The 52,242-nt window shown below is 51.5% G+C and overlaps 1 protein-coding gene and 1 long non-coding RNA gene across 6 annotated transcripts; one reads left to right on the forward strand and one right to left on the reverse strand.

Moving 5' to 3' along the window:
- Positions 1 to 13,796: 13,796 nt before the first annotated feature.
- On the reverse strand, positions 13,797 to 15,118 carry LOC143687047 (uncharacterized). The gene is made up of 2 exons (XR_013177363.1): positions 14,954 to 15,118; positions 13,797 to 14,045 (listed from the first exon to the last, which is right to left on the reverse strand). It is a non-coding gene; the product is annotated as an uncharacterized LOC143687047 (long non-coding RNA).
- AXIN2 (axin 2) lies at positions 14,516 to 43,731 on the forward strand. 5 transcript variants are annotated; one of them, XM_077163636.1, is made up of 11 exons: positions 14,516 to 14,614; positions 17,290 to 18,220; positions 25,987 to 26,127; positions 33,318 to 33,420; positions 35,781 to 35,921; positions 36,039 to 36,544; positions 36,700 to 36,894; positions 37,184 to 37,417; positions 37,931 to 38,026; positions 39,088 to 39,255; positions 42,112 to 43,729. In XM_077163636.1, exons 2-11 carry the CDS (start codon positions 17,406 to 17,408, stop codon positions 42,236 to 42,238), a joined length of 2,526 nt encoding a protein of 841 aa, XP_077019751.1. In that variant the 5' UTR covers positions 14,516 to 14,614; positions 17,290 to 17,405; the 3' UTR covers positions 42,239 to 43,729. The 5 variants fall into 5 exon arrangements, with proteins under 5 accessions (XP_077019751.1, XP_077019749.1, XP_077019754.1 ...); XM_077163634.1 differs by lacking the exon at positions 14,516 to 14,614 and adding an exon at positions 14,621 to 14,738; XM_077163635.1 differs by lacking the exon at positions 14,516 to 14,614 and adding an exon at positions 15,246 to 15,358.
- Positions 43,732 to 52,242: the final 8,511 nt, after the last annotated feature.

A 52,242-nucleotide genomic window follows, 5' to 3' on the forward strand; every position in this document is an offset into this window, starting at 1 on the left:
TCCCACTGTTATAAATAACCCTGAATGCTTGCAATGTCCTGGACACAGTGTTAACTATAGGACTGTTGAGGAAACTTGGTCCTTTCTCCCGAGGCAGAAGTATGATGTCCCTTTGGAAGAGGCCACAGGAACAGATGGATAAAGTGGGTCCCCATCTCTGCCAGCATCCACACCATCATTCTTGAACGCTGGGTTTGATGTCTAGACCAAAGGCACCAGCCAGCTCCTTTCCCCCCCGCCACCCTCCAGCGAGCTCATGGGGTGCGTGGTTCCAATGCAGGCAGCAAAACGGGAAGCGTGGAGAGTGAGGGGGGCAAAGCCTGACAACTTCTAAAGTCTTTGCTCCTCTTACTGAGGCTGGGATGTCTCCCTGGGATGGGATCTGCAGAGAGGAGAGAAAATGGGAGCATTAAGAGTCTTTAATGTAGGACTCACAGAGGCAGAGATGCTTGTGTCCAAGCCCCTTTGAGTGGAGGCAGCGCGAAGTGGCCTGGGTCTCAGAGCTAGTTGGAGCCAGAGCCAGATATGGGAGGCAGGACTCTGGGCTCAGCCTGGATGCTGACCACTAACCCACCCACCCTCAACTGTGTTTTCAATTAATAAGAATGTATTAAGTAACCAGCTGGAAAATCAATGAAATACCTCCTTAGCTTGATGTTTCTGGTCTTCAGAAATAGTGGCTGAGATCAGAAGCCTTCAGATATTGAGGTCTGCCAGCCCTGACTCCTGTCACTCAGGGAGAGGGAAGCTAACTCTGGAGCAGGGCTTCTGCGATTTCCATCAGCTAAAGACCCATCCTGTCGGGACCGCGGTGGAGGCTGCTCCTCCCAGGCCTGACAGCCTCCGCTGGCCCAGAAGGGCGCTGAAACAAGGGGAGATGGGCATCCTCCCTGGCAGGGGTCCACCCTGGCTTCCCTGCCTCTTTGGGATTGACTCCACCTCTCAGGGAGTGGGGTGAGCTGTCTGCCTCCCCTCTCGGAGCCTGGCCCTTGGCTGCTGGTAGACTGCCTGGAGGGAGCCCAGGCCAACCCCAGAGCTATGTTCTTTCTTCCCCACTGCACCGTGCTCACACCTGACGTCCCATCTCCCTACAACGCTGTGACCTGTGGTCAAGTGGTCCCAGCCGTCTCAGCGGGGCTGGCTCCTGGCATGTGACCTGCACGGGTGCGTGCCTGTGCTCCAGGGGCCTCACGACTGGCGCTGTTGTGCAATTCCTAATAATTATTGAACAAGTGGTTGCTTTCCACATCCGGTTTTTGGAAATTATGCAGCAGGCCATACCTACCTCTGGACCTCAATTTCCTGTAAAATAGGTTGGTGATAGCAATGCCTGTTTCAAGGAAGGGTAAATAAGATGATGCTTAAGGCCCCTGGCAGAAGCCCAGGCCCCAAGAGCGACCTCTGCAAGTTAGCAGTTAGTCATCCTCATTGTCCTGGTGGCCTGAAACCCTTCCACAGCTGACTCTTGCCCTGGGCAGGAGGTGCCCTCACGTTCTTTCCTGTCTCTCTGCTTCCCCAATCTGATCTTCTCCTTTCCGTGGACTCTGAACCAAATTCAGATATCTAGGGCACAGGGAGGCAGCCGTGGAAAAAGAGGAACTCAGGGCAGTGTCCTCGGAACCCTTGATGTCCTTATCAGAAAGGAAGCTGCTAATGACCCTGTCTCTGGTTTATGGTGACTGTGCTGTGCTTTATGGCCCTTTTACTGCTCCTGGGCCCTGAGGGTTCAGACCGCACCGTTCTTAGTGAGGGAAGATGGCGCCAGGGTCCCGGAGCCCTCCTGATGGGAGTGGCCCTGAGCCCTAGAGCCACCTCCCCACTCCCACCAACACCCCCACCCCTGCCCCTGTGTCACATGCACCCTGCCTGGCTCAGCCCAGCTGCCATACTTAGACGCTGGAGCTTGACCACCCTGTCCAGGCCTCCAGGGTCAGCTTTGCAGGCCCCATGTACCCCCCGAGCAGGGGGAAGACAATGACCCGTAATAGCCATCACTCTACTTTCTGCCTGCTGGCAACTGTGGGAGACATCTACTATGTCTCAAACAGCCTGGGCCTCTTCTTTGTCCAGGACTGGAATGTAGAAAACAGATAAAAAAGGGTGGCTGAGAAATCACTTCAGTCATAAACTCTTAAAAAGTTACAAGGGGTGATATATTCTATGATTCTATTTGTAGGAAATATCCTGAATAGGCAAATCCATATAGACAGAAAGCAAATTAGCAGTTTCCCAGGGGTTGGGTGCAGTGTAAATGGGGCTGAAGGCTTAATGGGTACAAGGTTTCTTTTGGGGGTGATGAAAACGTTCTGAAACTAAATAATGGTGATGGTTGCTTGGCATTGTGAATGTACTAAATGCCCCTGATTTGTAAAACTACAAAATGGTTAAATGGTCAATTTTATCCTCTTTTGTCACAATAACAAAAAAGTCATTATCTATCGTTAGCTCCATTTTATGAATGAGGCAATTAACTACTCAGGGTCACAGCTGGTAGGTGGTGGGTTCGTATTTGGAACTTGATTTGTCTTTCTGACTCTGAAGTTGCTTCTCATTGGTTAGTTCCTTTGCTTGTTCCTTTATTACTCTATGTTGGATACAAAAGAAAGGCAAGGCTTGGGCTGGGCAACTTTGATGCCTAATAAATGCAACAGGAACAGGCTGCCTGCAGAGGGGTGGAAAGTGCTACTTCTGGGATGGAGCAAACATGGTTTCCTGCCTCTGCCTGGATCCTTCTCTGTCCCCTACACCCCTAGCCTTGGGTGCCCGTGGATAAGACCCAGGTCAAAGAATAATTTTATAGAGAAAACAAATTCTAAGTTGAGTGTTGAGGTTTTAGGGGGCTAATAAGTAGTACACTTTTTCCCTAGCTAAGTCCAGAACAAATTGAGAGCAGACACAGGAGTCAGGTAGATAAAGATGAAAATGTCAGCTTTGTTGTTGATCAAGTGTTGGAGAAATGGCTTACGTGCACAGAGATAACTGGCCATTATTGGCTTCCTAGAGCTGGCTCCCAAATGATAGACATGCTTAGCTACTTATCACTGGTTTAGAGGGACAAATTGGATCTTCCCAATGGGGGCTGTCACATGAAATTTAGGGTTTGGAGGAGGAGGATGCCTTCTAGACTAACTCCAAAGAGGGAAGGGAGGAGCTATGCACAGCCTATTTATTCTCCAAAATTTGACAATCAAAATGATCATTCTTCTTCTGAAGCCCCTCCCCCACATGGAAGCTGGAGGAGTGAAGAGTAAGCCTGCCTCCATCAAGGGCCAGGGAGTGAGGACACAGGGCCCCAGGCTGACCCTCAAAGGATGGAGTAGGGCTGCTTCCATGAAGGGTGGTTGGAAGATGCTATCAGAGCAATGCCCACTTCACCTCATCCCTTTAGCCCTTGGAGGATTGGAGACTCTGCTGCCTTTGTTGGAGTGGGCAAGGTCAGGCATAAAGAGTGCAACTAGAAAACATTCATCCAGTTTTAGGAAAACAGGGCCAAGAATTCCTATGCTTCATCTGCAACACCTAGTAAGGAAATTCAGGTTCCTTCACACACCAACTGACTCCATCAGAGAAGGAACCGAAATCTGAAAACTGATGGCTTGATGACCTGAGAGTGTTGCTTGAAATATCTGCCAATCCTTGCAAACACAGACAAATTCATGGTCAAATATGGCCAGAATGGACAGACTTATCTCGCTGCCTCCCTTCCATCTCAGTTCAGCACTGAGTGCCTGCTAGGCCAAGCACAGCAGGAGACCCAGATGGACCCACATGTTCCTTCAGTCCTTTGATGAGGCCTGGCCAAGGGGGTCCTTGGGGTCCTGGGGACTGGATGCTCCAGGATGTGTTGACCCAAGCCAGACAGCCACAGCAAGAGTCAGCCCAGGCAGATGTAAAGGACACAGAAGCTGGAAGAGCAGGGTGTTGCAGGAACACTGAGTCAATAGTGTGGTGTGCAGAGGGGCAGAGGGGCCTGGAGAGGCTCGATCCAAGAGCCAGGCTCTCGTTGTCATCTTTGAAACCTCCAATCCAGCCTGGAAGTTCACTTTGATGCCACCACAAGTACCAACATATGACAATCAACTGCTTCTCAAAATGCTCAGAGAAACTGGGACACCCACAGATAACTCGTACACCCGTGTTCACAGCCACACTGTTCACAATTGCCAAAAGGCAGAAGCAACCCAGGGGCCACCCACTGACGGGCGGCTGAGCAAAATGTGGTACATCTACAATGGAATATTCGACGCAAAGAGGAATGAACTTCTGATACATACTACGACATAGATGAAACTCGAAGAATCAGGCTGAGTAAAATAAGCCAGAGACAAAATGATAATATCTAGAAAGGTAAGTTCAAAGAGGCAGAAAGTAGGTTACAGGTTGCCAGGGGCACGAGTGGGAAATGGAGAGTTAATGCTCAGTGGGTTCAGAGTTTCTGTTTGGGGTGATGGAAAGGTCTTGGTGACGGCCGGTGGTGATGGGAGCACAACATTTGAATGTGATTACTCCCACTGAATTGTGCACTTGAAAGGGTTAACATGGGAAATTTGTGTTATACCTTTGCTTCCACAACAAAAAATTAAAAAAAAAATTGTTCGGATGCCTTGGTCACAGGTGAGACACCCCAATCTTGGGGTCACCCGCAGGGGATGCGCACTCCTGATCGGCAAAAGGAACCGTACCCTGGCATGGAGGTTGGACCTGTCTGTGGCCAACATAACATCCGCCCCGAGGAGTCTCTTTGAACCAGGCTTTCTCCAGCCCAGAGTATGACTGAGTAATGGCTCGATCCTGAAAGTATCGGTGAAGTACAGCACCTGGCAGGACTTACAAAGCGGGGGGCAGAGGGGCAGGAAGACCTTCTAAACTTGGTGATCATGCCTTGATTGTTAAAAAATGTCAAAACGAAAGAGAACCAATATACAGCCCATGATGCAAAGTCCTGCGGAAGAGGGGGAGGGGGAGGGCACTAATTACTAATCCCTACCGGGCTTGAGGGCAAGGGGGGATCCCGGGAGGGGGCCCTCCTCCAGGGACCTCACCCTTTGGGGCATCTCGCAGCTCTCTAGGAGAGCAGCAAGAATTACCAAATGCATCCGCAGTTGAGCAGGGGGCACGCGTGGGAGCTGGTGGTGTTGGGGCGACCAGCACAGCCGGGGTGGGGTGTGATTCTGTACAGGGGTTCTGGGGTCTTAAAAACAAAGGACCCTAGGGCGGGCCATGGTAGCTCAGCAGGCAGAGTCCTCGCCTGCCATGCCAGAGACCAGGGTTCAATTCCCTGTGCCTGCCCAGGCAAAAAAAAACCAAAAAACACAAAGGACCATATTTGCAACTTGCTACAAGTCCTCACAGCAAGATTTGTGCGTGCGGCAGAGGGGGGCGTGTGTGGGGGGTACTTTCTGAAGGAGACTCACAATGAGGCCAGGTGAGCTGCAGCCCCCACCCATTCCGAGTGGAAAAATGGGAGCAAAGGACAAGAAGACTAAATACAGGCTGAGACCTTGGCGGGCCTTGGGAAACCTTTTGCACCAGGTGCGCTTACCATCTTTCAGAACCTAGATTCCTTGACTAAAACATTTCCATTCAAACCCACCTTGAACATGCTCATTATCTTGTTCTATTCCCACTTTGTAGTAAAGGGAAGGGAATCTGCAGAACCCAGATGACTTGAGAATGTCCAAAGGGCAGAAGGGGCCTTGAGCATGGGCTGTTATTAGTTTTGTATTAAAATTACTAATCCCTACTGGGTGCCAGGGAGGTTGTAATCACTTCACACACATGACCTTATTTAATCCTCACAGCAGCCCCTGAGGCAGGTACTGATATTCATCTCATTTTGCAGTTGGGGAAACTGAGGTAGGACACATGACAGACTCCCCGAAGGGGGCCTCTGCTTCTGGAACTTCCCCATTTAACTACTGGGCCACACTTCCCTCACCCACAAGGCTCTGCTAAGCCTGCCTCAGGCAGTCTCACTGCCCCCACTCCCCTTTCTTCCTGGCTCTCAGTTTCTGTAGGCTTCTGGAAAAGGCAGAGCTTCCTCCAGCCTGGGGCCTTTGCAGTTCCTGTTGCCGGTGATGGCAGGCTGGGTCACACCCTTTCCAGGGCACAGCAGCAATTCTAGGCTGTTCCTCCTTCAAGGCTCTTCCTGGGCCCCCAGCAGTCAGAGCCCCACCCCATGGCCTTAGTCCATTCCCTTCTCCTTCTCAGCCTTGGGGGCTAAAAAATGTTAAATAACCACAGGGTTGATGTCCTTCAGCCGCCCTAGCCCAGATGGGACACTGACTGAGGGCAGGGCCTCTGCCTTTCCTTCCTGGGCCAGGTCTGCAAGGACGTCGGGGAGGCAACGGGTCCCGCTGGCCACCGCTCAGAGAACACTGCGGAGAGCCCAGCACCTCCGCCCTTCCCGCCAGCGCCCCGGGAGAAGACCTAGCCCTGTCATCTTCGGTGTCCTGGCTGTGGCCCAGGGGCACAGGACTCTCCATTGTCTTGCAGAGTTTGTGACTGACACCTTTTCACAGAGAAATCCAGAGCAGAGGACCCCTGGGGATGGCTCCAGAGGGGAAGGAAGGCTCCTTTGTGGAGTAGAAAGGTCAAACTCAAGGGTGGGAGTGGGAAGGGTCAAGTCAGTTAAGGATGAGCCAAGTTTGGGTGAAAGAGCTGCTTGACCCTACACAGGGGGGAGTTCTCACCTGAGAAAGGTGAAAGGCCTCTTTGCCATCTCAGGCCATCTGCGCCCTTCCTGGGGGGTGGAGCTTCGCCTCTGTGGCCCTTCTGTGTCCTGACTTCTGGAAGCTGCGCTTCCACAGGAGGTGCCCCCAGCATCCACCACGAAGACACTCGCACCATCCCACCCCCTCTTCCACTTTTCTCTAGCAAGCTGTTCAGTTTCTTGAGCCAACCTACTGATGCCCCTTACTCACCACAATCTCTGCTTTGTGGGAGCATATTTTCCAGCTCCCACAAAGCATGAAAACTTTTACAAAGGTAGACAGATTTAAACAGATGGAGCAAATGGATCTTCTTGGAAAATAAAACCAATTTTGTAAAAAGAAATACTCAATTCAGGGAGGGGCTGGTATTGTCAGCTCAAAGATTTGCTTTCTTGGTCTTGTCACCTTGCTGGTGGCATCTTGCTCCAGTCTTCCTTGGCTGATAGCTCGGCCAGCTCAATGATTGTTTATTCCACTTAATTTTTTTTTGTAACACCCTTTAAGTATTCGAATGATTCGTTGAGATTATCAAGACAGATTCTATAGTTCATCTGTGGTCATCTTTTTCCTTGCTCAAAAGTTATTGGCAAAAAGTGTTTATCAAGTGCCTTAGTACGAGGAGGTAAGACTCCATCCACACAATTCAACCTATGTTTGGGATACTAAAGTTTTTGCTAAAAAAAACAATTACATCATGTTCCACCATATCTAACCTACAATTTCTCCTGGACCATTCCTGAGACATATTCCTGTGGTGCCTATGAATAAAATCGTTAACAAATAACAAAATGGGAAGAACCCTTCCCAAAGTGTTTCTGGGTCAGCCCATTCAGGAATGTTTCTCCCCTTCATTTAAGTTCATTAACAGAGACTCTAAGTCTTGCTTTCCCAAAGATTATCATCATTTAAAGAATTAGCCCCTGTTATTTTTGGCATCATTTCTAAATCATAAGACTCTCATTGGCATCTTTTCTCCAGGTTCCCCATCACTCCAAAGGGGAGATAAATTTCCCTCTTCTAAATTTGCATGCAAGAGCTAACAAATTATAGTCACAGTTTCCCTCTAGAGTGATGGACTCTGTCTTTCCACTTAGTGAAAAACAAAAACAAAAGTCTTGGGAAAGGTGACAACAGAACAAATGTTTTTGACTGTGATCAGCTGTCTCGTGCAATTCAGTAAAATCTCGAAATGATTTTGGTTTTCCTTTCATAAGCTCTTTGGAGAAAAAGTTGGTATGTTTAAATACAAGCTTCTAGTAACCTATGGAGAACCTTGAATGTTATAATTATTTCCAGTTTGTGCTTGTATCAAGTGTTCTCTAATAAGGTGCAGAAAAGATTTGTACAGCTCTTATGCCATGCAACTTGCTTGACAGCATTAGCAATACTAGCTGAAAGGGCAAGAGTCTTATCAGCAAGTCTGTTTTAGTCACTGGTCTCCCCAAAGGATGCATCCTAACCTGTGGGTCCAGAATCTGGGCAGGGCTCAGCTGGGTGCTTTTAAACTCAAGATCTCTCAGGAAGTTTCAGGCGACCCATTAGCAGGGACTGCAGTCTTTTCAAGGCTCGAGTGGGTGGGGATTGGTGCCCAGGTTGTTGTCAGGCTTCGGTCCTTTGCCACATGGGGTTCTTCACGGGCTGTCTCACAAGGGTATTAGAGAAAACACCCGTCTTATTAAAACTTAACCATGTCTGTCACATTCAATTCATTAGCAGAAGGCAGTAAGTCCCCCTCAAACTCAAGGGGAGGGCATGAGTGCCAGGCGGTGGGGATGGTTGGTGGCTGCTTGGAGAATGCTGACTGCAGTTCCCAAGGACCCTCCAAGACCCCATACCATGACAGGGGCTGCACCAGTTGTTAAATAGTTCCGCTATCACCCTTACCCGCCATCCAGCTCAACGGTTTCCTGAGTCCCTGCCTTGTGGCTGCTACTGGATGAATGACACAAGTATCGTGAAATGTGGCCCCTGGCCTCAGAGTGTTCACTGTTGAATGAGTGGGTCAGAGAGATAGATCAACCTAAGAGCTTTGCTAGAGGTGAGGCCTGGGTGTTGTAGACGTATGGAGGAGAGGCATCTAGTCCAGCCCAGGGGGATGAGGCAGACTTTACCCAGGGGGATCAGGAAACCACAGGAGAGGGAGGTGAGGAGGACGACCAGCTGGCCAGGAGAATCTTGAGTATAAAGGCACAGGGAAATGGAATTTGGGAGCCACCTGTGGGATTGCACCTGGCAGGGATGCGCGAGAACTGGAGACCACCTGGGTAGACTGCCTTGTAGGCCATGCCAGGGGAGGATGTGAAGCAGGGAGATACACGGCCAGCTTTGGATTGTGGGGTGCTCACCCTGGCAGCCCTATGTAGAGGAGACCTGGGGGTGGGGGACAGTAAGCTGCAGGTCTGGAGAATAGTTAGAACATTTTGCTTTTCTTGGAAAGAGATAACAGCCTGAGCTGTGGTGGTGGTTGTGGAGCTGGGAGAAGGGAGAGATTTTAAGAGACTTCTAGGAGATCGCATCAGCTGGGCTTGGTGATTGATGGAGGGGGTGGGGGAGAAGGCAGGGACGGCTAGACACTGACTTTGGCGGCTGGGGATGGTGACATCACTGCTTAACAGTAGGATGGCTGGTTTCAGTGAGGACAAAAGTTCATTTTTAATGATGCTAAATTTGAGGCATTTGTGACCAGCCCACAAAGTGTGAAAGTGATAAAGGACAGTCATTAAAGAGGCTGGGGCTGGGGCTTTGGAAGGACCTGCTCTCTAGAGGCTGGTGCTTAAAATTATGGGGTATGTGTGGGAGAATTACCCAGAAGCAGTTTAGGGGGAAGGAACACAGGGAAAAAGCAACATATGAGGGACAGGAAGAGGAAGAGTTGTTCTGAAAAGCAGCTGGAGAGGCAAGGCAGTAATGGGGAAGGACCTGTCACATAAGTGGGGAGGAGCGAGCCTCAGATAAGCCAAGCAATATACAGAGTAAATGGGCCCATTTGACTTAGCCGTTAGGATGCCTTTTACCAGGCTGAGAATGGTCTCCGTGGAGCTGTGAGAGAGGAAAAGAGACTATGATGGATCAAGGAGAGAAGGAGAGGGAAGGAAGTATGGAGAACAAGTATAGACTCCTCTTGAGAGGGGTTTGCCACCCACTCTACACTCCTGACTGTTTGGCAGTCCATCAGGTAAGGAAGGAGGCGCCATTACAGAATCGGCGGGCTATATGATAAAGCAGAACATTGGAGACATGGTGTACAGAAGGTTTTTCGACATGGAGCAAAATCAAGAACCTCTCCAGGTGCTCTGGGGGTTGCCTGGGATCCGGGGGAGCAGCCTGCCTCATGGCAGCCATCCCCCTGGGGTCTGGGAAAGCAATCGGCCAGTGTGTAGGGATGTTCAAAGGAAATCAAGAGACAAGCTGACATGAGGAAATGGAGAAACGTATTTCAAGTTCAATAAAACTTCACTTTCCAGTTGTTTAAGATGAACAAACTGAAACCTCACAAGCAGAAAAAAAAAAATCTTTGGGGACGGCCCAGGACTACAGATCTATTTGTTAGCAAAGTTTCACGTGGCACCTGTTCAAGTAATGCCTTTAGAGATGTTTTCCCCCCGTTTTTCAGTTCCTTTTCTGAAAATGACCTTTTTTGGGTTTGCTTGACATTACGGAGGAGATAACTTCAGAAAAGAGAGTCTCTTTCCAGATTTGCTTTCATATTAATGGTCTCTTCTAGCTCTAAGCTCAGGCCAACTACTAAACTAGCCAAGATGAAGAAAGGTGTGACTCCAACATATCCAACAGTTTGTGGCATCACTTATAATACATACTAAAAACACCTCAAAGTAAATAAAATGAAGAAGTTTAAGGTTTTTGTTTAAATTAACTATATCCAAAGTTAATATACCAAAGATTTTGCTAACAAAAGAAGTTTTCCCCAACATTTCTATGGGTAGTTATTTCTTAGGGAAATTTCACATTTCCCTTGTGGATTCAAAATGTCCTTGTTGGTATCCCCAACCCCTCTCTGCAAAGAGGAAAAGAAGTAGGAGGAAGAGAGTGGCAGGAAGTTGACCCCTACTTTTCATTCCTCTCCTTCCTCTCAGGCTCTGTAAGTTCTTCTCCCTTAGGCTGCTCCAACCTCACGGAGCTGCCCGGGGAAACAGCTCCCACCAGAAAAGACTCCGTGGGACCACCCAGGCTGCAGCCAGTTCCTGAGGTCAAGGCTGATAGGGGCTGAATGAAGTTTGCTTCAGAAGAATTTCAGGCTGAATCCCTGTTGTGACACTTTGGAGAAAGATCCCAAAGCACATTTATTAGCCCTCCCCTGAGAGCCAAAGGATCTAAATGCTTAGCTCTCTTAGCCCAATCCTGCCCTGGATCTTCTCACCACGACGTGGAGGAAAAGAAGAGGGTGGGCCAGAAGCTGGGATCGCTAGAAGGTTCTAGCTCAGCTTTGATATGGGCGAAATGATTTCGGAAAGATCCTTTCTTAATTTTTCTTGTCTCTGAAACGATGGGGATGGATTAGACAAGACCTTAAGTGCTCCTGGGGCTGGAAAATTCTGCTATACCTTTTCAGGACCAGGATAGGAGTCTCTTTGAAAGAAGGCAGAAAGGCACAGCTTTCCTTTGTCCCCCCAGCCCGGGCCCCTCTGCAGGGTTGGCAGCTGGGCTGGCTCAGCTTTAAAGGCCCTTCCTGATCAGGTTCCAGGTCCCCTCCCCCGGGAGTGTGACTCCTGATTGGAGGCTGTCTTTGTTTTGAATAGGGGCAGTTCCTTTCAAAGGCTTTTGTCTGCACAGAAATAACCACCCTGTTCTGAGCACCTACTATGTGCCAGGCACCTACTATGCTTACCTTATGGCCCATCTCACAACAGCCTTTGGAGGGGGGATTTCCTCCACTCTACAGGTGCACAAACGGAGACTTGGAACAGCTAGGTAACCGGCCGTCTCAGGAAAGGTGTATCTTTCCCTGTGTATCTCTCCACCTCTCTCCCTAAACAAAGGTACATTGTCTAAGGCAGCCCTTTTCCAAAGAAATAAAAGACCAAGTTACAGACTCTTAGAGAGTGATGTTCTGGGTGTGAGATCCTCTGGAGCCCCAGCTGGTGTGAGCTCCCTCCAGGGTGGTTTTTTGTGGGGATGACTAAAGGTCACAGATCTGGCCGGATGCCTCTCAGGGAGCCCTGAGCCCTGGTTTCCTGGGATTCTAGAATTTCAGCCCAGGACATAATTCCAGAAAAGAATCACTCCCTCCTTTATTAAACTTGTCTGCACTTGGGCAAAGTGGGCTGTTTATTCTCTGTCGGGTTTTTCTTTAAAGAGCGGGTTCGGGCTGGGGGCGGGGGCAGTGAGCATGTGCAGAAATCCATCACCTTGCTTTCCAGTTTCCAGGCAACCGTGCAGGATTACAACCAGTCACATGATAGCGCTGCTGCCAGGGAGAAGGGGAAAATGGAAAACTGTGCTATCTTGAGAAAGGGGCTGGGTATAAGCAAAGAACTTTGGGTCTTCCGCTTAGAAATATTATCAACAAGTGGTCAGAGACCCAGAGGCCAGAGAGGGCTTCTGGCAGCTCAGCCCTTTGGCCAGCCCTCTTGCTGGATGGGGAATGCATGACCAGATATGAAGGGGGAGGGGAGAGAGGGCAGGGGGAAGGAGGCGGGGTGGGGTGGGGGTGGGTCATTGGCCTGAGGTGACCGAGCACCTGTTCTAGAAACCAGGCTCACCGAGGGATTATAACTGAGAAGATGCAAATCAAACCAGGCCTTGCTTGGCTTCCCCATCACCAGTCCCTCCTTCCTGCCGCTGCAGCCTGGGGTGATGAGGGAGTTCAGGGGGAGCCCACTGGCTACAGCCAAACCTTTGATGCTTCAGGATGGTGGAGGGGTAGTGGAGGGTCAGTGGGGACAGCTGGGAGGGGAGGAAAACCACCCATGAAGACTAAGTTTCCACTTCCCTTTTCAAATCCCCCTCTTTGTGAACATTGTTTATTTTGATTTTGGATGTTTTGATTTTTCACCCCCCCCCCCACATTGCGTGAGTGCAAGTGCACTACTGTTGTTTTTTCTACTGTGGATGTGTCTGCAGGCAATCGAGGCCTCGCTACACTTTCGTTCCTGTAATAACACCCTCTGTGGCCTAAAGACTCCCTGGAACCACAGGCTTTAACCCAGGGGACAGCTCTGCTCTTCGCTCTCCTGGGGTGGCCCCAAATGGGTGTACCGCTGCCACTGGGTGCCCTCCAGCTGCTCAGAGCGCGCATGTGCGCACAGGCTGGCTGCCGAGAGGGGCTGTGGGCCATTCACCCTCCAGGGTTCCGGAAGGCTGGTCTGTTAGAGGGCACCGGCCTGAACCAGACCTGCTTCCAGCTTCCTCACGCCCTGCTGCTGTCCCAAGGCAAAGATGAGTCATTGGGCCACACTCTTGCTCTGGTCTTCCTGGTTGGCCCTGCGGCCACGGACACAGAGAGGCAGGGCAAGTGCTCCAGGAGAGAGGTACACCTGCCTTGGCACTCAGGGGCTGAAGAGCCCAGCAGCCGGAGCTGCAAGAGTTTCTCATGCCCCCATTGTAGGCTGGGGGTGGGTGGAACACTGGCCCTCTGTGTGCCGCTTTCCAGCATGTCATGGGTGGTGTATCTCCCTTGTCGTTTTCTGTGAAAACCTGAATGGACAGAGAGAAAGTTTCTTGCATTTTTTTGAGGGTTCACAGGCCTCTGCCAGGTTAGGGGTACCTCTGCATTTAAAAGGGCTCATCATACATTAAGTTCAACAAGACAGTAAGTCAAGAAAAAGCGAGCAGGGCTGGAGAGCCAAAGTCTTGCCCAGCTCTGATGCTGGCAGCTCTGCCCCACAGTCCGGGGGTCCCTGGCTCACACCCTTTCCTAAGAGGAAGCAAAGTTAACTATGACATCATCCCATGAGGGATCATTCTGTAGCAATGCATGACGAAATAAATAGTACTCTGGGTTTTGTGGCATATTTCTTATTACCTTGAGTGAGGTTGTGTCCCATAAACATTATTGGGCAAATGTGGGGAGGAATTGGACTGCGACGGTGGGGTGGCGAGTTTTCAGTACATTAAAACCGCGTGTCTGGAGGGGAAAAAAGACACTTCGTGTCTGTTTAATATAGAACATATGGGAGGATGGGGAACGCTTGGGAGAGGGCGGAGGACATGTTCCAGAGAGGTGGTGAATGTGTGCGCAGTGCAGGTTCCGACTGGCCAGCAAGGCTGGGAAGCAGGGGTTACATCTCCAGGGAGTTGGTGTCAGGACTGGTCTCCAGCACTGGGAGGAGATTCACAGCCCCATCTTCTCACATCCACAAACGCACGTTGGTCCTGCAGTTACCCAGAGTCAGATATAGAAGCACACGCACGCGCACGCCTTCCGCATCCCGGCCCGCTGGCGCCCTCTGACACTCGGCCAGTCCAGCCCAGGGCTAGAACTCCCTTTCTAAAGTCCTCCAAGCCCGTATTCCCAGGGAAACTTTAATAGAGGTAGAAAGTGTTTGATGATGGGGAAAAAAACGCCAACATTCTGCTTGCTTGCAGTTCTTGCGACCGCCTGAATGCTACAATAAACTGTTGCATTCCAGAGCTGGGGACGGCAAGGGAAGGCAGGGGGAGGAGGCGAGAGCGAAGAGGCCGGAGAACTTGAAAGAGGAAATCAGAAACTCCGGCTGAGAAAGCCACTGGGGCCACGGGAGGCTGGCAGGGGGCGGAGGAAGGCCGGGGAAGGGTTAACGCGGGAGCTAAGCGTGCGGCGGGGGCGGGCCGGGGCGGGCACTATCCCTTTAAGGCGGGCGGCGCGGGCCCGCCGAGCGCGGCGGTGATTGGCGCGGCGGGATCACTGGCTCCCGAAACCCGGCCCGGGGGGAGGCGGCTGGAGCCGGCTGCGCTTTGATAAGGTCCTGGCAACTCAGTAACAACCCGAGCGCCTGGCAATAAAAATAACCCCGAAAAGGCATGGAGCGGGGGGCCGCCCGGCGTGCCAGCCGTCCGTCTCCCCTTGCAGAAGCCCTGAAGTAAAAGGTGGGGGTGGATGTCGGCCCCAGGAGAGCCTCTTCAGAGGAAGCCCCGCGTGGGCCTGAGGGAGAGGTCGCGCCGACCCCGGCGTGGGCCTGGGGTAGCGGGAGAGGGTCCTGTGGGGCCGGGGCCGAGGCGGACCGCGGGGGTGCGGGGGATGGGACAGGCCGCGCGGCCCCGGGGAGGGGTGCGGGGGCGGCCGGGGCGCGGCCTGCGCGTACCTCCCTTTCAGGACCGTGCGCTCGGCTCGCGCCTTTGAAGTGCACAGTTAAATCCACAGCGCAGTTTTTGTTGGAAGCGCCCGGAGGATCTTTGGTGCGCGGAGCGGCTGCTGGACGCGGGGCCTGTGTGCAGTGCCGGGCCGCCCGCGGGCGGAGGCCGGGGCGGCTCTTTTTTTTTTTTTTTTTTGCATAAAAGGGGGGGCGGAGCGCGCCGCGCGGCCCCTCCCTCGCCGCTGGATTTCCCTCTAATCCCGAGATTGTTGTTTCTCCGCCTCCCCCCCACCCCCCCACTCCCGCCGCGCGACTCCCCATGTTCCCCGACGCCGGGGCCGGCCCGGGGGGGGCCCGGGGCCCTGCGGGGGGAGTCTTGGAGGTTTGGCCGCGGAGCGCGCGCGCGGATCAATGGTGAGTGCCGGGGCCGCGTCGGCGGGGCGGCCCTTTGAAGTTTTCTGGAGAGCTATTTCGGGGCGCGCTGCGGACCCGCGCGGAGGGGAGCCGCGAGCCGGGCGCCGAGCGCTCCAGGGGGCTGGGCCTGGCCGCGCCGGAGCCCCCTCCCCAGAGCCCGGGCCCGGGTGGCGGAGAGGGGGCAGATACCCCGGGGGTCGCGGCGCTGTCGTCGCGAGGGATGTAAGTCGGCGCGCGAGTGCGCGCGGGAGTGCACTGGGGAAGGTGAGATGAAAGGGTGGCGGCGCCCCCAGGCCCTCGCCGCCCCCTCCCTCCCCAGCCCCCCCCCGCCCCATCCTCTCCTCCCGCCCCTCTCTTTCCTCCCCTTCTCCCCTCCCTGCCGCGGGTCCGCGCTAAGGGGCCACGAGCGCCGGGCCAGGCTCAGTCCGCGCGCAGAACTGGCCCAAGCCCGGGGCGCTCGCGTTCTCCGCGTCCTTCCTCCCCGCCCGCGCCCCGCGCCCCGCGCCCCGCGCCCCTGGCCGCCTCGCCGCCGCGGCCCCTTTTGCCGAGAACCGGAGACTCCGCGCGCGTCGCCATTTCTGGACTTGGCCGCCGCTTTCCGTGCTTTTTCTGCGGACGCCTCTGCGAGCGGCGGAGCCGGGGACAGACTCGCGCCCGGACTCCGGACGCTGCTTGCGCCTCTTGGGGTTCTTGCCCCACGCTCGGCTCGATTGGGGCAGGGGCGGGGATGGGCCAGTCCTGAGGGTCTCGGCCGAGATGAGAGCCCGGCCTGGGGCCGCCTTCGTCTTCCAGGTATCGAGGCAGCCCCACCTCCCCAGCGCTCGGGTAACCGGTGCTGCCCGCGGCTCCGCCGCGTTGCCCGGCCTGGGGTTCCCCGGCCCGACCCTGCCCTCTTTAGTGCGATCCTTCCCGTGCTAAGGAAAGCGGTTTGTTTATTGGCTAGATAAGACTTTTTTTTTCTTTTGGAAAAGATAGGCTTGAGATCAGTAGAGTTCGGGAGTCTTGGCATAGACAGTGGTAGCGTGAGACAGTTTCTGATCCGGTTTTGTAGGGTTCGCGGCCCCGGGAGGTGGGCTGGGGGGAGGACGGGGGCGGCAGGGCCCGAGGCTTCTCTGGTTTCTTGCAAAGTTTGAAGATCAAAGTCAGGGCTGAGTGAGTTGGGTTTTTTGGTTTGGGGGAACGGGGGAGCCCGAGATGGAGACACGTAAACTGAACCGGATTCTTGGCGGGGGCGGGGGTGGGGCGCGGCGAACATTCCCATCTGGGTTGAGGGGCGTTTGCCTCCTGGGTCTGGGAGTCGGGAGCCCGTTCCGCCTTGTGTTGGGCGGGCTTCTTTCGGGAGAGGATCTTCGGAATTGTTAAGGAGTGGGAAGGGGGGAGTGCAGAGGAAAGGGGGTGGCTGGGGGAATGGGAACCAGATGCCGAGGAAGGGCACGTTTGGGGCTCAAGTTATCTGTACGGAGAGCCGAGTTAGGAAATTTTTGCCGAAATTGGTTTCACCTGCGCACAGCCGGGCGACTCGGAGTGTGTCTTTGGAGTTGATGCTATGGGTTGGGGGGAGGGGAGCAGGGAGGTGCTCCCGGGACGCCTTGCTTGCACCGGGGCCCAGGCGGGTGTTTGGAAAGCTGTCTCCTTACCCTGTCACCCCCCCATCAACCCTTCCCATCTTATTTCTCTCCCACCTCTCCATCCCGTCCCCTCCCCACTCCCTCCCCCCCGGAAAACTGTGCAGGGAGCTCAGGTTTCGCCTTTGAAAACGCAGCGTCTTATACTTTAGATGAGCACCTCGCAGATAGCTGGGTTGCTTGATTTGAATTTGAGGAGTTGAAAAGCCTGTTTACTTTCTTGCTTTGATGTTGGGTAGATCTGGTTTTGATTAGATCAATACCCTTTTCTCTCTCCCCACCTCCCCCCCTTCCTTTTCTTTGCAGAGAGGAGGCTCAGATGAGCTCCTGCTGACTTGAGAGGGAAAGAGAGACCACGCTGGTTGCTGAGAGGAACTGGAAGAAGAAGAAAAAAAAGCCAAACTCAGAACTCCTCCCCCGCCATGAGTAGCGCCGTGCTGGTGACCCGCCTCCCGGACCCCAGCAGCAGCTTCCGCGAGGATGCCCCAAGACCCCCGGTTCCGGGAGAGGAAGGGGAGACCCCACCGTGCCAGCCCGGGGTGGGCAAGGGCCACGTCACCAAACCCATGCCAGTCTCCTCCAACGCCAGGCGGAACGAGGGTGGGTTGGGAGAGCCCGAGGGGCGGGCGTCCCCGGACTCCCCTCTGACCAGGTGGACCAAGTCCTTGCATTCCTTGTTGGGCGATCAGGACGGGGCTTACCTCTTCCGGACTTTCCTGGAGAGGGAGAAATGCGTGGATACCCTAGACTTCTGGTTCGCCTGCAATGGATTCAGGCAGATGAACCTGAAGGAAGCCAAAACTTTACGAGTTGCCAAAGCAATCTACAAAAGGTACATCGAGAACAACAGCGTTGTCTCCAAGCATCTGAAACCTGCCACCAAGAGCTACATAAGAGATGGCATCAAAAAGCAGCAGATCGATTCCATCATGTTTGACCAGGCACAGACTGAGATCCAGTCGGTGATGGAGGAAAATGCCTACCAGATGTTTTTGACTTCTGATATATACCTCGAATACGTGAGGAGTGGGGGAGAAAACACAGCTTACATGAGTAACGGGGGACTGGGGAGTCTAAAGGTTGTGTGTGGCTACCTCCCCACCCTGAATGAGGAAGAGGAGTGGACTTGTGCCGACTTCAAATGCAAACTGTCGCCCACTGTGGTTGGCTTGTCCAGCAAAACTCTGAGGGCTACAGCCAGTGTGAGGTCCACGGAAACTGTTGAAAATGCATACAGGTAAGAGTTTGGTGGGGGGTTTGGAGGACGAACTTGGCAGATGTTTTGAGTTAAGTATGATGCCTGGCCTGATGTGCTGCTGAGGCTGACAAAGGTCTGTTGAGAGCTGGGACTGCTGGCCGTGAACCCTTTGATCTTACTTTTCGTTGTTTAAAGGGGGAGAAGTGATGCACACAGCTAAATACCTGCAGTTCTCCAGCGTTCACTTCAAACACTGGCAAGCAGTATTCATTAATGTGGGTTACTTATTAGCCTGGGCTCTGTCTTAGAAGGGGTTGAGAGAGAGAGAGGACAGCAGCTTTTGATGCTTCTGAGTCACTAGATCCACTAAGCACCGTTTTTGGAAGGGGTCATTTCACCACTAATCACTAGAGTGGAATTCCCGTGGCCAGGGAGGCAGCTAGGTTGTGGTGAGGCCCAGGAAATAGCGCCTGTGCACCCATTGAACATGGGGGTAAGTGGGATCTTTTGAACTTTTGCTTTAAGGTAAGAGCCAACGATTGGCTTAACAACTGAGCTTGTGGGTTCTCTTTATAGAATTAGATACCTACTCAGCAAGAAAGGCTTCTGACTAGAGAAGGACCTGTGACTTTCTCAAATGAAGAACCCTCTGCTTTCTTTTCTGCTGTATATTAATCCTGGTTTAAGTGGTTGCAAGTCTGATGATTGACCTTGGTTGATTGTGCTGTTGCTTAGTGCTGATGGAGAAGAGATCTTGGCCCCAGGGGACTGAGATGGTGGAGTACTTTGTCTTTTTAAAGCTTCAGAGACAGTCCTTTACAGAATGGCCAAGTCTTAAAATTGTTGACCTTTGGAGGCAACTTGAGACCTGTTAGAATGAGGTTTTCTGCTCTACCCCCCACCTCTACTGAAAATCCAAAAAGAGAATGAGCCTCTTAATTCTAGGTTGTAGTATCGGGGGGCATCCCACTGCTCTCCTAATGTCTTTCCTAGCAAACCCTTGTGGACCTCTCCATGTGTTGGGGGCCTAGGATACAATTGCGATTGCCCTCTCTCTGTAGGGTGTGGCCTCCAATGCAGGAGGAGGGTCAAACAGCAGATGGTGGATCTTGAGCATCTTGGGGTGGCCAGGCCAAGAGTTGACTGGTCTCAGGGAGAGGAAAGGTTTGCTCTCCAACCACCAGGGGGCACTCTTACAGCCTTGGGAGCCAGTATTCCCACACTCAGACATCTGGTCTACACCTTCGTGGAGAACGAGGTCGGGGAGACATAGGAGTCCCAGGAGGAAGTTGGTTCATTGTCCTTATGCTGTGATTTCAGTTTCGGAGGAAGATGGGGTCTCCTCTAAGGCAAGGCCTCAGGGGCGGGGCAGGCACTGGGCAGGGTGGGTAAACCTGTGAACAGGTGGGTAAACCTCTGTGCATATCTGCCTTGCAGCTCAGTGCCCTAGTCAGGCTGCTTCTCTGGGCCCTTCTGTGGGGGGGGCTTTTGGGGCTCTCAGTGCCGGGGCCCAGAGCAACACCTTTGTAAATAGCACAGTGAGTGGTTTAGGGTGTCAAAAGTGGAAAAGAGCATCCCAGGCAGGCCCTTGCCAGGACCCCTCCTCTCTGTGCCACTCCCCCTTTAGGCCTCGGCTGAGATGTCACCAGGTTTCAGCTTGGCAGCTACTCTAGTGGTGGTTTAGAAGTCCAGAAGGCAGCCTCCTTGGCTGTGAGCTAGGACACCTTGATATGTATATACTGACGCTGTTTCCATGCTGGATTTGTGTCTGCATTCTCCTACCGTGGGCCTGAAATGAAACATTTTACCTGGGTGATGTGAAACCCATGTCTTAACTCTGGGCGCTGTCAAAGAGAGGTTGAGACATAACCAAATGATCTGATTTCATTTTAACATGCAGCTACCAAAGTGTGCATACAGTGTATTGGGAAATGTCCTGAGATTCAAAGGCCTGTTTTGCAGCCCAGTTCACCACTGACTACATGAATTTGTGCCTTTCTGAGCCTCATGTACCATCTGTAAAATGGGCAGGTACCTCCCCTCTGTCTGTGACATAGGGTTGTTATTAGGATGAAAATAATAAACACAAAAACCCTTTGGTAAAGGAAACGTTTTGAGCAGATGTAAAACGTTATAATTAGTATGCTGATAATGATGATAATTGGGCCTCTGAAAGGGCCAAGATGTCACTTCCAAAAGAATGGCTCTTTGGTTTTAGTCCATATTTCATTGTGAGGTTTTAGAGTATTCCTCCTTCCCATGCCTTGGCTTTCTCATCAGACCTACACAGCCTGTTTTATAGCCAGACTGCTGGTTCCTGGAATGTAGGATCCTTTCTAACTCACAGACTTGACTTTCCCACCCTGCTCCCTCCTAGTGCAGAGTACCTGACATTGTGGGGGCTGGGTCATTCGGGGGGATGAATGAAACGGCTCAGGAGTCCCAGCCCGTCCTTCCTTCACCACCCCTTGGGGCACAGTCCTGGCAGCCACGTGCACAGGGGATTAGCTAGCCTTCTGAGCACTCTGTTTACCTTGGGCACTCAATGGAGCCTCGTTTTTAACAACTTGTTTGTGTCCTTAGTGATTTGGTGTCAGGTTTAATATAAATAGTTGAGACGGAAGAGCAGGAATTATCCTCCGAGGGAAGGGCTCTGGTTGGAGAGTGGTTGAGTGGAATGCTTGGGCTTTTTGATGGTCTCTATAAATAACCCGGGGCAAAAGTGACCTGCTGGTAGAGGCACCGGTGAAAGGTCCAGCCAGTGTGCGTGCACACACACCCACAGTGCCGAGGTGTGGAGGTGTGTGCTCAGGGGCTTGTGGGATTAGGAGCTGAGCCCAGCATTTATTTTGGGAAGGAGAATACAGTGTGGGGCACAGAGAGCACTCCCTGTGTCCTTCCCTGGCTGCACTGGTCCTGTGTGCTCCTGCCCAAGGCGGGTCTTCTGCCTCACTTAAAATAAGTGGGGCCTACCAGATGGCCCTCTTCTGGCCCCAAGTGCTTGCTGTCTGCTGAGAGAACTCACTGATGAGAGCTGTTTTTTGTGCAAAGCCAATGGAATCAAGCTTGGCTTCCATTATCAGAGGAAACGATGCCATAGGAAAGATGCTAGAATCAGTTGTCCAGTCTTAGAGAATGGGAGTTCTGATGAGCACAGTTTGCTAAAACACACTTTTAATATTTGCTGGTTCAGAAGGCCCAGGCCCCAATGCCATTTGAGTCCCAGATCCCTCATTGAACACTGCTTGGTGTTGCCTTAGAAAATGCTTGCTGGAGATTACTTCCTTCTAGGCAGTGAGCTCACAAGTGAATTGTCAGAGGGCCCTTGGAAAGCCCTAAACACACAGCCTTAGAAGCAAATACTTTTCAAATTGCACTGTTCTGAGGGGGGTTGGGGACACCCAGAAAGAGGCCCCAAAAGGTCAGTTCTATTGTGCTCACTGGGAGGAGGCTTTGCCCTGGTGCCTGGGGAGGGAGCAGAGACCACTGCATCTCATCAAGATAAGAGATAAGAATAGTCTGGGGGTGTGGGGGGTGAAGCAGCAGGCATTTCCCTTCCCTTAAGGCCTCAGGAGCCTCTGCTACCTGGAAACCCTTCGCATGCTCACTAGAAACTGGGTCTGTGGATGCATGCCCAATATGAAATCTGTACTGTAAACCTCCACTCTCCATAGGAATTTAAAGTCTGTACAGCACTGGGAGCGCAGCAGCACTGAGGAAATAATCAAAGCATCTGGGTACAATTACTTCAGCAGGGTCCAGTTTCTTTCCTTTCCTTTTTTTTTTTTTTTAAAGTAATCACACAAAAACAGCTCTAATCCATTTTCTTAAAATTATGTAGCCATTTTGACAAAGTTATGGGTTCTTAGAAGTTGAGTTCCTGTCTCCCTACAACCCTGTCTCCTTCCTCTGCCTCTTCTTGTTAAGGTTATAGGAAAACCCAAATACTTTATTGCAGTCAACTGAGTTGAGAGCGGTATATTCCATTTTTAATTACTGGTCACGCAGTAGTCCTCTATTTTGGAAGGAAGGGAGTCGAGTTTATTTTCGGATCCATGTGTAAATGAGCCCAAAGCTTGCAAGCGCACACAGGGTTTGAGTTAGGTATCTTTTCTGTTGGGGAGGAAGGAATTTCTATTGAGTCATTTTCTCCCTTAGAGGATGAAGCATAACTCTTGTATTTGGGGCATTGTTGATGTGTTAATATGACAAAGATAGCAAGACCGAAGGGATGGAAAGAGTGAATGCTATTCAAGTAAGGCTGTTTTGGGTTTTTTTGCCATCTTACCGTACCTCTTAAAAAACAAAACAAAACAGCTTTTCTGTAACCCCCACGGTGGACCTAGGTCTTCTTGTGGTTAACAAAGCTGAACCCTTGCAAATGCTTGCTACAAACTGCTGTCAGCACTGGGGATAAACCTGTGAAGAAGATAGCTGTGGCCCTGGTCCTCATGGAGCTCATAGCCTGGTTGCGTGGGATGGGTGCACAGCATGCCAGCCCAAGTCAAGTCGTGATAAATACTATGGAAGAAATTAGTAGGGTATTAAAGAGAACAGGAACTTTCTGTTTTTGTTGGCAGTTGATTCTTCAGATCACTACTGGAACCTCTCGTAGGGTCCTTCAGAGCTTGTGAGAACATCACGGAGATGGTCATGCTGAGCTGCTGATACCTGGGTGGATGCCCCAAGTCCAGTGAGGCTGTGACTGACCTGGGGTCACTCAGCTTCTGGCCTCTTGACTTCTGGTATCTGTCAGGAGCTTACAAATTTCCTTATCACTTGATTCTTACAGATAGGGTAGGATCCGAAAGAAGTTATCTTGCCCATCCTGCACTGAGGCAGGGGGCCCTGTCCAAGTATCCCAATATGAAGGATTTGGGTGGTTCACAAACTTGTCCCCATCCACTCCATGAGTTCATTTGAACCATTTAGACGTGCTTCTTCTTTCTCACTTATAAAGCTTGTTTCTTCTTCTTCTGTCTTTAGTATTGATGTTGAACCTAGAACCATCTCCCTCTTTATAAGTTCTCCTGACCAACTGGGAGACTGTCTTACTGACTCATTCCTCATCCTTCTCTTCTCCAGAAGAATTAACTCTCTTTCCTTTGCACGTCCTGCTTTTCTCTATCCTTGGTGTCTGAGAATTCCAGATTGAGGATGTGGGAACCCGTTCTCAGTCATGGAAGATGTTACCATTCTCGTATAACCTTTTTGTTTTTCTTTAAGAAAGAAACTTTCATAATAAAGCATATGACCTAAACTGGTTGTAAAAAGTTCTCATTTAATCTTCACAAAAATCCTGGGAGGTTAGCAGGATTTCTTACCCCCTGGCAGATACAAGTACAGGTTTGAAGAGGCCAAGTGGCGATTCAGAGTCATGCGGTTGAAGGTATTTAGTGCACATGGGTTCGAGTAAGATGCTTCTGGCTTACACCTTCAGTCAGTTCTGCACCTACATCACATTGCTGAGATCTGGCTTTACTCCCCAGCCTAGTGCCGCAGAGCAGAGTCAAGGCCGAGCTCCTCTAGGGGATGAGATGTGGGCTGCATCTGACTCAACCATCAGTATGGTGGCCTCCAACAAGTTCTTGATCCCAGTGGCCTCAGTTACCTCCTTGGGTGGTTGTGAAAATTATAGGAGATAATCTAACAGCAGAGATGCATTGAGCACTCTGTGTGTGAGGTCCAGCAGTGAAGAAAGTAAAGGCCTCGCCTGGTGCAGCTGAAGTGGTGGTTACGGTAGAAGCGAAGGCCCCCCGCACAAAGTCCCTCAGTCAGTGGCACCTCATAGTTTTTATCAACACTTCTTCTAAACTGAGGGTATTGAATTAGATCATTTCCAAGGTTCACTTTGGCGCTAACAATTTATGGCTCTGAATGTAACTTTGCACTTCTGTTTTGTCGTCCTGACTAGAGTGGAAGCTCCTTAAAGACAAGAACTGTCTCTTTTCCAGACCCGCTGTCCCCCAAGTGTGGCAGCAGCTTCGCACGGGCCTCCCTGCCCAGGCCCGCCCCTCCCTGTCTGACCCCGCTGGTTCACTTGGATCGTATGTGGTCCCCGCTGGCCCTGCAGCCTAGGCTAAGGCAGATTCTTTGGCCCTCCTTCTCCATCTTCTCTACCTTTCCCAACCTCACTAGTTAGAGCCTCTTTCCCCGTCTTGGGAGGCTTCTCACTGGCTTTTTCCTCGCTTCCTCCCCAGTCTGGAATGTTGTCTCCTTGAATTCCTGCTCATCCCTCAAAGCATTCCTTGTTTCTGCCTCACCTGGGGAGCCAGCCCCAACCATCCCATCCCCGTGATCTGGGTTACCTGTACCTGGGCACTCATCTTACCTTTTTTTTCTAGAAGAAAGTTTTTAAATTGTTGAGAGTAGTTTTTGTATTAGGAGGCAGAAAGAATGACTGAGTGAGAGTCAGATGAATCAACCCCACATCCACCAGCTCCTGCAGGGATGCTGGAGATAGACAGCAGGCTGCCATCCTTTTGGGTCCATCAAGCGCTTCAGCTGTATAATGGACACAGTGCTGCTCCTGCCCCAGGTGGCTGTGAGTGTTACACGAGGGGAGTGTATAAAAGGTTGTAGCTTAGATGGGCTGTTATGTACTCTGCGTTCTTCCCTTCTGCCCTCTCACCACCACCCCGCCCTCACCCCATACCATGGGTGCTGGAAGACCAGAGACTGTGGCTGTAAATACCCAGAGTCCAGTGCTGGACACATAGTGAGTAGGAGCTCAGTGAGCACGTGTCAATGACCAATGGGTGACAGCTCATGGTGCCTTTGATTTGCCACCCCCAAGACCATCTTTATAAAGACCAGTGGCAGTGGCCTTGATAGAAAATGTTTGCTTTTCTGAGCCTGTCCTCCTCTAACTGACATCTCTGCCATTGGCTCAGGCTTGGTGTACCCAGTGCAGTAGGCTAGGGTCTTTGTACAAGTAACCAGAGGTGGTCACTCAAAGAGGTCACTCCCCGTCCCCCCCACCCCCTTCCGTTCTCTGGCAGAAGACAGGAGAGAAACACCACTCAGCAGAAGATGGGCACACTGTTCTGGGAGGGTGTCCGGTGGGTGAGGTAGGCAGCCAGAGGCAGCCTCAACAAAGGGCGGGAGATGCTCAGGAGGGGCCTGGACCTTCCTCTGGAGCAGCTGTGCTGCTCACTTTAGTCTGGTTTGCATTAACCAGTCCTGGTGGGAAGGAGCCCTGGGAAGGGGATTGTGCTCACTGGGATGGGAGACCCAGACGTTGGCCTTAACATCCAACGCACTGTGGGCCCAGGGCTGAGGTGAGGGTGCCAAACGGTCCAGCATCTCTGAACTGTACTAACAGACCCTGGGTGGGGGGTGCTTGGATGTTTATGATGTCTTATGGTCCCCAAATTGTTTTCTTCTAGTACTGGTTCAGATGGGGGTGGGTAGGATGGGAAAAAATATTATTTCACTGACTTCTCCCGCTCTATCCTGCCCTGGCCTCCTCTTCTAGAGCAGAGTCCTGCTCCTCTGTGTAATTTTGTATTTAGAAAGTGGTAGCATCCCCTGGGATGCCTCTGGATACTCTGTACCCTGACAGGCCCAACTTTGGGTACAGAGGGACCTAGCCTGCTTTTTTCCCCTCCTAGCCTTCATATGGGCAAGTCAGTGGCTCAATAGGCTTTACTTTGGGGCCCCTGCTCTCTGCCCAGACGAACACTGGCAGCAGGCTGGTATTGAGCAGATTGTGGGTTGGTGTACCTGGCTGTCCTGGGGTCACCTGGTAGCCTGGGTTTCTGATGAAGATCAGTGACTGCTTTGCTTTTTCACTTGTCCTATAGGTCCTTCAAGAGGAATGATCCTGTTAGTCCCTACCATGTAGGCTCTGGTTACGTCTTTGCACCTGCTACCAGCGCCAATGACAGCGAGATATCCAGTGACGCACTGACTGATGATTCCATGTCCATGACGGACAGTAGTGTGTAAGTGCTCTGGTGTCCCTGCCACGTGCATGGCACACCCCCCAGACCAGCTGAGTAGAATCCTCAGCTCTCCTCGCCTGGCTTTGCAAATCCCAGCTGTGTGTACATTTGTTTGGTGGGAGGGGAGAGCTGCTCTGGCATGGGGGTGGTTAAGGAGGGTGACATAGTAGTCTGGATTGTGTTAGGCTTGGAGCCTTGAAAGGAAAGTTGGAGGATGCCTCAAAAAAGGAAATTAAACTGAAATAGAAGGTCAAGATGAGTATCTCTGAGATTGCTTGAGTTTAAAAAATGTTCTAGGTTGTCATTTTACTTGCCTTCCCTATGGACATAATTGCTTGGCTGGTCTTCGAAACTGAGGCATTCCATCTGTGCAGAACCCACAGGTGGGTAGATAGGGTGGCTTTAGAAGGGTTTGTGTTTAGATGTTCATTGCTTTGGGAGGAAAAGGTATCTGAAAGTGGGAGTCAGAAAGCCAGAGTGAGTACCCTAAAGGGGTGACTGTGTGTGATGGCCCCACATTCACATGGGCGTTGTTCAGTTCACTAAGCTTGGGTGGAATGCTTACGATGTGTCAGGTATTGGGGACTCAAGGTAGGGTTCCAGTTTCTAGTCCCATCACCACACCTCTCCAGAGTAGTGTTTGCTCTTGGACATTGGAAGCAGAGGAATCGCTTTCATTTTTTTAAAGTAAATTAGGTCACTGTGGTGGCTGACAAGGTCCACAGGCCATCAGCCAGCTTCATACTTGAGATTCAGATCATCTGATGCACTACTGGGCCAATCTTGTGGATGCGTTGATTCCTTGGGTCTTGTAGGAGACATGTGGTGGCAGACTGTGTGTCTTCTCTCCTGCCATCCTTAGAGATCCTGATTCAGGAGATGGGGGCTGGGGCCTGGCATGCGCAGAACTCAGTGACATCTTACGCAACCAGTTCAGAACCACTGCTCTAGAAATGCTCTTTGAAGCCTTTTCCCACACATGGTATAGGCAATTGGTAGCCTTGTTGGAGTAGGAATTTTGCCTCCCAAGACAACAATTTTGAAAGGCAAACACATTGGGCTGGTATTCTTATTCAGAGTTTGTTCTTGTATCATTCCAAAACCATACTATCTATTGATCAGAATTTGATCAGAATTGTCTGGTTTCTGTTGGCCATTGGGCCATGGCATAGAACCAGTAGAAAAGAAGTTCAAGGAAATTAGTTTGGGACTTTAGAGTTGATTTTCCTGGTATTGTGTTCTATCATGTTCCTCTGTTAGTAAAGGAAGAGAGACCCTTAAAGGTGGAAGTTTCATTTTAATAAAGGAATAATATTTTGGCATCAGCAAAAATAGAGTATAACATCTTCCATCTAGGACAGAGAAGGGTGGGTTTCACAGAAGTGAGTTTTCCACACTGACCAAACTATTTAAATATTCATACTTGAAAAAAATTTATCCTTTGAACCTATTTCATAAAATAATATGTTTTGTGTTAGAACAGTATTTGACAAGGCATAGTTTTTCTTGCGATCCAAATAATATCAAGATCTATTTTTATGCTATTGTAGAATTCTCTCATAGGCTGTAAGGGTACAGAAGACTGTTTGCCCCTATATGTATTGGTGTCCCCTGTCCTTTTTTCCCCCGCCTAATTTTTCTTTTTTTCTCTCTGCTGTTAGCTTCTAGCAGCATGGCTTTTTCAGGGTTTATTTAAGTGCAGATTACATGGACGTCTTAGTGTTATGTGTAAAATAAGAGTAAGTTGGATTTGAATGAGGGCATTGAGTGACTCTCCTAAGTAAGATGTGGTTTACTTAAGATGAATGCTTCTGTTTAGTTTTCTTAGAGAATATTTTTGGCTTGCTTCCTGGCCCTTGGCTGCATTTCAGTCCCCGTCGTGGGTTCGTGATGAGATAACTGGGGTGTGGTCCTCCTGCGTGTTTTTGTTTGATCCTCACAAGAGCCAGTTAGAAAGAGAGACAGTTACCATGGTGTTTACTGATGAGGAAGTAGCACTTGGTGATCCCATCCCTGTTCATGCCAGAGACAGATCCCAAGGCCGAGTCCTCTGCATTCCAGGCCTGGCCAGACGGGGGCCCCACCCTGTGCGTGCCATGCCGCAGAAGCACGAACATTTCAGCACGAGGTCTGTTAATAGGAGCAGTTGGTGACAAGACATTGGAGCCACATTGGGTTTCTTTTCTTTTTGTTTATTAGTGATCAGACTGCTTTCTTTAATGGGTTAAGGGAAGGATTGGTGGGTGCAAGTTCAGAGTTCTCCCCAATGCTCCCCCGCATTCACCCCCTCTTCTGTTCCCATCCCAGAAGAAATACTTTCTTAATTTCATTTAGTGGTGACTTGAAAGCACTGCTGACCATTTTAGCTGAGCCCTTTCTGGACTTAAAGCATTGGGAAGCCAGTTCCTGGGATCAAGAGGAGTCAACTTTGTAAGGCACTTGATGTATGCAGCGGGGATTGGAGTGTGGGTCGCAAAATTCCACTTGGAGACAGACACATCCCTCACTTAACATCCTTCTCTTTGGGACAGAAAAGATACGCTTGGGTCCTGAGGTGGCAGAGCCCTGGGGTTGCAGGCACCCCCAGTGGAGCAGCTGCCTTGGATTGGTAGGATTGAGACCATGAGGCCTGAGAACGTCCCAGCGTGGCTGGGGGCCGCGGTTTGCTGTGGTCCTCCCAGTCACAGCTGGTCTCCCAGATGGCATCAGGTGGCACTGTGCCCCCTGGGCGGCCTGTGCCAGCTCAGGGTGCCCTTCTGTCCCACACACTGTCGTCTCTGCTGGGAATGGTTTCCAGGTCTGTCGACCTCGTGCCGCCGGTCACAGAGGACCAAGCCCCCAGGACGAGAGCCCATTGGGCGGGCTGTGCCATGGTGCTGCAATGCCCCTGTGCGTCTTGGGCAGCCACAGGGCCTCCCCACTCCCTTGTGGAGGAGACTTGGCCTGAGCTAAGTGCTGAGGGTCGCACGAGGCACCTTCTGGCTGCTGGCCTGGGTGTGTGGGATCTGCCTGTGTGGATGGGGCACCCAGGAGTCCCAGGGCTGGGATTCGCCCCTCTCAGCTCAGCGGCCGACCCTGCCCGATGAGAGCCCTGAGCGGGAAACAGACTGTGTGGGGGATGAAAAGCCGAACTGAATCGCTTTCAGCCCATTGTTCATCTGGGGAAGCGTAGAGGGGATAAGAGGGTAGCAGCCCCCTTTGAAATTTCCTTGAACAAGTGAATAGGAGCACCCCATAAAGCATGAAAAGTGCCCTGGCTGTTTCTCCTCCTGTCAAAATGGACTCACAATGGGCATCGCGGGCTGGGAGGGGCTGGGGACTCCGGGAGGGGCGGGCTGGGGGGTTGTGGCCGAGAGGGGGGGGTCACAGGCAGCCTTCAATAGACTCCAGAAGGTTTGAGTTCATTAGACACAAGCCCAGGGAAGCCATCGTTTCATTCGCGACAGAACCAGTTAAGTCCCGCCTGGATGTGCAGAGCAGGCAGGGCCTTTAAAGAAATCATTTCCTTCTCTCCAAGCCCACTGTTGACTTCTGTTTTCCCATTAAATAGAAAACCCTGTTAGAGATGGCTGGGGATTTGGGTCTCCACCTCGTAGGCCTCTGAGAAGGCTGTTTTACGAGCCTGTTACTCCAAAACCTACATTCTCGGAAGAAATGGCTTTTTAATTTTTTTTTTTCCAAGTTGACTGCCAGACTCCCAAGAAGGCCCTAAGCCTGCGTCCTTGGAGCATGGAGCACTGGGGGCAGAATGCTTGCAGGCCTGTTCCAGGGCATCAGGCTGAGGGAGGATAAAGCCACGGGGCCAAAGACAGGAACAACAGGCCCCTTGCCACCCAAGTAGCCTCCCCGGGTTGCGGTGGGCAGGATCGCACAGCAGGCCGGCGGCCGGGAGGCCTCGCTCCCTCTGCTTTGCACAGTGTGGCTGTCACGAGTGGGATCAGCTTGGGGGCACATCTGTTTTGGGTGACCCCAAATCCGCACGAGATTCATTCCTTGCATTTCTCACAGCGGGTAGTGACACTGCTCATCTTACTAATTTAATTTTATTTCCCTATATGTGATTTATGGATTTACTTTGGGTGGCCAGGGATGCATCCAAGTTGAGCGTCACACATGATGTTATCGTCCAAACCAGGCTTCTGGCATAGGCCTGATCGGTGGTACCGTCGGCGCGGCTGCCAGATGGCGATGGTGGCCCTGCGCCTGTGCGCGGGTCCCCAGTCTCATGGCCACCCAAAGCCATGTTCAGGTTAGGTGGGGCGGGGCGGAGGCCAAGGGCGGAGCTCCTTGGCTTGGCCTGAATGGCAGCTAACTGGAGTCCACACTTCAAAACCAGCGTGTCCCAGAAACCGCTGGGCCGCCGCCCTCGTTAGCTAAAATGTTCTTAATGAAAGGAGACTGCACAGGGGCTGAAGCCATGGTGCTTGGGAGCTGAAGCCCACAGTTTTGAGCAGCTAAGAAACTGATGGCAGATTTCTAGAGCCGAATAGGAGAGAGGCCCCCTCTGGAAGGAGATGCTGTGTTGGAAGAAGATTCCTAGCTTGGGGGAATGAAAGCCACATTTCCATCATGCAACACCTTTTTGAGCCTGTACAAGTTGAAATCTCCTTTTTCTGCTCTGGTCATACATTTCCTGCAGTTTGGTCCGTCACCTGCCCCAGGTGTACTCGTGGGGGATCCAGAGGGGGAGGTGCTTATGAAATCACTTCTTTCTTTTGCCTTTAATCTGGCAGTGACCTGCTCCCTCCACCCAAGCCCCATTCTCTTTTCTTTCTTACATCTTACACAGAGAAAGGCAAAGTGGAATAAAAGCCTAAACTGTTGATTTCTGTCCAGGAGGAAAGAAGGGCAGAGAAGGCAGAGGCTACTGGTGGAAACTGGGACTCTTGAAGCTTCTGGGACTCTTAAAGCTGTGCTTGTTTCCCAGTGGGGTGCATACCGTGTTTGATTTCCTTCCCCCGAGAGTGTCAGGGAGAGGCCTGGGAGAAGAGTCACCTACCTTCTTATTAAAGCCTCAGAAGGGGAGCCAGCCAGGAGAGGGGAGTAGGTTAGACTAGCAGGAGACCCATCCGTGAGGCACCCCCAGCCCTGCCCACACAGGGTTCTAGGTGAGGAAAGGGGGACATTGGTCACATCTCAGGAATCACATGGCATGGCCCAAAGCCCGTGAGCACCAGACAGTACAGAAGGACTTTCCAGAACCAGCCCCCAGATTTCCCATCCATACCTTCAGGAGTGTCCAGTGACTCCCTGGGGCTGAGGAGACAATGATCCCAAATTCTGGCTCCAGGTGGGGCTGGGAGGGGGCTTGGTAGAAAGGGTGGGCATTCTGAAATCAGGAACGTGAGTGTAGGTTGTTGGCCTAAGGGCGTACCTTCTGGAGTCCAGTGGGAGCATGGATTTGAATCCAGCACCAACTGTCACTGACCATGATGTCCAGCAAGTTAGTGAGTCTCTCGGATCACCTGTGGAATGTGGTTACCTAGGGCTCCTGTGAGAATGAGGCGGGGTCTAGGCCGGGTCTGACTGGGAGAATTGCCTCCTCTGTGCACTGGACAGCTGGCTCACCCTGCCCACAGCCTTTGCTATCTCCGCCCCCACTGGACATGGGGGCAGAAGCTTACGCTTTGTATCTCAGTTCTTGCTTTAGATTCGGTCTCTCCTTGCCCCTTTCTGCTCCACGTGCCTGGCCTTCCTACACTTCTTCCTCCAGGTGTGGCACTTGCTGACGGGTCCACCATGCGTGAGATGCATTGTCCCCGCCACAGCGCTAGGCCCAGGTCAGCAGGCTCCCGGAGAACACGCCCTGAGGGTCCTAGAGCATCCCAGAGAAGGAGCTAGAGGCCTCCCGCTATCCCAGGCTGCTCCCTGGGTACTTCGGGCACTGCTCATTTTCACCCACTGCTGATGAGCTGGAGCTGCCTTTCTCCTTCCACTGTTTCCATACAAATCCCACCCTCTGATGGACAAAAGACCAGGAAAGGGGAAATAGCCAGACACCTAATTTCATTATTTATAGCCTCAAAGTATATGATTCATTATGGAAATGGCATGACCACAATGGTTCCTCCATGCCCAAGGTTTTTGTAAATAAGTGGCCTCTGGAAGGGACATCGATGGGAAAATAGTCACACTGATTTTCCCAACTGCTTTCAAGAATGAAATTCTTAAAAAAAAAAAAAATTGTAGCAACTTGAGGTCACTTAAGACTAGCTGAGTGAAGGCTTTTTCACCTCCTGTCCTTGTTAATTTTTCCTTTTTTTTTTTTTTAGTGAAGAAGGGCTCGGGATCCTCCTTTGCTCAGCTATCACCTTTTCAGCAGGGACCTCAGGACCATCCTGTTTAAATTGCAGCCCCCACCCTGGCCATTCTCTCTTTCTCCCATTCCTGAGGTGTATTTTATCGCTGTACTCATCACCTTTAATACACTGTGTGTCTGATTGCCTGGGCCACCCCCCGTAAGCCCTGTAAGCTCACTTGTTTGCCCCCTTCCCTCCTTTCTCTCACCCAGAGCCTCAAACAGGGCCTGGCACATACTAGGTGCTCAAAAAAAAAAAAAGAGAATACTTGAGTGAATGAATGACGTGGACTGCCCATGGTGGGGGCTCTTCTCTAGATGCCCGTGTTGGTCACGTGCCTGAGAAGTCGTTGGCTGGAGGTGGTAGAGTGTGGAGCTGAGAAGGCAGGAGCCGTCAGAGAGCCTTATAGCAACTTACAGAAGGGAGATCTTTGGAAAGGACTGGGAGGTTGGCTGTTAGAGAAGTACACATAACCTCCACCAATGCCTAGTTGAGCCCTCGTGGTTCTACACCTTCTGTAAGGCCTTGGTTCCCTGACCTGGGACGTTAGTGGTGGTAGCAGACTGTTGGGGGGGACTGCGTGGGGGAGCTGTGAAATAGGGGAACCTTTGCTGTGTCTGGGCTGGTTAGGTGGTCACGTAGTTCTGGACAAGGTCACCGAGAGATGAACTTGCCAGGGTCTTTCTAAGCCCCTGCTCTTGTCTCCAGGATGACTGGTGGGCAGCCTGGCCCTGGCTTAACCCATTCCCCGTGCTGGCACCCGGCAGTGCAGCGCTGTCCCCAGGGAACTCGCCCCGTCCATTGGCGGGCCTGCAGCAGTGGTGGGCGTGTGTCAGCCCTGTGCTGAGAACCCCTGGGAGAGCCTGTGGACCCTCTTTTCCTTTCCCCCAGGGATGGAATCCCGCCTTACCGCGTGGGGAGTAAGAAACAGCTCCAGAGAGAAATGCATCGCAGCGTGAAGGCCAACGGCCAAGTGTCTCTACCTCATTTCCCGGTGAGTGCTAAGCTGCGGGAAGGAGGGGGCTGTTTCCAGCCATATTGAGTCCTGAAGAAAAAGGGGTGGGAGGTGGGGACTGGGGTTTGGAGAACTTACAGGATCTGCTGGGGGACTGGGAATGAAGAACTGGGCAAGAAGCCTCAGTGGGTGCTTGGGTGCCAGGTTGAGCAGTGACACAGGTCTGATGTTCTAGATGGCCCTTTGAGCCTTTACGTTTCTCAATCCAAAGAAGAAAATCCTCTATGAGGAAGAAACCAAAGCAGGTCCTTCCTAGAAACCAAGAAATGTGGGGAAATGATGGATGCTTCTCTCTAGAATGGTTGACTCAGAGAGGACCTGCTAGAAAGGAGGCCCCATGAGGGCAGGGCTTTTTGTCTCTTCTGTTAAATTCTGTATCTGCAGAAACTAGAACAGTGCCTGACATATAATAGATGCTCAGTTGATGGACTGAATGATTGAACAGTGAACCTTGAGGAATCCCTGCCTCCTTTAGAAGGAAAATCACATCTTAGATATCCTGCTCCTGTTTGTATTTACTGCATGGCTCTGTCAACTTTAGTCGTTCGCTCATCTGTTGACTTGGCCATTTTTCCTGCTAACCTCCGTAGCCTGGGAGGGCAGCTGTTCCATCTTGTCCTTTTCCAGCCTCAGAATTTGGCATAGTACCTGCTGCTGAGTCCGAAAGAGTGACCAGGAGCAGCTCCTTCCTGTGACGGAGAGGAGGGCAGGCTGGCTGGGTATAGGACTTACATGGGACTCCCCATTTTACTTCCACGTCCTCTAGAGGAGGCAGCACGTGGCCCTCTGGACTCGAGGAAGCTGTGCTTCTTGTGTATACCCTGAGATCCTGGTTGCAAGGAAGCTCTTCATCAGAAAGGGAAAGAGGCTACCCAGCTGAACGCAGGCATCTGTTTAAAACCCTTTCTGCCAGCTTTGGAGAACCCAGTTGGTCTATCCAGTTAGGTTGCGTTTAGAAAATTAACACACTGAATTGCTAACTCCATGTTGCGTGACTGTGGATTGTTGCCAGAGCAGCTCCTCTCTGAAAGCTCCTTGCACAGACAAGGACAGACTTACCCTGTCTTAAAAATTAACGTGTTACTGTTGCTGTCCTGGAAACTCATCCCCATAAAAACACCTCCCTGCCGTACAACAGTATTGATGATACAGTGTTTCTCTGCAGCGTGTGTATCTGTGTGTGTGTAAAGAGGAGCTCTATCATCCAAGCTTATAAATTAGATTATTTTGTCCCGGGGTGTGCAAATCTTCTTTCTCCATGAGGTGGTGCTTTGATCAGGGGCTTCTTCGAGCCGGCCTGGGTGAGAACAGCTATTTCCTACAGAGGGGCCTTTTCCTCCCCTCGCACATTTCTGCAGTTAAGTGGTTGCTGGGGCCAGGCCTGGCTCATCTGGTGGGGGAAATGTCAGCCTTTGTAAATTGTACCCACTTGCTCCCCAGCAAGGGCAGAGAGAGGGGAAGGAGGGAGAAGGAGGTAGAACAACTGAGGAGGTGTGGGGACTTGGGGCTGGGGGTGGGCAGACATGACAGGAGAGGGACAGAAAGCTGGGCGGTGGGGGTTCTCTCTGTTTGCTGCTTTTGGCAGGCGTTCTTGGTGCCTTTTTATATTCTGTACTTGATTTGGAGATGTTCCCTTTTCCCTTGATAGATCAGCTTCAGGCAGCCAGGCTCAGCAGTGTTCTGCTACTAGCCTGCAGCAGCTTTCTTCATTTTCTGTACAAAGAGACGGGGAGGGGGGCGGAGCGAGCAGGGAGCTCCAGGACAGTGTTGAGACAACACCGGCCACCTTGAGGTGCGCAGTGTGCGGCCAGGAAATAAATTACCACTTCTTCTCTGATCCAGCCGCTTGACTCTTTTTTTTTTCCTCTTCCCCCACCCTCACTTCCCTTCCAATCATATTTTTTTAAATTTCCAACTCCCTTTCTGTTTAGACTCTACTTTTTATTCCTTGAGTTGGTCTCTCCACCCACCCCCAGCCTCGGAGGGCGGCTTTTTTTTTTTTTCGCCTTTTTTTTTTGATGTTCGACAACAGTCTTTGAAGATTTTCTACTTCAGAGTAGCTACTGATGGGCTGGTTGTACTACAGAGAGAACAAGCAGGGCCTCTCGGAGTGCGACCAACTGCTCCTGCCCAAGGCAAACGCTGGTGGGGACCGAGGCGCTCCATGAGGCCCCCGCGCTGGCGCATAAAATCCCGCGCAGCCCAGGCTGCCCCGCCATGCGCGGCCCAGCCCAGCGCCGAGCCCAGCCCGGCCCGGGCAGCCCCCGGGAAGCCGCCGCCGCCGCCCCGCGCCTGGCCTGCTAAGCCCCGGCCACCCCTTTCCTCCCCGCGCCCTGCAGAGAACCCACCGCCTGCCCAAAGAGATGACCCCCGTGGAACCCACCACATTCGCTGCCGAGCTGATCTCGAGGCTGGAGAAGCTGAAGCTGGAGCTGGAGAGCCGCCACAGCCTGGAGGAGCGGCTGCAGCAGATGCGCGAGGTGGCGCGGGGTGGGCCCTCCTCCCCCCGACCGCCTGCCGGTGCTGGGTGCAGGGTGGTCTCCTGGGGTCCCTCCCGCTCACGGGGTCACTTCCCCTCCCGCTGCCTTCTTGTCCAGGATGAAGAGAAGGAGGGCTCTGAGCTGGCGCCTGGCTCTCGGGAGGGGGCCCCCCTGCAGCACCCCCTCTCCCTCCTGCCTTCCGGCAGCAGCTATGAGGAGGACCCACAGACGATTCTCGACGACCACCTGTCGAGGGTCCTCAAGACCCCGGGCTGCCAGTCTCCGGGGATGGGCCGCTACAGCCCCCGCTCCCGCTCCCCCGACCGCTCCCTCCACCAGCACCACTCCCTTCTCCTGCCCGGGAGCAAGCTGCCCCTCTCGGCCGCCCCGCTGGCCGGCTGCCCCCTGCTTGGGGGCAAGGGCTTCGTGACCAAGCAGACGACGAAGCATATCCACCATCACTACATACACCACCACGCCCGCCCCAAGACCAAGGAGCAGGTGGAGGCGGAGGCCGCTCAGAGGGTGCGCTGTTTCTGCCCGGGAGGTGCCGAGTATTACTGCTACTCCAGGTGCAAGAGCCACCCCAGGGCCCCAGAGCCCGGGCCCGGGGAGCAGATTGGGTGAGTGTCGGGCAGACCGTCTTACCCAGCCAGGGCCCCAGCTGGTGCCAGGTGGGAGGCAGAGGGGCGGTGGGGCTGACAGGTGCACGGGCCCTTCCCACGTCCCCTTCGCTGATGGGGTCCCTGGGCTGGGTGCGGGTTTTGACTCCCCACAGCAGCAGCAGAGGCGGCACCTTGGCCAAGCGGAGTGGGAGAGGCGCCGAGCCTGGCCCGGCCCTGCCCACCAGGGAAGGAGGGGCCCCAGGCGGGGCAGGGACACTGCAGCTTCCGGGAGACGAAGGAGGCCGGGCACAGGACGTCTGGCAGTGGGTGCTGGAGAGTGAGCGGGACAGCAGGCCCAGGCCCCACAGGTAAACGTGCCGCGGCCCGCAGCGCGGGCAGTCCCAGGGGCTGTGCACATGGCTGTTTTTGCCGTTGGTCAAAAACAAGCACGACTGTTTGCTCCTGCCATCTTAATATTGAACTGAGCAGCCCACAAAAATGTCGTGTGTTGGCACCAGCCTCTGTTCGTGTTATGGTGGAGTTATTTTTTTCTCCCTCTGAGAGCAGAATAGAGAAATTTCTATTGAAGTCACATTTTCCAGTTTTTCTAACCTAATTTCTTCCCTTCTGCTTTCTCTCCCCTTGTCCCCTATCCAGTGCCCAAAGCACCAAGAAAACATGCCCCGTGGAGTCCGCCCACGTAGCCCCGGTCGAGCGAGCCGGCCGGCACCACCTGTTGGGGGTCGGCAGTGGCCACCCCCGCACCGTCCCCCGAGCCCACCCATTCACCCAGGACCCCGCTGGGTCTCCCCTGACCCCACCCAACACCCTGGCGCAGCTGGAGGAGGCCTGCCGCAGGCTGGCTGAGGTCTCAAAGCCCCCAAAGCAGCGGTAAGTGGAGGGGGCTTCAGAGGCAGAGGTGGCGATGGGGGTGGCCCACACCCGGTCTCTGTCTTCCGGGAAGGGCCCCCCTCTTCTGCCTGGGCCCCAAACTTTTGTCAGGGAAGTGGAGTTGCTTCTGGGCACAGAGGTTCTCCTTTCCAACCTCTAGAAAGTTCTCTTTGGTTGTGTTCATCCCACTGGATGAACAGGATATGTTAGGCAAATCATGCCCAGAAGTAGGAGAGTGGGTTTCAGTTCCTTCCTGGCCCCGTGGTTCCGAGCTGTTTAAGTAAACGTATAAGGGAGCCACAAGCGATGGGGCAGTGAGGAGGCGTCAGTGCTGTCCTGGCTCCCCAGCACGTCTGCCTTACCCCCCTAGGTCCAGTGTTAACACAGAGCCGTGGTTGGGCCCCACGTGGATGGAAGTCGGGTCCAGTGCCTTTAGGAGGCCCGAGTCCTGTTTTGTCTGCCTCCTGGGGGCATCGGGCACCACTGAATTCCTTGCCCTGGCTGTGTCCTCAGGTGCTGCGCTGCCAGTCAGCAGAGGGACAGGAACCACTCGGCCTCTGGCCAGGCGGGAGCCATGCCCTTCTCCAACCTGAGCCTGGCTCCAGAAGAGTGAGTGTCTTTCTTTACCTGGAGGGCTAAGATCCCCGCAGCAGTTCATCTTAGGGGTTGCGTTTTCTTTTGAAACCTTTCTTAGTATGCAAAGTCAACTCTTGTTTTCAACGTTAATGACCAGGCACAGCAGCACAGATGTTACTGTCAGTCAAATCCTTGCAGACCTCCTGCCCTGAGAAGTGCCTCGTGACTGTGCCCACAGGCTCCTCCTGGATGGGTCGGATAGGCTCAAGTGTCCTGGGCACCCAGCAGGGCAAAAGGGCTCCAGAGCAGGACGGGAAAGCCACCCCCAGTCACCCCATCAGTTAGCAGCACCAGAAATATCTGCTTGTCACACCTGCGCCAGCCAGCGATCCTCCATCACTGCACAGATGGAAGGGGCGGGCTGGGATTTTTGTTTGGAAAAAAAAGGAACACCGTCCCCAATCAAGCCATGTTTCTTTTTATAAGTTTACACTCTTGCAAAGTGGACAGAGAAGCCTGGCTTTGTTTAATTACAGGATGGTGCGTTTAAGAAGGAATCTGCAGCTGAGATCTAAAATGGCCTAAATAATTAAAGTTTTCTTTCTTAGCCTCTTCATCTTGAGCAGTGAGCGATGTTTGAAGTCCTGACTAAGCCACCTCCCTGGACCTTTCCGTTTTAATTGGTTGACCTTAAGTCTGCCAGCTGTCCTGGCCAGCAGCTTTCCGTTTTGAAGCTACTCTACAAAAACTCGGAACAAATGAGGGAATCGAAATGACTGGGGACTCTCCCACAGTGGGCTCCCGCTTTCAGAGTTCCTGACAGCCCAGGAGGGGCTGTGGGTTTGTCCCCACAGCGTTTTCCCTGTTTGGGGGTGGGTGTCCTTTTGGCTTTGTGATCATTTCTCCTCTCCTGCCTTCACTGGCGGACACTCCCCACTCGTGCTGACCTCGGAGAGGCTGCCTCTGAGGTGTGGGGTCCCACCCTGAGTTTATAGGGGCAGCTCAGGTGTCCCTGTGTCTGGCCCCCCCTTCCCTTCACGTGCATGCATGCTGCTTTAAGAGGCTGAGCTCGTTGCATTCCGTCTTATTTTCAGTCACAAAGAGCCAAAGAAGCTGGCAGGTGTCCACCCACTCCAGGCAAGCGAGCTGGTTGTCACTTACTTTTTCTGTGGAGAAGAAATCCCTTACAGGAGGATGCTGAAGGCTCAGAGCCTGACCCTGGGCCACTTTAAAGAGCAGCTGAGCAAAAAGGGAAATTATAGGTAAGAATCCTGTGGCTTCTTTCGTCTCCAGAGTTTGTTTGCTCAGAACCAAGAGCCAGAGTGTGGCGCAGCCTCCCAGGCCTGAGGTGTTGTGGGGAGGACCTTAGGAGGGGTTTTGGAGGCCATTGGAGTGGCTGCTGGACGTGTTGGTTCTGTTTCATTTCCTCTCTCCCCTCACCGCTGACAGAAATAACACAGCAGCAGGGCAGCTGGGCAGCTGGGAGGGCCCTCTAGGGACCAGGTATGGACTTTTTCTGCCAGGTGAACCAGACTTTGAGGAGAAAGGGAGTGGCTTTGTCAGGAGGAGAGCGGGGCCATTTGGGGGAGTATGTGGATTCTGCTCCAGTGCAGTCTGGGGTGCAAGGCTGGGGCGAGGCCAGCTGGTGCCCAGTGCAGGGTCTGCACCCGAGGGTGGGTGCCGCTTTCTCCTTCATCTCTGTGCCCAGAACGCACCTAGTCCTGGCCCTCCCTGTTCAGGAGCACCAGAGGGCCAGGCCATCCCCGCCCCCGGAGCCAGGCTGGGCGCGGAGAGCTCGGAACAGCACTTAGCAACCCACCGGCTGGCCGGGGCGCTGCTGGTGATGGCCATGATGGTGATGATGGTGGAGCTGGGTGTGGGTCTTTCCTCTTTACACCTGGGCAGAGACAGCTCTGAAAAGGCATCAAAGAGGTTGGGGAACAGGCCTGGCTGCTCCTTTTTTTTTAAACAGGCACAAGGTGAAACTAATTACACAAGTGTGGCCCTCCGGGGCTTCATTTTGCTCTCAGCGTTGCCTTGGCCAGGCTGGGGATGGAACTGCAGGTGACCTTCAGGGGTGGGAGGCTGCGGCTCCTCACCCAGCAGCCCGGTCACAGCTGGCTCTGATTGTTTTTTCCTAAGGCACACTTAATAAGCCTGGCTTTGAAGCCCCGGCCTCCCATTTAATGCACAAAGACTTGCACAAATGGCCGGGTCTTGAATTCTTTACTGATTGGATCAGGCTGTGGCCGAGGCCCTCGCAGCAGCCTTATTGCTGCTCTTGGGGGCACCTGGGGGCGGGGGGCACAGGGGTCCCAGGCCTTGTCTTCCGAGCAGGGGTGTGTGCAGACATCTCGGGGCGCACCCCCCATACCCCCCCAGTAAAAATCCAGTGAGAGGAAGGGGCTGGGGCACAGGAGGTGGGGGCTGCATTGGGTAATCTCAACATGGCAAAGGTTCAAAAGCGAACAGTCACTGCGGGCTGCCAGATGCTATTGGTGCCAGATGTCGGAAGAAAGCCGAGTTTGCCACAGCCAGCACGTCGGGTTGTAGTGGAAAAGACTGTGTCTCGGAGAAAACCGAGGCCAGGTCAGCGCCTTTGAAGTTTGGGGGTGGGGCTGGGGACTGTTGCCTCTCCTCGGAAAGGAGGCTGCAATTATGTAAAAGGTCACTGTGTGTTTGCTCAGAGATGCCGTAGAAGTCCGAGTTGACAAACCCCCCAGGAATCGGAATTGGGGGCTCAGGACAGGCTGAGGGTGGGGCTGGGTTTGAGCCTCCTATTTGGACAAATGACCTTTTTTTTTCTATCCGGGCCGGATCTCCTGTGCCCATTATTCATCTTCTCTTCTCGGGCTCCCCCAAGTATTTCGATCCTCTGACTCTGAAACGATTTTGTCACTGACCCATTAGAGCTGTGATATTGTCCAAGTCCGCCCCCACCCCAGCTAAGTTCAACCGGGAATGTTCCAAAGTACCTTGACTAAACCCAGCTGTTTTGCTTTATTTAGCTTTATCTCCTATGAAATATTTGGCTTGCCTTCATTTAAGCGGAAAAATTTCAACTCTAACCAAAGGGAATTGATTTTTTTTTTTAAAGAGAAAACTCAAAAACAAAACATGACTGGAACCCTGAGACAGTGAAATTTTTTAAAGACCCTCTCAGCCCCGCCCCCTGCCCCCCACCCCACCCCCCCGACTGTGATCTTTGCCTCCTGAGTGGTCTTTATTGGTTGAAAATGACAGTTTGCAGGGGCGAGTTTAATCCCTCTGAGGGGTCTCCCTTTCTGGGACTGAGAAGGCAAAGGCTCTTGCTTAACTCCCTTGGAAGAGTTTGGGAGATGGTCTGGCCCAAAAGAGCAGTTTCTTTGGAGAGTGGCTGGTCATTTGCATCTGTGCAATCAAATAGCCTCAGCAGAAAGAATGCTGGGGTGGGATAAAAGGAACCTTTAAATCAGCAGGCATAATAGAAGGGCCTTTCAGTGTTTGACCCTCCAGGGGTAGGATGGGAGAGGAGGGCAGGGAGGGTGTCGGGGCAGAGGATGAAGCTGCCTGCCTCCAGCAGTGGTCACAAAGTGGGCAGCGTGCCCCCTGGCCATGCCAGGATGTGTTGTTCTTTGGGCACTGGAGGGTGGGAAGGACGAGGAGGTGTTAGCCTCCAGGCTGAACCAGCTGGAGGTCTGCCCTCCCTCTTTATGGGGTAGCTGAACCCGAAGCCAAGCCAGGGTCGCTGAGTCTGCCCTCCCCCTTGGCGGCCACTGCAAGTGACCTAGAAGTTTGCTTTGCTTTACCCTTCCCTCTCTCTCCCCACCCCACCAAAAGAGAAAGTTTTTCAGAATGCACTTTCCACACGGTATCTGAAACTCGCTGCCTCAGAGGTCTTGATGGGTGAGAGGCCAGGGATGAGGGCTGCTTCTCAGCGTCTCCAGCTGTTCTCCTGAGCACCACTGGCCCGGCCAGTCCCAGGCGGCCACCTGAAATCAGATATGGGCAGGGGGTTACACGCACACTTGCCGTAGCAGATTCTTAAGATGTCTCAGTCCTCGACATTGCCATACCCTTCTTATAAACCATGCAGAAATTGCAGTTTCATGGAGCAGCTCCTATGGTTTTCTTTTTAGGTATTACTTCAAAAAAGCCAGTGATGAGTTTGCCTGCGGCGCGGTCTTCGAGGAGATCTGGGACGACGAGGCGGTGCTCCCCACGTACGAAGGGCGGGTTCTGGGAAAGGTGGAGAGGATCGATTGACCCCTCGGGGCCTGGCTTGGGCAGACTGGACTGAAGTCCACACAACCCGTCCGTCCTGGACGCAAGCAACGGTGACGAAACACTTTGAAGGAAAATTAAAACCAACGAAGAAGACAGAGTCGAGGGAGGAATTGGCCACAGGGCCTTTGGGAGGGTTCAGGGGAGGTTGGTTTTCATTATTCACGAGCTGGGTACTGAGATAAGAAAAGCCTGAACTATTTATTAAAAACATGACCACTCTTGGCTATTGAAAGACGCTGACTGTATTTGAGAAACCTCCATACGTATGACTTCCTAGGGATCTGAAACCCATAAACTAAGGGAAACTGTGCATAGCTTACCTGAACAGGAATCCTTACTGATATTTATTGAATAGCCAATTCCCCTTACCCCCAGTTTATGGATATGCTGCTTTTAAACACAGAAGAGGGGGGAGAGGAAGTTCTCATTGTCCTATCTAAACTTGGGAGTTGAGCTGGGAGCACGCATTAATAATTTCTTCGCTGAAAGAAGAATTGTGCTTCGCCTTGGGTTCCTCCAGCTGAATATAATAGACTTTTTACAGTGGTGCCCTACCATTCACACACGCAGAAATCGGTGCATTGTTTTTCTATGCTGCTCTGTATTGCCATAAAGGTCTTGAGCGTTGACTATGTTGCAGCATCACTCATCATATTTGGAATGATCCATTGGGGGTGTGGGGGCGGTGGCTCATCATTGGGACCCAGGCTCACCCTGTGACCAAGACCCTACATCTTGCAGCCCACCTCATGCCCAGGCCCCAGTGGCTGAGGCCCGCGGGAATCACTACCCTGTGGTTCAAGTTTATGCTTTTTATCGAAATGCCAGTTCCTTGGCTTAAAAAACAAAATTTTGGGGGGTGGGGTGGGGGGAGAACCACAGCCATTCCAGAAGAGTTGTGAGAGGCTTAGCAGCACCCTTTCCCCCAGATGCCTTCATTTTGATGTTTGGGTTTGTGTGTTAAGTTAATCTGTATATCCTGTTTGCCATCATTTCCTTGTACTATACGTCTGTATATATTGAACGGCAAAGGAGTATTAATCCACTATCTCTAGTGCTTGACTTTAAATCAGTACAGTACCTGTACCTGCACGGCCCTCTGTTCCGTGTGTCGCCCTATATGAGGGCTCCAGCTTTCCCTTGCTTTTTGAAAGGGGTTTATGTATAAATATATTTTATGCCTTTTTATTACAAGTCTTGTACTCAATGACTTTCGCCATGGCATTTTGTTCTACTTATACTGTAAATTATGCATTATAAAGAGTTCATTTAAGGAAAATTACTTGGTACCATAATTATTGTAATTAAGAGATGTAGCCTTTATTAAAATTTTATATTTTTCAAAAAAAAAAACACACCAGCCTCATCTTTGAGTCCTGGGAATGAGCAAGGCAAGGGAACCCTTTGTATAGAGACATCAGCACTTCTCACTTGCCTGAGCCAGTGTAACTGACCTTGAACCTTCATCTGAGCTGGGCCTGTCCTGAGGTTTCCTGAAACTCCTTCTTCAAAATCACTTTGCTTCTGTCTGAGGCTTTTCTTGCTATGGAGCAGGGTCAGGGTTGTTAGGCCACGTTTCCTTTGAGTCCTCTTCCCTCTACTAGCCATGTCTGGTATCTTCCTGCCAGTAAAAGGTCTCCAGTCAGGTCAGGTAGGCTGCCAGGTGATCGGCATTGATGGGGCCCTCCCAGGAGTACGGGAGTTGAATAGGCATCTCAGGTGAGCAGCCTCTTGGAAAATATTTGTAGACCTGGTATGTCCAGGTGAGTTGATATTGGGGTGTCTCTTGAGGTCCATGTGAATCAGCCAGCCTCTCTGTTTCGGAATCTGATTAACTTCATCTGGTCTTTTTATCCTGTGGTGAAGGGACTAAGCTGGTCAGGTGGGAACAAAGCACAGGTGGTTTAAGAAGGGCAGTCTACCAAGTTCAGTGGACAGCTGAGCTCCATGTGGCCATCTAAGTTGGCAAGTGTGTATCCTCCAATTGTCCACTTGACAGGTGTGCACTCTCCTCCTGCCCTGAGCATTTCAGGTCTGAGATTCATGGTCTACTTAAGAGTCCTGTGATGAACTGCGTTTAAAAACAACAGCCTGGGGTGGGCCACGGTGGCTCAGCAGGTAAGAGTGCTTGCCTGCCATGCCCGAGGACCCGGGTTCGATTTCCGGTGCCTGCCCATGTAAAAAAAAAAAAAAAAAAAAACAGCCTGCAATGGCAGCTGGGCTTGAGTTCTCGCTGCTTAGTTGTGGGATCTGAAGTGCCTCTGCCTGGCTTTTCAGGAGGAAGCCTGGGTCTTTCTTTGCCTGTTCCTCGGAATGCCTCATCCTGGTGGGTGGGGGTAGAGGTGGATGGAAACTGAGTAGCTTCAGGATGGTGGCCACGTTGTGAGGTTGCCCTGGCTAGGGAGTTCTAAGCTGTCCCCCAGGGGGAAGGTGTGGGCATGAGGGAATCTGCCATGAGGCAGGGAGAGCGCTGATTACTTGATCCTGGTCCAGACAATGCGGGGGAGCTACACCTTTCTGTCTGGAAGGGGGCCCGCCACAGGGACATCCCAAACCTAATTTCAGAATCCGAAGGCTTCTTTCCAAAACCTAAAAGGTGAAGAGATGCAACCTGTTGTGGGGGTGGCGAGGTTTGTGGGTGGCTTTTTAGTCTTCTGGCCTGATTCACCCATTAAGGAGAATCATGAGATAAAGCTCCAGTTTTGGGCTCAGACAAACCTGGGCTCGGGTCCCAACACTACCACCTTCTGGTGAGTGTGGGTGCAGACTTGGCACCTTCGAAGCTGCATCTGTGAAGCAGAGCTGGGTTAGTTGATCACTAATATTTTCATCTCTTCTGAGAGCTGTTTCTCTGTTTCTGATTGTCGGAACCAGGAGTTCTTAACTTAGAATGGATGGACTTCTGCCATTCGTGAGCCCCTACCGTTCTTTGCAGAATTCCCATGTGCGCCTTCAACCAAGTTAAGTGTTTAGGGTTTATGAGACTCTTAAGGGGATGTATGCCCCCCAAACTGGCTAAAACCTATGCCTTGGGCTGTTAGTCTTTCCTCCTCTCCCCAAATCATTTAAGACCCAGCTCTTCCAGAAATCTCTCGCTTCTGCAGCCTTTGCCTGTGTGTTCTGAAGACCTGAGGCCTCAGCCTCACCTGAGAGCTTGCAAGAATTGCAGGTGAAGCCCCCAGAGCCCCAGCTGTGCTGTCGCTGTTGCCCTGCTCTAACACGCTTTGATCCTCGCCCCTTTCTAAACTCCTGGCTTCAAATCAGATTCACGTCCTTTAGTCCTCATTTCGTAGGCAGGCGGACTGGGTTGGAGTCCACATAGAGCTGTGCCATGATGGAGAAGATTTAAAGCCCTAAAGCCACAGCTTCCCCATTTGTTAAATGGGGCTATGGTAAAGGTGTGTCTGCCTGCTGGAGCTGTCCTGGTTGTCCGGTGAAGGGACGTGGCCTGGGTTCAGCATCTCGGCCCGGCCTCATGTGTAGTGACAGCTCCGTCCTCCCTGTTATCATAAGCTCCTCTGGGGGAGGTCCCGCCCTTCACACCCTCCTCCTGCAACATCTGGGCTCTGCCATCCTGCTTCCCTTGCCCCTGGCCCAGAACCAAGGAGATGGTGGGCAGATGGGTTTGCAGGTTGCTTGACTGGGAAACAGATTTTCAGATGAGGCCAATCCTTGGCCCCGAAGCATCATTGAACTTGGGAATTCCATATGGACCCAGGTGACAGTTTTTAGAATGTGGGTTTTTGGCAAATGGATCCTGTTTTATTCTTCCCCCTAACCCATAATATGTTGGAACTATAATGGCTCTGCCAAAAAGAAAGATTTTCCAGTCTACTCGAATAACTGGGTAAGTTTGTTTTGGCTAATTTGGCTAAGAAAAATTTCCCTGGGTGGGCCACGGTGGCTCAGCAGGCAAGAATGCTTGCCTGCCATGCCAGAGGACCTGGGTTCGATTCCTGGTGCCTGCCCATGTCAAAAAAAAAAAAAAAAAGGAAGAAAAATGTCCCTCTTTTCTTTTTGCCATGGGCAGGCACCGGGAATCGAACCCAGGTCTCCAGCATGGCAGGCAAGCCACCATCATGCCACCGGCATGCCACTGAGCCACCATCACACCACCCTTTCTCTCTCTCTCTCTTTTTTTTTTTACCTTTAGTAAATAATGTGGTTGTATAGAAATTCCCAAAATTACATTGAAGATACACAAGTATCATTTATATCTTCCTTAGCAATTCTTATTTCACTCTCTCAACCATATTTTCTGAAAACTCTACTGTACTCCTGGATGTGTCCCGGGAAGCTAGCAGGTCTGATGGTTTAAAAAAAAGCATTTTGCCAAGTGTTGGCTGGTATAAGAATTATCCCAGGGAGGAGTCGGCCTTCTTGACCCCAACTCTTTGGGCCCAAACACAGAGAATTTGGACCTGATTAGGTCTGGCAGCTTAGGGGCAGCGTGTGTGTGTATGTTTGGTATTACTTCAGATGGGATCCAACCACAGGAATTCTCCCCGCCCCGCCCTAATCAGGAGGTTTTCCACCTCACCCCATGCCCAGGTCTTAAAACATAAACCCCTGTGCTCCAGCCACACTGGCCTCCTTCACTTCCCCCACGTGCTCTGCTCTTTCCCATCTCAGCGCCTTTGTACGTGCCATTTCCTCTGGGGGCTCCCCACTCCCTCAGCCTTTTCTAAGGTTGCTTCCTTTTCAGTGTCAGAGTGCAACTTAAATGCCAGGGGTCTTCCTTGACCATCAGATCCCTGTATGTTGGCATCTGATCCTCTCCATCACAGACTTCCCTTCATTTCCTTCACTACACATTCGAATTTCTTAACTCTTCAATATTTAATTGCTTACTTTTTCCCTCATGAGGTAGCAAATGTGTCTTTATTCACCAGTGTATATGCAACATAAGCACAATTCTTGGCATCCAATAGAAACTCGGGAAATATTTCTGGAATACCAAAGAAGAAAAGTAAGGTCGTCTATGGCTGCATAATCTAAGATAACCACTAGTAAACTTTGCAGTATCCTTTCAGATAAATAATAATATATATATTTATATACACAAATATATATATGTATGTGTATATTAGTTTCCTCAGGCTGCCATAACAAGTTACAACAAACTGAGTGGCTTTAAAAACAGAAATGTATTCTCTCACAGTTCTGGAGGCCACATCCCAAATCAAGATGGTGGCAGGGCTCTAAGGGAGAGAAGCCTTCCTTGCCTCTTCCAGTTTCTGGTGGTTTCAGGCAGTCTTTGGCTTGTAGCTCCACTCTCTGACTCCATTTTCACGTGGCATTCTTCCCTGTGTTTCGCTGTGTCCAGACTTCTTTCTTCTATTGGATTTAGAATAGAATCATTCTAAATCCAGTCATTGGATTTAGAGACTACCAACTCCAGTATGATCTCATCTTCTTAACTACATCTGCCAAGCTCTGATTTCCAAATAAGGTCACAAATAAGGGGTTAGGACTCGAACATGTCTTTTTGGAGGATACACTTCAGCCCACAACAATAAATAAATAAAACCAAGATGGGACTGTATGGTACATACAATTTTATAATCTGCATTTTTCACTTAATATGTCATTGGCACTTTTCCATATCAATAAATGTTCTTCTGCAACATGACTTAAATGTATGGCTGTGCTGTAATTTATTTAACCAATCACTTATGGTTTATTAACCATAAGATAACCACTAGTAACACTTTGCAGTATCCTTTCAGATAAATCATTTAAAATATATATATGTTTATATACACAAATATATGTATGTATATATGTCTATAATAATAATATATATTTATATAGTTTCAAAATTCTATAATTATAAGCAATATTGGAATGACCATCTTTGTAACTAAACACTCCCTTGATATTTATAAACAATCTTTAATCTTAGGGGTGAAAGGTTTTAATGTAGAATTGCTGGACCCAAAGGCCTTTTTACGTCTTTGGCTGCGTCCTGCCAGAATGAGGTGGTGGCTTGCTTGTTTTTGAGTCCCCAATGCCATGCCCATGGTTGACACTCAATCTACGTTCATGCCATCAATTTAAGTAGAAACACTGACCTTCCAGGTTCTCCTCATTCTAAACCATACTTGCCTTTCTAGTAGTATCATTTCCACTTGCTAGCTGCTGGGTAGCCTTGAGTAATTAACTTCTCTCTACCTCAGTTTCCCTCTGTGTAAAAGGAGGACAATTGCAGACATCCTTCACAGAACCGATGAAAGGACCTCAGTTGTGCACAGTTCTTAGAAAAGGGTCGGGCTCCTCATACGGTCTGTGGACATGCCAGTGGCTGGTATAGCCCGTCGATCCCCACCACGTGGTGTACTGTCTGTCCTGGCTCAGCCTTTCTCCTTTCTGTCTCTTACGTGCATTGTGCGAGGCCCAACCTAACCCCCCGCCCCACGCTCCCTCCTGCCCAACCATCTAGGCCTCCACCAAGAACCCTGTAGACTTGTATTCTGGGGGAGCTCAGCCTACGCACATCTCTACGCGCATCTACTGCTACTTTTCCCCTTCTTTCCTCCCTTGAGTTGTAAGTTCCTTTGAGAGCAAGGCCTGTTACTCAGACTTCAATGCACAAGAACTTTTACAGAGATAAAAACTTAACCTGGGTGACATGGAAAGTGCCAGACGAAATTTATCCAGCCTCCTTACCCTGACTTCACTCCACTTTCCCAAGCTGGACCTTAGCCCAAATTCCAATGTTGGGAGCCCCTGTTTGAGCACCTGTTACTGAGTCCTTCCTGCTGTTCTTATCAGACATGGTCCCTAGGGTTGGCCTCTCTCCTACCCTCACTTAATGATTCCAGCAAGCGAGAAATGAACTACAGGATGCCAATTAAATTTGAATTTCAGAAAAACAATCAATCATTTTGGTAGTATAACTATATCCCATGCAATAGTTGGGACAAACATATACTAAAGCCCTATCTGTTGCTTTTCTGAAATTCAGATTTAACTGGGCGCCTGGTGTTTAATCCAGCTACCTAGTTGTGGTGGGTGCTATGAATTGCCCACTCAACCTTGCTCCCTTTTAATCTCTAACGTGCTTCCATGCGCTATAGAAATTGGGAAGCTAAAATTCACACTTTCCAGACTCCATTATATCTAGATATGAATTGGATTCCAGCATTTAGGTCTACTCAGTGGGAAGCAAGGCCATCTTTTTGCCCCTTTTGGCTCTTATCTCGGGCAAGCAAGGCCATGGAGACACAAGGGTTTCATTGCAGCTACATTCCAGAGTCCATTCCTAGCTCCCTGGGTGCTGAGGGGCTGGGGAGTGGGAGGGTGGTCAGTCTCCACACTGTGTTTTCCAGGCACTAGTTTTGGGGGTGCAGTGGCTGCAGCAGCTTCCTGAGAGCTAGGTTGTGCCTACGGCAGTGTCTTCCCAAGCATTTCCTGGGCAGGTGAGCTTGGTAGAGCTTTGGAAGTCATTACTGAAGGCTCAACCTAGAGCCTACTCTGTCAATTCTTTTGAGGACATTTCTAAGCCCCTAAATCCCTGTATTATTTACTTTCTGCTTAATGTGCCTAGAATGGTACCCGTTTCCTGACTAATAAAATCATGAAACCTAGCATATTTTGTTTTTGTCCTGATATAAAAGGAAAAGCACGTGCTTTTGCATAAGGAAAACTTCAAGCATCACCTCAAGGAGAAACTTACCATTACCGTGGACCTGACTTCGGTAGCCTCCCTGACAACCATTTCAGTAACTTCATCCTGTACCTCCCTGCCCGCCTCCCTTCACACAGTCCAGCAGACTCAGCTGGTTTTCCTGGAGCACACCTATCCTGAATACCACCCACATCTCAAGTTTTCATTTCTATCCAGCCTGGGCCAACCCGGAAAATCCAGGTTGTCTAAGTCTGTGTCCAACTGAAGATGAAGGCAGATTTTGAGAATTTATGCTCGTGGAAGACAAAATAGGATGAAAAACAGAAGGTAATTGTCACTCTGAAGTGTATCTTGGCTACCAGGATATAAAACACTGGAATCGGTCACTGGGAGAAATTATGGAATTTCCATCTCCAAAGATCTCATCAGATCTTGTACGAAGGTAGTAGGTGAGGAGCAGTGGGGCTAGGCAAGGTGCAGACACCCCCAGAAGTTCCCGCGGTCGGGTGGTCTGGAGGTCACACAGGTGAGCAAGAAGCAGGACCTCCCAACAGGTAAGGGGCAAGGTAAGGCAGGCAGGGGCTCCAAGTCAATTCCTGTCCCGGTCCAGAAGTGTAGTATACAATTTCTGGGGAGTCAGGACCAATTCTGGACATAACCTGCCTCCTACCTCCCCACAGGGAAGGCTGTGCTAAGCCTCGTGTCACAAAAGTAAGTACAAGCAGAGGAATTAAGGCAGGTCTGGACCAAGCAAGACACTTTCCACAGCTTTAAAACTTCTTCTGGCCCAGAGGCTGCATCCTAGACGAGATAAACTCGCCAAATCTCTTCTTCCCTGGGATTCTGAATTCTAACCATATTTTCCTAGGGGAAGGGATCAGCCACCTACAGGGTCTTACTGACTTTTGGGGGATGATTTCTATCCTGGTGGGGCCCTTCATTCATGAACTGAGCCTCAGCTCCCCATCCCCAATGAGGTAAGGGTTGCCTGGGTATCTGTTTCCACTGGGGTGAGATCATTTGTGACAATCCATCCTGAAGATGATTTGTAAATCATCGTGGAGCGCTTGGCAGGCTGAAGACAGCAAGAAGCGTTTAGTTTTCTGATCAACATGATTTGTCAACATAAAAGGTTTGGGCTGAAGCATCCTCCAGATGACACTCGCTTCTTGGCATGGCTGAGATGGCAGCAAGGCCTTTGTTGTTTATTCATCCTGCCTGAAGGAGCTCAAGGGTGGGGGGGTGGGGGGTGGGTAGGGAGACAAGTGTTGAGGGAGAGGCTGGACACAGCTGCAGCACATCTGCGCCCTCCTCCCCCCGCAGCCAGCCTGGCCCAGTGGGAACCACAGCCTGGGCTTCCAGACCCAGCCTCCCTCTCAAGCAGCAGAGACCCTTCCCCACCTCGCTTTAGGGGGCGAAACTACTTCAGCCACCTGCTTGCTTCCCAGCTAGCCAGAGGCCAATTATCCGGACTGAAGCATAGTAGGGACCCTGGGGTGAGGGACAGAGAAAATGAAATAAGTGCAAAAGTGGATTATGATAATGAAAGACTGGTCTGCAGTGTGCTTGACATGAGCAGGTAGGGACTTTCCCCCTCAATCTGTATTTTTTTCTGGCCACAGAAATAAATACTCATGGTATAAAATTTGAAAACTACATGTAGAAAGAAACCGACCTCTGTGCCTCCCACCTGAATAATATTTTGGTGTCATTACTCCCACTGGACCACATACTCACTCTTTCAATAAAGTGTTCCAAACATCTCATAGTATTTAAGGACAAATTCACACACGTGTGAAGCCTTTCTCTGTTTTGAGCAGATTTTGTGGCCACTTCTATAAATCATCTTGGTCCAGACCTGCCTTAATTCCTCCGCTTTTACTTACTTTTGTGACACGAGGCTTAGCACAGCCTTCCCTGTGGGGAGGTAGGAGGCAGGTTATGTCCAGAATTGGTCCTGACTCCCCAGAAATTGTATACTACACTTCTGGACCGGGACAGGAATTGACTTGGAGCCCCTGCCTGCCTTACCTTGCCCCTTACCTGTTGGGAGGTCCTGCTTCTTGCTCACCTGTGTGACCTCCAGACCACCCGACCGCGGGAACTTCTGGGGGTGTCTGCACCTTGCCTAGCCCCACTGCTCCTCACCTACTACCTTCGTACAAGATCTGATGAGATCTTTTTTCTGGTCCCGGTTTACCGTCACCCTTTTGCCCCCAACACACAGTCTTCCCAGCCATCTCCCTCTGAGACACCCTTTAAATGACACCTGTGAGATTTATTCTTGCCATGGGCATCTTTTGTTTTAGCCGGCCCAGCCTCCTGCTCTCGTCTCCTGGTAAGAGGTTTTGGT

The sequence above is a fragment of the Tamandua tetradactyla genome, chromosome 6 (genome assembly GCF_023851605.1).
Source record: "Tamandua tetradactyla isolate mTamTet1 chromosome 6, mTamTet1.pri, whole genome shotgun sequence".
Taxonomy (NCBI): Eukaryota; Metazoa; Chordata; class Mammalia; order Pilosa; family Myrmecophagidae; genus Tamandua; species Tamandua tetradactyla.

Excerpts from the sequence above, each read along its gene's own strand:
- AXIN2 (XM_077163636.1), top strand. The coding sequence starts at position 17,406 with ATGAGTAGCGCCGTGCTGGTGACCCGCCTCCCGGACCCCAGCAGCAGC. Across the intron at positions 18,221-25,986 it reads ACTGTTGAAAATGCATACAG|GTCCTTCAAGAGGAATGATC; the intron begins GTAAGAGTTTGG and ends CTTGTCCTATAG. Across the intron at positions 37,418-37,930 it reads TCAAAGCCCCCAAAGCAGCG|GTGCTGCGCTGCCAGTCAGC; the intron begins GTAAGTGGAGGG and ends CTGTGTCCTCAG.